The 69,616-nt window shown below is 61.1% G+C and overlaps 2 protein-coding genes across 2 annotated transcripts; one reads left to right on the forward strand and one right to left on the reverse strand.

Annotated features, from left to right (window-relative positions):
* Positions 1-25,649: 25,649 nt before the first annotated feature.
* C2H14orf180 (chromosome 2 C14orf180 homolog) lies at positions 25,650-27,694 on the forward strand. The gene is made up of 5 exons (XM_069493186.1): positions 25,650-25,706; positions 25,919-25,990; positions 26,742-26,871; positions 27,180-27,215; positions 27,492-27,694. The coding sequence occupies exons 1-5, from the start codon at positions 25,650-25,652 to the stop codon at positions 27,692-27,694; spliced, it is 498 nt and encodes a 165-aa protein (XP_069349287.1).
* Positions 27,695-32,664: 4,970 nt separating this feature from the next.
* TMEM179 (transmembrane protein 179) lies at positions 32,665-43,111 on the reverse strand. Its single transcript, XM_069465331.1, has 4 exons — positions 42,803-43,111; positions 36,047-36,184; positions 34,601-34,679; positions 32,665-33,336 (listed from the first exon to the last, which is right to left on the reverse strand). The coding sequence occupies exons 1-4, from the start codon at positions 43,105-43,107 to the stop codon at positions 33,157-33,159; spliced, it is 702 nt and encodes a 233-aa protein (XP_069321432.1). The 5' UTR covers positions 43,108-43,111; the 3' UTR covers positions 32,665-33,156.
* Positions 43,112-69,616: the final 26,505 nt, after the last annotated feature.

Below are 69,616 nucleotides of genomic sequence, written 5' to 3' on the forward strand. Positions count from 1 at the left end.
CCATAAATAAGCAGAGGAAACTGCTGAGTTTCACGCAATCCCCCGACTGCCTGGAAGGCGTCATTATTTTAATAAAAAAACTAATCAGCTGCAGACCCAGCATCCTGCGTTGGTGTTAATTACAGACAGGCCGTGGGCGGGACCAGGGCCTCCCGCACAGCAGCCCCCGACCGCGCAGAACCCCCCCAACCCACACAGCACCCCCCACCCATGCAGCACCCCCAGCCCTCACAGCCCCACCCTGCAGAGCCCCACCCCACACAGCACCCCCACCCCACACAGCACCCCCACCCCACACAGCACCCCCCACCCCGCACAGCACCCCCCGACTGTGCAGCACCCCTAGCCCTCACAGCCCCACCCTGCAGAGCCCCACCCCACACAGCACCCCCACCCCACACAGCACCCCCCAACTGTGCAGCACCCCTAGCCCTCACAGCCCCACCCCGCAGAGCCCCACCCCACACAGCACCCCCACCCCACACAGCACCCCCTGACTGCGCAGAACCCCCCCATGCCTGTGCAGCACCCTCTTCCCACCCAGCCCGCAGAGCACCCCCCAAACAGCACCCCCCAACCCACACAGCACCCCCGCACAGCACCCCCCAACCCGCACAGCATCCCCGAATAGCACCCCCCAACCCACACAGCACCCCCGAATAGCAGCCCCCAACCCACACAGCACCCCCGAATAGCACCCCCCAACCCGCACAGCACCCCCGAATAGCACCCCCCAACCCGCACAGCACCCCCGAATAGCACCCCCCAACCCGCACAGCACCCCCGAATAGCACCCCCCAACCCGCACAGCACCCCCGAATAGCACCCCCCAACCCGCACAGCACCCCCGAATAGCACCCCCCAACCCGCACAGCACCCCCGAATAGCACCCCCCAACCCGCACAGCACCCCCGAATAGCACCCCCCAACCCGCACAGCACCCCCGAATAGCACCCCCCAACCCGCACAGCACCCCCGAATAGCACCCCCCAACCCGCACAGCACCCCCGAATAGCACCCCCCAACCCGCACAGCACCCCCGAATAGCACCCCCCAACCCGCACAGCACCCCCGAATAGCACCCCCCAACCCGCACAGCACCCCCGAATAGCACCCCCCAACCCGCACAGCACCCCCGAATAGCACCCCCCAACCCGCACAGCACCCCCGAATAGCACCCCCCAACCCGCACAGCACCCCCGAATAGCACCCCCCAACCCGCACAGCACCCCCGAATAGCACCCCCCAACCCGCACAGCACCCCCGAATAGCACCCCCCAACCCGCACAGCACCCCCGAATAGCAGCCCCCAACCCGCACAGCACCCCCGAATAGCAGCCCCCAACCCGCACAGCACCCCCGAATAGCAGCCCCCAACCCGCACAGCACCCCCGAATAGCACCCCCCAACCCGCACAGCACCCCCGAATAGCAGCCCCCAACCTGCACAGCACCCCCGAATAGCAGCCCCCAACCTGCACAGCACCCCCGAATAGCACCCCCCAACCCGCACAGCACCCCCGAATAGCGCCCCCCAACCCACACAGCACCCCCGCACACAGAGCCCCTGCTCCCCACAGCATGATCCTGACGCTGTCCTCTGCCCTCAGCCCCAAGGACACACTGGGCAGAGGCAAAGGCCAACACCTGTCACAGTCTGCCTCACAGTCCCCAAAAGCAAGGGGACAAGGACAATGGGACCCCAAAGACAACAGGACCCTCGAGGCCAAGACGTGTCCAGCACTGCCTGCAGACTGGGTTACGTGTCCAACATTTACGAATGCACACGCAGCCCCCCATGAAAACACGGTGGGGGGCCGCCATGCACAATGTTTCCAATCAACAGGCACCCAGGGTGCAGCTGTGATCGCGCTGATGGGGAAGGGGCCAAGCTCTTTAACAAAAGGAAGTGAAGTGAGGCCGGGCTCGGTGGTGCACACCTGTAGTCCCAGCACTCTGGGAGGCTGAGGCAGGAGGATCACTCGAGCCTGGGAGTTGGAGGATGCTGTGAGCTAGGCTGACACCACGGCACTCTACTGAGGGCAGCAGAGCAAGACTGTCTCAAAAAAAAAGTGGATTGAAAGAAAGAAGAGGTGTTTCCTTCCTGCTCACCCCCAGGGCTCTTTAGGGACTGCCCCAGACAGGGTCCTTGAAGCCACATAGCAGACACCCCAACCGAGGACGCCTGGACCACACCTCAAGGATGCTCAGGCCGGTGGGAGCCTCTGAGGTCGTCCAGGCCTGGCCCAGCCCGGAGGACGCCCCCCCACCCCGCTGCAGCCCCCCTGCCAGCAGGGCTCACCCCCGCAGTGGACCCACCACGCATCCAAGCCGGACCTGTGGGCCCCCTTCCTCCCCGAGGCCAAAGCCCCCATTCCATAGCAGCTGACCCCGCACCCGCCCCCAGGCCCCAGGCAGGTCCGCTCGCTGGCAGCCAGGCACTGTAGTGGGACCCCCGGTCTGCACCCACCCACACCTCCTCCGCAAGGGGCTTGCAGGCCGCGGCAGGGGAGCACCGAGACTGAGATGGGAGCTGACGGGTACAGGGCCCAGGAACGCGGCTGTGGCAGGCTTTGCTCTGCCCGTCCCCCTCCCCCCAGCAGAGCCCTCCAGCCCCCCACCCGGGCCCCTCAACCTGTCCTAGCAGGTGTCACAAGGCTTGTGACAGGGAGCCCCAGCGGGGAGGTGGGGAGGGTGCAGCCCCAGCGGCAGCCGGTCCTCGCCAGCTCTCAGGCCTCACCGACAGCCAGGACAGCGCCGCGGCGCCTTCGAGGGCATCGGAGGGGATTGGCTGCAGGAAACCTACTTTGCAATAAAACTGTTCATAAAAGTGAAATGTCGATTAAGGCTGTTTCCTCGGGGAATCGGTTTTTATGTCCCTGTGTGTCTTGGAGAAGCAGGCGCGGGGCCATAGGGGCTTCGCAGGGGGCTGTGCCCGGCTGGGCTGAGTCTGAAGCAGCTGCAGTGTGGCGGAGCCCAGCGTCCCTGCCCCCACCCTGCCCACACAGCTGCCCCCTGGGACCCAGCGGGAGGGGCCCAGTGAGGAGACTGGGGAGGGGCCCAGGGCAGCCAGGGGCAGGGAAGGAAAGGACACCTCTCGCCCCACCCTCCAGACCTTCCCCACCCCCTGGGGCCCACCTGGCTGCTGAGCCTTCGGAATTGGAACTGCGCCAGCCAGACCATCATCCCATTTTCCAGCAGAGCGGGGGGCCCCGGGGGGAGGCAGCTGTCGCGAGGCCGGCTCAGGAGTCTGGACGTGGAGGGTCCCATGCGCCCCGTGTGCAGAAGGACTGGGGGCCCATGAGGCGCCGACACAACCTCAGGAGGCCCTCGCACCGGAGCCGCCGCCCCGCAGGCCTCTAGCGCCAGGCTGGAGCAGAGAAAGCAGTGGGAGCTACCGGGGAAGCGTCGGAGGAGGCCGAGGGTTGGCCCCAAAGTGGGCGGTCGTGGACAGAGGGTCTTTGCCTTCGTCATCACCACCTCTCCCAGCTGGAGGGCCGTCTCCCTTGGGCCTCCCCCTTCCCTCGGCCAGGACACTGCGGGTCTCGCGGAGCAAAGGAGGCACAGACGAACCTCGCATGTCACGTGCCACCAGCACCTGGAGACAGAGGGCGCGGAAATGCCATGCCCTGGTGCTCAGAGCAGGACAAAGCGCGCGGTTACCGGGTCCGCAGAGGGCGACCGAGGGAAATGGACTTGAGGCTCCTCGAACGTAGCTTGTCTTGTAGACTTGACTTTGGGGTCAGGTAACAATTTCACGTGAGTATAGACACCAGATGAACACTCCAAAGCCGCGCCCCACATCAAAAGCAAAACGAGACAAACAGGCCTGACGGTAACAGGGCTGGTGGCTCAGTCACCAAGGGAGGGACAGAGGAGGCGTGACTTGACTTCACCGCGGAGGTGCCCCCAAGGACGAGGAGCCGTGGGCGGCGATGCTGGAGCTGGCTGTGTCGGGGTCCATGCCCGGCGCGGTGCGAGCTCCTGGCAGACTCAGCCCGAGACAGCGCAGCCGCTCTGCAATTTCCATGGCCGCCGGAGCACAGGGTGTGTTTAATAAAAATTAGGTACAAGCAGATACAGGGGATTAATAGTTGCGTTATGATTTTATAGTTCTCCACGCACAGCAGCGTGGAAAAGACAGTCAGGGAGCAGAGCCATTTCAGGCAGATAAAATGGGGCATTTATTTTTAATGGAAAGAGAATTTCGGGACTCACTCAGCCATGGAGAGCGGCCGAGGCCTTCGCGGGAACAAAGAGGAGGCCGCAGGCTGGGCCCGCGGGGACAGCGCGGCTCTGCCGGGCGGGGGGCTCCACCCAGGGAGTCGCCAGGTGGGGGTCGGCAGCCCCAAACCAGCGTTTGGAGAGAGGGACCCAGGAGGGCTCCTGGCCCCCCCACTGTGCAACATGGGCAGGTCTCTCTGAGCCTCAGTTTCCCCACGGGACGAGCCCCTAGGAAGAGGAGCTGCCCTGCAGAGCCCAGGGCAGGGTGTCCTAGAGGCCACAGTCCGGTCACCTCTGCTCTTTTCCTGGGGACCAAACACCACCTGCTTCTGCCCCACAGCACAGCTCTGCCTCCAATGCAGTCTAGCCACGTCAGTGGCCTGTGGCCAGCGCCTCTCGGGAAGCCTGGCTGCCGACACCACACCCCCCACCCCCCGTGCCCCGGGCTGTGTCTGCCCCCCGGCGTCTGCGGCAGGGGCTCGGTCTCCGCAGAGGCCACCAGGCTGGCTTTGAAGCCCAGAGCTGGAGAAAGGCATCGGGGGAGGAAAAGGGGCCATCAGGGCAGCGTCTTCAAAGCCAAGGGCTGCGGCAGCGGGGAGCCCCCGCCAGGCAGCGCTGGAGGATAGGGCTTTGAAGATGGCACCCTGCCCTCACCCTGGGCCCCCGGCCTCCTGCAGGAAGCTCTGAATCCCGAGGGAGGGGGAGCGAGGGGCCTTCGGGAGCAGGTGGGCTCCCAGGTGGGCAAGAGGACTGAGGGACACCGTGCATGGCTGGTGCTCAGTGCCTGGCGCGATCCTGAGCCCCCGGCCAGCCTTGGACAAGCTGGAGCTCAGAGGGAGTGGTCCTGAGCCGGGGTCATCCCCTGTCCCTGCACCCGGAGAGGAGCCCAGAAGGCCTTTCCCTCGGGGCTCCCACCCCAGCGGACTGAGAGAGCCCAAACTAAGCCAGTCAAAGGCCCCAAAGCTGGGGGAGGCAGGGGAGGTGGGGGCCCCCAGGCTGTGGCCCCACCTCACTGGGCAGTGATGCCCTGAGCACCCTCAGGAGGCCGTCAGGACAGCAAAGGACACTACGTCCACCCTGGCTGGTCACTCTTCCCGGAGAGCAGTCTCTCTCTGACCCAACCCTCCCCCAGCTCCCCCAGAATGTTCCAGAATCAAAGAAAATCACAGACTTCTCTCCGAGCCCACCAGGGGCAAGGCTGAAGGAGTGTTCCTCCTCCCTCACCAGGGGCCCTGTGTGCTAGAGTGGCAGCAGGCGCCCCACAGGGACAGCAGCTCTGTGCCAAGAGGTCTGGACAAGGTCATGTGCCACCCCTGAGACGCCCAGCCCCAAGGGGCCATGAGTCATGGAGGGGACAGCGTGTGCCGAGTCCCCCACTGCTCCTCCAGGAGTGACCTCACCACACCTGCAGGACACGCTGTGCACAGGGGTCAGGGCCCTTGACCTGCCCAAGCGTCTGGGGCCCCACACTTGTGAGGAGTGGGCCACCAAGGGGACAGGCACGCTCTGCTGGAGACGCCCCCACAGCCAAATTACATGGGATTTGCTCAACTCTCCACGCTTGGCATCCAGAAGTTGCCAAACAAAGTGACCACCAAAATCCTAATAGCGAACTCTGGCTCTGTAGGGATGTGGTCTGGAATCACAAGGGCCCCTCGCAGATGGGCTGTCGTGAGGCTCAGTGAGGGAGGTGGACCCAGGCTCAGTGAGGGAGGGGGACCCAGGCTCAGCACAGGGAGGTGGACTCAGGCTCAGTGAGGGAGGGGGACCCAGGCTCAGTGAGGGAGGTGGACCCAGGCTCAGTGAGAGGAGGGGGACCCAGGCCCAGCACAGGCTGAAGCACCATCCTCAGGGTTCAGCCTGCTAGCTGGTGGCAGGTAATGATGTTGGACTCCTACAGGGAAGGGGCAGCACTTAGTTCTTACTGCAATAGGCAGTCTGAATATGGACGGGTCTTCCCTGGCCACAAGGCCTCTGCCAAGATGACCATCTTTGTCGGTCAGCCTGGCCCTCCACACAGCCAAGAGCCCCTTCCAGCCACAGTGGCGCGTGCTTATGCATCTGCTCTCTGACCACATCCCCAATATCCTGCAGCTGCCGGCCCGATGGAACGGTGGAATGGAATGTCCTTCAAGACTCAGGTACAGACCAGCGGAGTGGCAGTGACCCACAGCCAGGATGCACGGTCCAGAAGATGAGGGCTGGAAACAGGAGTTCTCCTCCTGGTCCGTGGTCACCTCTAGAGACTCCTTAAGTCAGAACCCAGCCTGGGCCCCTCACTGCCTGGTCCGGAGACCACAGCTGGTTGGCCAAGCTCAGACCAGGCCAGGGTCTGTGCCCACCGCAGCCTGGGCCACCCAGATGGGCTCCCCACCCGCAGCCCAGAGGTGCCCAGCCAGCCTGAGTAGGACCTGCCTGAGGATTAAACTGAGCCCTCACCACCAGCCTGGCCACATTCCTACAGCACCTGCTCCGTAAACTAACTCGCCTGGAGGTGGGGGCGCTGCTGGGTCCTGCACGTGGACACTAGGGTGGCAGCAAGCGTGGGGTGTGCCCGGCCCAACCCATCAGAGGTGTCACCAGAACGTCTGTACCCACTGAAGGGTCAATCAACAAAAATGCAAGAAATCCTGGAGCCAGCACCTGCCGAGGCCACCGTGCCGCCGCGGCCCTCGGAACGGAGGGGCTCCCACTTCCTAAATCACACAAATTAATTTAGAAATCAGAGTGGCTCCCGCAGCTAGACTGCAGATTTCAAAACAGCTTAACAAATTACCAAATCCCCTTTAAGAAGACAAATTATTCCGACTCCTTGCTAGGGCCTGGTTAATTATGCATGCGCTTTTGTTAGGCGTTGTTAAATATTCACTAGCTGCGAGTTTGCACTTGTGACCCGCGGCCTCCTTTCTGCGCAGCCGGCAGGCGTGCCCGGCACTGACCAGGCACCCGGGATGCTGGCCAGAACCACCCTGCAAGAAGCCTGCCGGCAGGTGCCCCTGCTAACCCCGACCTGCCCTGCCCGGGGCTGCCACCCAGGACGGAGCCTCCTGGCTGCCCGCCCTCCCTCCGTCGGCCCCCAGCGTCTCCCTGGGGCCTCTCTCCAGCTGCGCAGTCTCCATCCTTCTTCCTGTTCCCTGCCCTGACGCACACCCAGGGACAGGCACGCGGTCTTCCTGGCCTGAGTTCTGGTCCCCGCTTCCTGGCCAGCCCCGCAGAGGGACAGTCCCCGGCCCGGTGTGGTGTTCAGAGGAGGGAGGAGGCCAGGCGGGGGTCCCAGCCAGCTGTGCTGCCCTCCTTAGCAAGGCAGGTCCCCATGCTACCCCCAAGGCTGTGGCCCTGACTCGGTGGACAGCCGGGACCCTGTGCCAGACTCGCTCCCCTTCCAGGGGAAACAGGGCCCTCCCTGCACGCACGGGCCCTGGGGGCGTCTGCTGACCAGTGAGGCCGCAGGAGAAGCTTCTCCCTTCTCCTCTCCCACACTCGGCACCTCGGGGGTCTCGGGGTTGCCTGTGACAGCAAGTCCCCGCTGCCCCCTGGGACCCGCCCCTCCCCCCTGGCAGCCCAGCTTTTTCCACCTTTGACAGATGGTCGGGCAGGGAGAGCCGGGCAGGAAGGGACCCACCGGACCCTCGAGGCTGCCCACTGGGCCCTCCTGATTCACACAGAGCCGGAGATCAACTGCCGCCTGTCGTGCTCGAGTGCTCCGTGGTCGCGTCCACGTCAAGAGGACCGAAGGCCACGGCAGCTGCTGCCCATCAAGGCCTGGCCCACAGTCCCCACACGGGGACCGTCAGTCCTGCTCCCCGGCGCACACGCACACAAGTGCACACACACGCAAGAGTGTGCAGGCATCCACATCTGTGTGCACACACACATCCATGAACACAACCACACACTTGCCTGCGTGTGCACACATTCACACATATGCACATACATGTGCTGCACACACGTGCACACACTCACACTCCTGCATGGCCAGGCAGAAGCCTGGAAGCCACTGCCAAGGGTGCCCTCTGTGTCTCCTGGGGGGGCCCAGCTGGGGAGCAGCTGACCGGCAGGGACCACACCCTCGGGTCTTCTTTTCAAGCCGGGAGGAGCTGAGGCCAAGAGAAGGGGTGCAGGGTCCCTCAGCAGCTAGTGACCCCTCCGTCCCTGTACCCCTGTCCCTGCACCCCCCGTCCCTGTACCCCCCTGTCCCTGCACCCCCATCCCTGCACCCCCGTCCCTGCACCCCCCTGTCCCTGCACCCCCCGTCCCTGTACCCCCCTGTCCCTGCACCCCCATCCCTGCACCCCCTGTCCCTGCACCCCCTGTCCCTGCACCCCCTGTCCCTGCACCCCCTGTCCCTGCACCCCCCTGTCCCTGCACCCCCCTGTCCCTGCACCCCCCTGTCCCTGCACCCCCTGTCCCTGCACCCCCCTGTCCCTGCACCCCCTGTCCCTGCACCCCCCTGTCCCTGCACCCCCCGTCCCTGTACCCCCCGTCCCTGCACCCCCCGTCCCTGCACCCCCCTGTCCCTGCACCCCCTGTCCCTGCACCCCCTGTCCCTGCACCCCCCTGTCCCTGCACCCCCTGTCCCTGCGCCCCCCTGTCCCTGCGCCCCCCTGTCCCTGCACCCCCCTGTCCCTGCACCCCCCTGTCCCTGCACCCCCATCCCTGCACCCCCCTGTCCCTGCACCCCCTGTCCCTGCACCCCCCTGTCCCTGCACCCCCTGTCCCTGCACCCCCCTGTCCCTGCACCCCCATCCCTGCACCCCCCTGTCCCTGCGCCCCCCTGTCCCTGCACCCCCTGTCCCTGCACCCCCTGTCCCTGCACCCCCTGTCCCTGCACCCCCCTGTCCCTGCACCCCCTGTCCCTGCACCCCCCTGTCCCTGCACCCCCTGTCCCTGCACCCCCCTGTCCCTGCACCCCCTGTCCCTGCACCCCCCTGTCCCTGCACCCCCCTGTCCCTGCACCCCCTGTCCCTGCACCCCCCTGTCCCTGCACCCCCTGTCCCTGCACCCCCTGTCCCTGCACCCCCCTGTCCCTGCACCCCCCTGTCCCTGCACCCCCCTGTCCCTGCACCCCCCTGTCCCTGCACCCCCTGTCCCTGCACCCCCTGTCCCTGCACCCCCATCCCTGCACCCCCCTGTCCCTGCACCCCCCTGTCCCTGCACCCCCTGTCCCTGCACCCCCCTGTCCCTGCACCCCCCTGTCCCTGTACCCCCCTGTCCCTGCACCCCCTGTCCCTGCACCCCCTGTCCCTGCACCCCCCTGTCCCTGCACCCCCCTGTCCCTGCACCCCCTGTCCCTGCACCCCCCTGTCCCTGCACCCCCCTGTCCCTGTACCCCCCTGTCCCTGCACCCCCTGTCCCTGCACCCCCTGTCCCTGCACCCCCCTGTCCCTGCACCCCCCTGTCCCTGTACCCCCCTGTCCCTGCACCCCCATCCCTGCACCCCCATCCCTGCACCCCCCTGTCCCTGCACCCCCCTGTCCCTGCACCCCCTGTCCCTGCACCCCCTGTCCCTGCACCCCCCTGTCCCTGCGCCCCCCTGTCCCTGTGCCCCCCTGTCCCTGCGCCCCCTGTCCCTGGCCCCCCTGTCCCTGTGCCCCTCCGTCCCTGCACCCCCCGTCCCTGCACCCCCCTGTCCCTGCACCCCCTGTCCCTGCGCCCCCCTGTCCCTGCGCCCCCCTGTCCCTGCACCCCCTGTCCCTGCACCCCCTGTCCCTGCACCCCCCTGTCCCTGCACCCCCATCCCTGCACCCCCCTGTCCCTGCACCCCCCTGTCCCTGCACCCCCTGTCCCTGCACCCCCTGTCCCTGCACCCCCTGTCCCTGCACCCCCGTCCCTGCACCCCCCTGTCCCTGCACCCCCCTGTCCCTGCACCCCCCTGTCCCTGCACCCCCTGTCCCTGCACCCCCCTGTCCCTGCACCCCCCTGTCCCTGCACCCCCATCCCTGCACCCCCCTGTCCCTGCACCCCCCTGTCCCTGCACCCCCATCCCTGCACCCCCCTGTCCCTGCACCCCCTGTCCCTGCACCCCCCGTCCCTGCACCCCCGTCCCTGCACCCCCCTGTCCCTGCACCCCCCTGTCCCTGCACCCCCCTGTCCCTGCACCCCCTGTCCCTGCACCCCCTGTCCCTGCACCCCCCTGTCCCTGCACCCCCTGTCCCTGCACCCCCTGTCCCTGCACCCCCCTGTCCCTGCACCCCCTGTCCCTGCACCCCCTGTCCCTGCACCCCCCTGTCCCTGCACCCCCTGTCCCTGCACCCCCTGTCCCTGCACCCCCCTGTCCCTGCACCCCCTGTCCCTGCACCCCCTGTCCCTGCACCCCCCTGTCCCTGCGCCCCCTGTCCCTGTGCCCCTCCATCCCTGCACCCCCATCCCTGCACCCCCCTGTCCCTGCACCCCCCTGTCCCTGCACCCCCTGTCCCTGCACCCCCTGTCCCTGCACCCCCTGTCCCTGCACCCCCCTGTCCCTGCACCCCCTGTCCCTGTGCCCCTCCATCCCTGCACCCCCCTGTCCCTGCACCCCCTGTCCCTGTGCCCCCCTGTCCCTGTGCCCCTCCATCCCTGCACCCCCCTGTCCCTGTGCCCCTCCATCCCTGCGCCCCCCTGTCCCTGCACCCCCTGTCCCTGTGCCCCTCCATCCCTGCACCCCCCTGTCCCTGCGCCCCTCCATCCCTGCACCCCCCTGTCCCTGTACCCCCTGTCCCTGCACCCCCCGTCCCTGCACCCCCCATCCCTGCACCCCCGTCCCTGCGCCCCCTGTCCCTGCACCCCCTGTCCCTGCGCCCCCGTCCCTGCACCCCCTGTCCCTGCGCCCCCATCCCTGCGCCCCCTGTCCCTGCCCCCCCGTCCCTGCCAGGCATGAGTGGCCCAGCCAGCAGGGCCTGCGGTGTGTAAACTGAGCACCATTTTAGGACTCGGGAGATTCTGAGTCCACGTCCCCACATCCAGCCTCCCAGGAAAACAGAAACCCAGCAGCCCCAGGCCCCCTGGCACTCAGGGACCCACATAGGACGTGGACTCCAGCCCGCCCCCACCCACCCTCTCGCCAGCTTCCTGCCTGGCCCCTGGAGGCCAGCAGGCTGGGTGCCCTCCCGGGCCTGGGGGCCCAGAGCGGTGGGCAGAGACTGACTTCCAAGGCCCCCTGGCTGTCCCAGCCCTCTGCCACCCCATGTCCTGGCTGCGCCCAGTCACAGACAGAGAAAGTTCACCCCCGGCCCCCAAGCCACATGGCCTGCTGCCAGCCTCCTTCCTCACCCAGGGGAAAGGGGCCCCACTGCCACCTGCCCAGGGCCCTGGCCCTCCACCCCAGCATGGCCAGGACCTGAGCCCATGGCCCCGTCCTGCGCGCGGCCCCCGCCCCCTGAGGCCGTGCCCTGGGCCCCAGCAGACCTGCAGCTCAGCCACTGCCCCTCCCGGCTCCGGGAGCCCAGAGCAGCTTGTGCCTCCACAGGGCACCCGCCGCGGCCGCCGCAAGGACCTGCCAAGACACAGGCAGCCGCCCGGGTGGGGGCTGGACGGGGGTGGGTGGACCACGGGGGAGGCCCACGCTGGCGCTCTGAGCTGCGCGGCCACCGGCGCATGCCTTTGCGCTCACTTTGGAAACTGTCAGTTCAGCAGTCTGGCTGACTACCTGCTCGACGGTGGCCTTAAAACTGTCCACACTCATAAATCACCCCGGGATTTAAATAAGCGCTGCTGGCAGGTAATTTTTCAGAACTGCCCCCACACTCACACACAGGGAGCGCGGCCGCTCGGGATCGTGGGCGGGTGGAAAGGGGACAGATTGAGACGCGCTGGGACGGTCACCGGGAAGTTTATGGAGGTGGGGAGGGGCTGTCTGGGCCAACACCAAGGCTCAGAGGGGCCTCAGAGGCCTCCCCACCTGCCCCGCCGAGACCCTCACCCCTGTCGGCCCCTCCTGCTCATGCCCCCCAGCCAGGACGCCTCTGGCCTGCAGCCGCCAACACAGAGCCTGGACTGAGGCTGGAGACTTCTCCTCTTTCTAGGATGTTCTTGTTCACGGCAGGCACCGCACAAGCTGCAGGCATCAGCCCCACGGCCACGCCCAGGTGGGGCAAGGGAAGAAGCTTAATGCCTCCTGGGGACTTTCTCCAAGACTACCCCACCCACAGCAGAAAGACATGTGTCCCCCCCATGTCTGACCCACTGTCCTAGTGCCCACCCAGCCAGCATTGACTCTTAGAGCCCCACCTGGGGTCAGGCCCTGTATGGGTTGCAGTCAGGACTGAACGTGAGCTGGAATTAGAGCTCAGTGTGGGCTGGAATCAGGGTTCAGTGTGGGCTGGGATCAGGGCTCAGTGTGGGTAAACTCATGGCTCAGTGTGGGCTGGGATCAGGGCTCAGTGTGGACGGGGGTCAGGGCTCAGTGTGGGGCTGGGGTCAGGGCTCAGTGTGGGTAAGATCAGGGCTCAGTGTGGGCTGGGATCAGGGTTCAGTGTGGGCTGGGATCAGGGTTCAGTGTGGGCTGGGATCAGGGCCCAGTGTGGGCTGGAATCAGGGCTCAGTGTGGGCTGGGATCAGGGCTCACTGTGGGCTAAGGTCAGGGCTCCATGTGAAGGGGATCCAGGCTCAGCGTGGGGCTGAGTCAAAGGCCTCCTCGTGGCCTCAGGGAGGTGGTCCTGACTTGCTTGTGGTCCCACAGCTGGTGACGGAGGTGCTGGCTGGGCTCCCGATCCGTGTGACTGGGGCCCATTGCTTGGCCCTACGCACTACCCTTGTAGCCCATGTCTGGACCACGGGTCCCTCTGAGCTCCACGGACACAGCGAAAGAGCAGCCAGAGGCCACTGGGGCCGGGACAGCACACGGATCTGACCACGCAGAGGGTGCCGGGTTGGACGCTGAGGCTGAGACCCGCTCCACCAGGAAGAGCTGTCGGAAACCACCCACCCTCTCCCGCAGCCCAGAGGGAGGGGGCTCTCTGACAAGGCTGGGGGGAGGAGGCCCCCTCTGGGGATGTCATCCCAGCCAGAAGCAGGGTGGGCCGAGTGGCTGCCTTCTGAAGGACCCTCCCCACCATGCCGCTGGGGAACCTGGGGCCCTGGTCCCGCCGCCGGGCCAGGGCTGGTCTCCTGCCCCCAAGCCCCACACAGGCTGCCGGAGCAGACCCAAGCCCCAGAGCAGGGCGGGACCCTCGTCCCCCTTCCTGTCCCTCAGTGACTCTCCCAGCAGGGAAACAGTGGTCAGGACGCCCGTCACCTCCCACCTGCTGCCGAAGCGCACTGTCCCCTCCCGCCTCCCCCTGCACTTCAAGGCTCCTGGGCCTTGGAGTGGCACAGCCCCCCTATCAGGCCCGGCCCCTCTCCTCCCTGCAGCCCTCCTGGCACCCAGGTGGGACGAGCGCGACCGCTGGCCGGTCCTCTGTCGCCACCTGGTGGCCCATCGCACCACGACTGCCAGCCGCTGGCGACCATGACCTCCTCAGGTCGCCTGCACTGACCCACGGCCAGCTGGGACTGCAGACGCCAGTGTCGGGGGCCCCCAGCCCACGGTGCCGGAGCAGCGCCCTTGGTCCCGGACGGGAGCGCGACTGTCACAAGGGGCCGTCCCTGGGGGGACGGCAGTAAAAGAAGCATAAACTGGAGAAATTAGAGGCGGCCCAGGCAGAGGGGCCGTCCTGATTGCTAATCAAATTCTCATTCCTGGAGGTCTTTAAAATCCTTCCTGAGCCGTGTTATTGTCTCAAAAGAGCTGTTATCACTCGTATAAAAAAACTTATAAAAATTCTAATCAACACTGGTCTTAAACCGCGACGTCTCAGCACCCAGCGCTGCCTCCTCGGGCGCCCGGGGCTGGCGGGAGGGCGTTTAACGAGGCGTTTCTCCTGCCGCTGTCCCCAGCGTCGTGGCTTCTGTGGCCCGTCAAAGTGATAAAGGTGGCGTTTCGTGGCGCAAAGGTTATGTATTAACACATAGAGGCCCGTCGTGGGCGTGCGTCCTGGTCCCCGCCCGCCAGGCCCAAGGAACCCCGAGACGCCGTCACTTCCCACTCCGCCTGGCCAACCCGCAAACGCCTTGGCACCTGCCTCCCGCACGGCCGGGAACGGGCAGACCCGTGAGCCGCGGGGGCTCCAGGTCCACCTGCCGGCCCCGCCCACAGCAGCCCTGAGGCCACCCGGCCACCCTGCCTGTCCCCAGGCCCACCTCTGCCTCCCAGTGAGGGTCTGCCTGGCCCAGGAGGGCTCGCAGGGCACAGAGCTGGCCGGGACGGGCCGGGCGACGGCGGGAGGCCCCTGTGCAACGTGGGCCACTGGGCTGCAGGGCGGGGCCTCCCCCGCCTCCCCCCCGGAGAAGGGACGTGGCCCAGGGAGATTCCCGGGCTCCGCGGGGTGTGGCTGGGTGTGGACTGCGTGCCCATGTGAAGCCGTTCCGGGTCTTTCCACCTGTCCTTCGGCCTGGGCAGAGCTGTTGGCCGCTGTGACCGGCACGCCCGCCTCCCTCCCGGCACCACCAGGACCTTCCCGAAGACCCTTCTCGCCCCACCCCCACCCGTGCCCTGGGAGGGCGGCTGACTCGCTCGTGTGCAGGGCCCGGGCGAGCTCTGCGGGTGGGCACCGCCCAGGCGGCCCGGGACACGCGACAGTCCAAATGGAGAGGACACCCAAACTCTCCCCTCTGGACTCCCAGGGACGGCGCCAAGGAGATTTGTCAGAAGCGCCAGTCAGATCCAGGACTCGCCTTGGACTTGGAGAGCAGTTCGCTGTCGAAGGATAAGCCGGGGACAGGGCTCCCAGCGGGGCCAGGCTCTGGGGTTTCGGCAGCTCCTCAGGTCAGAAGGGGCAGAGGACAATCAGGGTGACTCCAGGTCCGCCCGGCTTACTGGGCTCTGCGGGTGTCTCCTTGCCCGTGAGCAGGGCTATGCGGGGCGGCCCTGGGAGGCGGAGGCCCGGGGCTGCCGGAGCAACCGCGGAGTTAACTGCGCCTCGCGGGACCTTCCGTCCGGCCGCAGCAACAGCCCGGGACCCTCAGACCAGGCCACAGCCCTGCCGACCTCCCACCGCCCGGAGCCCCCTCGCGGGCCTGCCCCACTGCCAGCCCCTCGGCACAGGGGCCCTGTCGGGACTGTCCGGAGTCCGGGCCTGGCTCAAAGGTGCTGGACGAGGGCGGACAGGACTGTGCCCGAGGGGAGCCTCGGCCTCCCCGCACCCTCAGCAGGAGGCCCCGCAGCAGCCGCCCTCCTGCCCTCCCCAGCAGGGCGGCACGGGGAGCCCAGCTGTCCCAGCCGTCCGGTAAGAGCAAGCGCGGCCCTTTAACCTGAGAATGCCACCTGAAAGCTCTAAATAAACCCCAAAAAGGGCAATGGGACTGTTTTACCACGGAATCAATTCCCGTCTAATTTTCATGCTCTGAGAAGGTATTTTATCTTAACGGCTCCGTTACTTCGTCACACGCGGAGCAATAAAGCCCCGCACTCGCCGGGCTGCCTCCCCCTCCCCGCTCCGCAGAGCGCGGCACCCCCTTCCGCGTCACATACAATCCAGGACTTGGGCAGCCCCCAGCTCCTCGGGCCAGGGCGGGGCTGGGGTCAGTGCGCCCCGAGGAGGCCCCGTGGACCCCAGATACTAAGCAGAACAGTCGGGCCCAGGAAGCCAAGCTCGGTCCTCCGCCAGGCACCTGGTACCCTGGGTCCCCTCCCCACCCACCCCGCTCCCAGATGTCCCCCAGCAGGGACGGAGAGACGGGGTGACTCCCTCCACGCCGCTGCGCAGGTCTTTGTCCTAGTCACGCTCCACCTTGTCGGTAACAAGAAATGGAAACCAGACGCCACCAGGAAAAGCCACTCCCGAAGCAACGAGGGCTCCTCCACCTGGCTCCTCCACCTGGCTCCTCCACCTGGCTCCTCCACCCGGCTCCTCCACCTGGCTCCTCCACCCGGCTCCTCCACCTGGCTCCTCCACCCGGCTCCGGAAAGGCCTCCGTGGGTCCGTGGGCCCTACCCCCGCCCCAGGCCACGGGACGTGGTCGACAGGTCCCTGCCCAGGTGCCCTGGGGGGCCCTCCCGGCCCCTCTGCCCGCTGGATGGTCCCCACACCCTGTGCTCAGGGCCCCAGGGGTCACCAGCGCGTCCGCAGGTCGTGTCACGTTGCGCTGACTTATCCGCCAACCACTCGGCACCAGGGCTGGGGCTTTAATCACAGCTGTTAGCAGGGCCGGGTGACAGAGGTTCACGGAGATCCGGGCCACCTGCCCGTGTGACGTGCTGGTGCCCTCCCGTGGGTGCAGGCCGGTCATCGGGCAGTTCTTGGCCTGCGTCGGGCCCAGCGAGTTACTGACTTGGCGTCTCTGACGCGGCCACTTCCCAAGCAGCCAGGGTTCTCGCCGGGCGAGCACGGCGCTGCCCCAGCTCCGGGCCTGTGCCCTGAGCCCTCCCCGCCGTGCCTGCCGAGGGCACCTCCCGCCTGCTCGCCCAGGCACGGTGTCACGGACCGACACGGCTGCCTACAGATCGAGTGTGTCCCGGGGTGGGGGGGGGTGGTGACAAAACAGGGGGGACTCTGGCACTGTGTCCTTCTCCCGCTAGGGCCAGCGGGCTGGCAGCTCTACTGAACGGGCTCGAGAAGGGCTCATGCCGTCACCGGCACACCCCGCGGCAGAGGCCGTGGGGACCTGGTCCCGACCCGGCACCGTGTCTGCAGCGCAGTGTCATCTGGTCAGCTGGTGCGGCCCCCATCGTCTGCCAGGGTGTGGGGGCCACACAGGTGAACCGAGTGGGGACGCAGTGGCACTGCCCAGCCCTGCGTCTGCCAAGTCTTTGGGTGGTGCCAATTTCTGCAAACCACTCACACATGTGGTAGTACCCTCTTGGGCAGCGTGAGTGGTTCCAGAAGCTTCCACGTGTTTATGCAGGTTTTATTCTGCCCTAAAGGTCCTCATTTCATAGGACAGGGAACCCATGCGGGGCTCTGCCAACCGCTAAGTACATACGGCCCGATTATACCCCGGGGCCGGGAAAGGCATGGCAGGGGCATCTGGCGCTCGCTGGGCCCCTCCTAAGGTGGACTGGTGGCGGGACACGCGTGTGCCCCGGTCCCGTAGGCCCTCCCTGTCACCGTGACGCTGACCCTGAAGTCAACACCAGCTCAGACCCTTCACCCAACGTCCCTCGACAGAGCTGGACGTTTGTCCTCCCAGTGTCCAGTCCCCGGGTCCCAGCGACTGACCTTGCTGCCCCTTCAGGCCGGCTGGGGGAGGCGCCACCCCCACAGGAGGCAGGTCGGGAAACCCGCATCCCAGCCTGGGCCGGAGGGCTCCGCATGGCGCCCAGGGAAGGCGGCGCCCAGTGACGGGCACACCTGGGCCGCGGGGAGCTTTGGGCAGCCAGGATCCGCACTGGCCAGCCACTGCCAGGCGGGACCCACGTGGACCGGAGCTGTGGGCCTGCCCTGCCGGCCCCGCCTCGCCATTCCCAAAGTGGAGCACACAGACACCCTCCAGAACCCGCCCCGGCCCGCCAAGGTGAGGCCTCCAACAGGGACGGGCCGCGGCTCTCAGCCGGGCACTGACCGCCCGAGGTCCCATGGCCTCGGAAGTGGGGAGCCGGGGACTCCCTGCCCTCTGGCACCGGCACCGAGCTCCTTCCAGAATGCCACGCACCGTCCGTCCCAGCCACGGGCAGTCTGTTCCCGCCATGCGCAGTCCGTCCTAGTCACACACAGTCTGTCCCAGCCACGCACAGTCCATCCCAGCCTTGTGCACGGGGCCACGGGCGAGGGTGGCACCCTGTGCCCCGGTCTGACCTGACTCTGGGAGCCGCCCCCTCAGGGCCTTGCGCGAGGCACCTCCCCTCGCAGACCTCCTGTCCTCGTGGGCCGACGGGGCCAGCGCCGGCTCGGCCACGCGGGGGGCTGTGCGCACCCGGCCCTGCCAGCACTTGGTGAGCACACTGCGTGCTGTGAACTGACGCTGTGGCCCAGACGTTTCTGGGCACATGCCCACAAGCGTGACATGCACGTGTCCCAGAGAACACAAGGGTGTGCATGATGTGTGCGAGCCCTTCACCTGGGCCGGCCAAAGCCGGGTCCCCGGTGGGTCCTCAGGGCCAGAGAGAGCAGGGCTGTGGACCGAGGGCAGCCACGGCTGGGAAGCTGGGGTGACCGCCGGGTCCCGGAGCCCCGTGCAGCACAAACAGGCCACCCCACGGCCTCCCCTTCTGAGCCCAGTGCCCCTGGCGGGTTGGCGCAGAGCGGACAGCGCTCTCCCCCGCCAGCCCCGAGACCGCGCCGGAGAACCAGCCATCACGGGCAGCTTGTGGATGCCCCGGCTCAGTTATGGCTTACGTACGGCCCCCCAGGCAGCTGGCTCTCGGGGAGGGACCGACTTTATAAATAAAATTTATCATTGTAATTACGGCTCCTGCGGAGCAGAGGACTTTACGGCCTCCTGGAGGTCATGAATAATTTAGGAGGAGGGAAAAGGGGCCGCTGCTGTGAGTGCTCGGTGGGCCCAGAGGTTCCCATTAGCTCGGCTGCTGGAAGCAGCGGCCACGTCCTGTGGCTGCGACTGCGGCGGAGCAGCCTCGTCGCCACCCAGGCCCCCGCACGCCCGCCTGGGGCTGGGGCAGCGCCCGGGCCTGCCGTCTTCTGGGTGGGGCTCTGACCTGGCAGCAGGGTGGCCCGGCCCCTCCAGCCTGAGAGGGACAAGACACAGGCTCCATGACATGGACGTGGACTGCCCACGTCCGGGCTGTGACCCGGGAGGACCCTTAACCGCATCCAAACACCAGAAGAGGAATGTCTGCCCCGGCAGCGTTGTGTCAAGAGCCAGTGAGCAGACGGGCGCGGCAGAGGCTGCCGAGGTCGGGCACGGCCAGGCAGTGGGTCTCGCCTGGGGGCAGGACTCGCTCCCCCTGCAGAGCCAGGCTGCCAGCAGAGCCCTCGCGGACACCCCCTTGGTGGTGTCCTGGAACAGGGGTCAGCAAACCAGCCAATCCGCCCTGCCCCCGTTTCTGTAGCTGAAGCTTCACTGGACCATGCTGCACACCTGCCTGTCAGCGCAGAGCCCAGCACGGCCAAAGCCCCAGTGGGAGCCCACGGCTGGCCCGGCATGAAGGGGGAGGGAGCCCCCAGCCCCCCAGGCCCCTCCAGTGGTGGGCTACAGGCCCCTCCACACACGCGGCCCCCCAGCCTGTCACACCCCAGGCTCCCGGGATCCCACAGCTTTCCCCGAGTGAGATGGGGCAGTCCAGGGCAGGACCTGCCACGTGGACCCTGGCCTGCCGAGCCCTCGCCAGCCTCTCAGACCTGACTCGCCCCGGCAGATGGGGACTGGCCAGGAGGGGCCGCCGGGCCAGCACCCCTGGCTGTGTGACTCTGGGCAAGCTGCCTCCCCTCTCTGAGCGGCACTCTCCTCATCTACAAAGGAGCTGAGCCCCAGGCAGGGCCGTCAAACGTGCCTGCCCAGGATGGAGCCAGGGAAAGTCTGGTCCCCTGCCCCACCCCCGCCATCCCTCTCTGGCGCGGACGCTGCCCCTCCCGCCAGGCAGCGCTGGGCTCGGCCAGCACACCCCAAACCCGCCGCCTGGGGCCTGGGCTTTGCCCTTCGTCCTCCACCTCGGGGCTCCACCTGGGGCAGGTCTCCCGGGGGCAGGACTCTGTGGTCACCCCACCCTCCTACAGCCCACATCACCTCTCCCCGCCCTCTCCGCCCCAGTCCCAATCCGCAGCTTTCTCCAAAAGGTGTCCGGCTCTGGAATTGGCCTCGGGGAACACACTTGGGCCAGAGGGGGCGGGAGGAGCAGCGGCGACCTCTGGTCTTATCTGCAGGCCTGGCCTGCCGCCCGCTGGGGTCCTGGGAAACGGCCGCCTCCCTCCTGCTCCAGGGCCGATGCCTGTCCACGGGGTCTCTGCTATTTCTGCCAAAGGGGAGGGTAATTATAGCTCAGGCCTCGCCGGCTGGCCCAGCCCTACAGTCCAGCAGAGACGGCTGGGCCAGAAAGGACTGGGCCCTGCGGGCAGGCGGGCGGCACCTCCAGACCAGAGTCCTTGGGAGGGAGCCCTGGGCAGGCCGGGGTCTGGCCACCTGTGTGGCCTGCAGGTGCTGCCCGGGGCCTGCCTCTCGGGGCGGGGTGGGGGGGGGCAGGAAGGGCTCTACCCACCGAGACGGGGCCAGGACCTCGCTGGACCTCGCTCCACGGGGACTCCACAGCACCTGGCTGTTTTTGTCCCTCTCGGGCCCAGGAGGGAGCCAGGTGAGTCCCAGCTGCAGGGTTAGGGTTAGGGTTAGGGGTTAGGATTAGGGTTAGGAGTTAGGGTTAATGGTTAGGGTTAGGGGTTAGGGTTAGGGAGCAGGTGGACGCTCACTTCCTGCTCTCAAGCGACGCTGCTAGAGCAGAGAGAATGCCAGGGACAGAGGCCAGCGGGAAACCTGCCACGGGTGGGCGGCCTGCAGCGGGCAGAGACTGGGCAGGACACTCGCTGACGACCCTGAGTGGCCCTGGGCAAGTCCTCCCGGGACTGGGGGTTTCCCTAAAATGGGGCTGGTCCCTGGCAAACCAGCGCAGCTGGTGTCCCCAGAAGGCCCCAGCCCTCCTCTGCGGACGGCACGACAGTGGACTCACCGCCGTCCAGGCCCCCGGCGCTCTGTGTCCTGCCCGCCGCAGGCCCGGCCCCTGTCCACACTGTGTCTGAGGCCGGCCGAGTCTGGGGAGCAGGGGACACAGCCGGCTCAGCCCAGGATCTGGAGTGGGGTCTCTGGATGCACAAGAGCCTCCAAACTGCACCCCGAGTTGCGTGAAGTGTCCGGGGCAGCAGACTGCGGGGTCTGGGGCTCGAGAGGGGGCCCTGCTCTCAGGGAAACGCAGGGGCCCAGGGTCGGGTGCAAACACACCTTCCCCAAACGGCCGGGGTTTGGGGGGCGCCCTGCTCAGGGCAGGTCTATGCAGGCCCGGCCCAGCGGGAATGCAGTCTTTCCTCGGGTAACATGAGCCCAGGCCTCGGCATTTGGGAATTCCCAGAGAACCGGCTCTTTTCTGAGCTGAGTTACTCAGGAGTCCCCGTCCTGCCCTGCCATGGGCCGGGACCCCTCCAGCTCAGGACTGCTGTTTGCTGGGCCCCTGCTGTGGTAAAGACCAGGGACAAGTGGCAAACACACCCATCCTACGTGTACAGAGCGACCCGCTCAGATCTCAGCAGCCAGGGTCTGGCGGGGGGTCCCCTGCCCTGCCGCCGGGACTCCGGAGGCCGACGTCAGCCCCACCTGCTCCAGGGAGTCCCCTGCACCAGCAGACACAGCCCTCACCTGGCGCTGCTGCTGCCCCGAGCTCTAAGGGCACCCCAGGGCCACCAGCCCAGCTCCTGCTCCGTCCCCTCCGGCAGGTGCCTGGCATGCCCAGCAGACAGTCAGTCCGGCCAGGGGCCTCCCCAGTTCTCCCTGTTGGTGAAGGCGGAAGTGCGTGGCATCTGGGGGCCTGCCAGCCCTTCCTGGTGCTGAGCGCTGGGCTGAGAGCCGCCTTCCCGGGAGCCCCGCGGCCGCCCCGCCCCGCAGGGGGAGGCCGGAGCGCCCACAGCTTCCCAGTTCTTCTGCCCGCGGGGAGGAGGCGCAGCCAGTGTCCCCAGCTTCGCGGGCCGCCTGGGTGCTGGGGAGAGGGGCAGGCCCAACGCCACCCGGGGCCACCGTGCCCCGTGGGTGACGGCCTCCCCGTGGACCCAGCTGTGCAGAGGGCAAGGAGGCATCTGGGGCCCTGGGGACACCGTCTGTGTCACTGTAATGGAAACTTCTCAGCGGGGGCGTGAGCCGCGGCAGCTCCGATTCCTGCCCTGCCGGAGGGAGGCTCTGGTCACCGGTGGATTTCGGGCCGGTCGGGTGGGCCAGCGCCCCCGCGGTGCAGCACCGACAGCAGCCAGGTGGGCAGGGCAGCGTGTGCACGTGGGGGCGGGGCGGCGTGTGGGTCCCCTCAGGTGAGGTCTCAGCCCCGAGACGGACGCCCCTGGAGGAGGCCGCAGCTGCGGCAGGACAGCCGTGCTCCGCAGGCTGCTCATGGGGCTGAGGCCGCTGGCCTGGGTCCGCCGGTTAAACGGGCACATCCCGGGTGCGGGTGAGCTGGCAGCGGCGTGGGCACTGTGCGAGGTGCAGCCATATGGTCAGGGCTGGGGAAGGGCCTCCCCACGCGGGGCGGGCAGGGCTGGGACCCACCACACGCCGGCTGCCAAGCTCAGGGCCCTGCTGGGCCCGAGGGACCCTTGCTGAGGACAGAGACGCACCACCGGGCAGTGGGCTGTGGGCGATGGGGCAGGTGGGACAGGTGGCGAGTCCTCCTGCCAGGCAGCCCCGGGAGAAGGGGGAACACCCAGCGGTGTCCTGCAGCAGTGAGGGGGGAGTGGGCGGCCGGGCCCCGGGCCTGGTGTTGTCCCACTGAGAGCCGGCCAGCCTCGACTTCCCCGAGCTGGAGGGAGAGGCCAGGCTGAGGCCGGGTCGGCAGGGAGGTTCAGTGCTGGGCCCTGGGCTGTGTCGGGGCCGTCACCGGCTCTCAGAGGCTGCAGGACAAGGTGGGGTGGGAGGGTCTGTCCACACTCCAGGAAGGCCACAGCCGGTGCCCACCAGACTCAGGTCCTCCCACCAGCAGGGCAGGCCCGACAGGCCCACACCCGAGCGAGGCTCTCCCTCTCCGGGCCTCAGTTTCCCCACCCCCCACCCCCAGGGAAGCCCATGGCCCTCTTCCCAGAGGAGCTGGCATAAGGGGCTCTGCCCAGCCCCCAGCACTAAGGGAGGCGCCACCGGGCTCCTTCTCCCAGAGCAAAGGGCCGTCCCTTCAGGTGGCCATGCCTGCCCCAGGCCGTGGGCATGGCGGTGACACTGGGCAGGCGGAGTGGGCGTGGCGGTGACACTCTGCAGGCCAGGCTGCCGCGGCTATTTTCCACCCTTTATCGCCCATCTGTCACGGCGGCTCAGAGCAGCCTCGAGTTACACGCTGTCCCTGCAGGGGCCCAGGCCGCCACTCCCGGCCGTGGGGAACATGGGGACAGGCCTCACCATCTCTGCTGAGCGTGCCAGGGCCACCCCTCCCCCCGCGTCTCCCAGGGAGGGCACTCCCCATGGCAGAGGTCACAGAGGACAGAGCCCAGGACGCCAGCCAAACCCCCTCCTGAAGGGACGGGCAGTGCCCAGGCACGACTGCCAGGCAGGGAGGATGGCACGCAGCTGGCGAGGCCCCGGGCTCCGGAGAGGCCTGCAGAGCCGGAGCTCGCCCGGGAAAAGGGGGCCCAGGGACGTGGGGCACGGCGTGACCTTCAGGGTGGCACATAGGACGTCATCCTGTCCACACAGAACCGTCCCAGCTTGGCTCCCTGGTGGCAAAGCCGCCCTCTCCCTGGGGAACAGCAGCAGTGGCCGCTGTCGTCTGGCACAGCCCGTGTCTGAGCACCGACGCGCTCTCCCGCACCGGAGCCCAGGGGGCGCTTTAAAGCTGGGTAGACTGAGGCCCAGAGAGGGTGAGAGACCTGCCCAAGGTCACACGTGGCCACACAGGTGCTCTGGAGCCCACACCCACAACCACCAAGTTATGCTGCACCATCACAGCCAGCACCCGCACAGACGCCCTGCACACGTATGCACGGCCACACGCTCACACACATACACGCTCATGCAGATACGCTCACACGTACACATGCACACATGTGTGCACCTACACACAGTCACACACACATGCTCACTTACACACGTCCTCACACACATGCACACTCACGTGCACTCACACAAGCACATGCACACATATGCACAGTCACGCTCCGTGCACACGTATATGCACCGAAACTCCCACACACACAAACACATGCGTGTACCCACTCTCGCCCTTGCACACACGCAATCACACATATGCACGTTCACACAGAGACACACAAACACACACAGGCACAGAAACACATACGCTCACACGTGTGCACACACTCACACTTGTCCCGCGGTGCCCGGGACAGACCTCAGCCGGGCCTGGCTGGACAGCGGGTGCTGCTGGCAGTGCGGGCAGAGGTCGGGGGCCGGGCCGTGTGACCCGGGTGGGCCCCAGCTCTCCAGGCCCTTCTCGAGAGGGGCAGGCCCAGCCGGACGCGCCGGGGTGGCTGCGGGGCTGTGCCAGAGGGGCTGGGGCGGCTGAGCACGCTTGCCCCGGGTTCCGCCACGGGAGACGCCAGGCCTCCTCCTTCCGCCTGGGTGGGAGGGCCCAGGCCCATGTCTTGGAGGTCACTGGGGTCTCTAGTCCACCCCATCCTTCCCGGGGGGAAACTGAGTCCAGGCACCCAGAGTCCCTCCAGCCCCAGTGCTGCTACGGACAGCTGGCTGAGGTCACCCTGAGGGCAGCGTCCTCCAAACGCCAGGACAGGCCTGGTGCCCCGTGGCTGCACCACCCAGAAGGTCACGCTGGCCCATGTTCCGGCGACCTCAGCCCCAGGCCCGCAAGGCCAGGGCTGTGAGCACAACCTCTCTGAAGGCCCCTCTGGACAGCACACCTCGAAGACAAGCCACCCTGCCCCCAGGGCTCGCTGGCCCCCACCACGACCCTATTTGCAACAAAAAGCTGATGGTGTGATAGGAGGAAATCGCTCCCTTTGAAATAATTGGACCCATCCAGACAGCGTCCGCGCAGACGTCACTGGCGGCGCTCTGCTTATCTGCGATATTTACGCCTGCCCAGGGACCCAGCACAGCCACTGTCACCTCCCGAGTGAAAGATGGCATGGCGGCCCCTGGGGTCACCGCCCGAACCGCTCCTCCTGGCAGGGCCCCTGCGCCCCTCGTAGCAGCGCCCTCGGGGGACCCCGAGGCAGTTGTGCTGTGGCCCAGAGCAGACCCCCCACTCGAGGAAACACCTTCCCCCCACACCGAGGAGCAGCGATGCCCTCCAAGGACCCCAGACCAGGGACCCCTGGGAGAGCCTGGTGGGGGTGGAGGGCAGACGGCCCCCACGCCGCCTCCCATCCAGCTGGGAGGGGCGGAGAGGACCTGCCCCGGCAGCGTCCCCGGTGTCCCCCTGTCTGTGTGGCCCCCTGGGCCTGGATTCCCACCGGCAACGAGCGCGGGCGCGCAGCTCCCCCGGGGCCCTCGGAGGACGGCTGCCCAGCGCCTGGCTACCCCTGCACACTGAGCAGGAAGCGGGGCCCCAGAAATCGAGGACCTGCCAAGGCCGTGAAAGAAACACACCCCGGGGGGCTGCCATCATGAGGGAGAGAACGGGGACAGCCTCCCGCCCTCACCCTCGGGGCACAGGCACAAGAGCAGCGAGGCCGGTTCACACCCAGCAGTGAGCACTGAGACCCGGGGAGGGGGGCAGGATCAGGGACAGGGAGACAGACAGAGAGGGACAGAGACAGGGACAGCGACTCTGGGCAGTGCTGAGGGTGTCCCGGGAGCCCAGGGAGCCCCACCAGCAGGAGCCCAAGGTGGGTGTGACCCTCCGGGGGAGGCTTTCTCGGGGCCTCGCCGCCAATGGAGGACTCCGCAGCCCTTGGGGATGACAGTGACCACGGCTGTGGCAGCAGAGGGGTGAGCGCAGCAGGATTTATCCGTGCCGGGAGCACCGGCAGGAGACGCGGCGTCCACCTGCGGAGAGCCGGTCAGAGGCCGGGGCCGGCGCGGCTCCCCGGGAGAACCTGCCTCTCCCCGCGTTTGTGTTCCCACCGCCGTCCCTTGTGCGATAACCACATCTCTGCTCTCCCAGGACCATGCTCCAGTGAATGAGGGACCCCCGCGCCCAGCCAGAGACGCCACGCCAGGCCAGGAGGAATGAGGAGGCCGCTGGGGGCTCGCGGACGTCCAGGGCGGAGAGGGTGAGGCGGCGGCCCGAGGCGCGGCCCCGTGCGCTGGGCGGGCACTGGGCAGGCGGAGGCCCGGAGCCGAGGAGGAAAGTCCCTTGCCCTCGCCCTAAAGCAGGAACCTGGGGCTGGGGCCAGGGGAACAAGGGACACCCAGAAGGGTTTGGCCTGGTGGGGGGCAGGGCCCCCAGGTGGGGCACAGCATGACCTAAGGTGCAGTGGGAGGATGAGCGGATCTGCACAGCGCCCAGCCGGAGCCCAGGGCGGGCGAGCAGCACACCAGGCCAGAGGGAGGACAGGCAGCCAGAGGGAGGACGGGCAGGCCAGAGGGAGGATGGGCCAGGCCAGAGGGAGGACGGGCAGGCCAAGAAGTCAGAGGGGCAGGGAGGGGCATCGGGCAGAGGCAGAGCAAGTGGGGGCCATGGAGGACTGTGGGCTGAGCAGCCCAGGGATGAGGGTGTCGGAATGGGGGGAACATGGAGAGAGGTGGACAGGCCGAGGTGTCACCAAGGAGCCCAGGAGAGGAACGTGCCTGCAGGGCTCTCCCAGGAGCAGGTGGGCGCCGAGCAGGAGGGGCCCAGGCCTCCCAGGGTGCGAGACAGAGCCTGGCTGAGACCCAGGTCTGCTGGTCACTGACCCCAACCACTCGGCACTGTCCAGCGGGGTCTCAGCACGACGGAGCAGCCGCGGGGGCAGCACGGGGCCTCTGGCCGGGGGCCTGCTCTAGCGGGAGGGGCTCACGGCCTGTTTCCCGCCCCCGTCCCAGGAGGGTGACAGGAAGTGTCCCCCCTCCATCCTGAGACGCAGCCCGCCAGAGCGCCCCAGCCCAGGGGCCCAGCCACGGAGGACCTCGAGGCGCGTGCGGTTCCGAGAGCCCCCGGAGGAGGCCGTCCACTGTAAGGGCCACCAAGGCAGGCGGCCAGGGCCAGCAGGGGAGGCGGGGACCCGGTGGGGGGCCACACAGCCCTGGAGGGCCGTGGTCGCCTGTCCTGCCCCACAGGGTCACGTAGGCAGTCGGGTCCATGACACAGCAGCCTGCAGACAAATACAACCACAGCCCTGATGTCCCCGGTGTCCCCAGCGTCCCTAACCCTGCCGCAGCCTGGGTCCCCGCTCCTCTCAGGGTCCTTTGGGCAGGGTGGGACGAGGTGTGTGGTGGACCGAGGCATCGTGCCCCCGGCCGACTCGAGTTTCTCCTTCCCAGACATCACTGGCAGGGACGCCACGGCCACCACCAGGGGTAAGCTCTGAACCCACCCTGGGTGCAGTCTGCCCTGTCCCCTCCCCGGGGGCAGCGCCACAGGCCAGCCTCGTGGGAGGCTCTGCTGCAAGGCAGCACACGGCGCAGGGGCCTCTGGCAGGGACAGGGTGGGATCCACGGCCCATGGGTGAGGCTCCCTAGGGAGGCGCCCAGGCCTGAGACGGCCCCGGTGCCAGCTGCCGGCCACAGACAGCTGGGTCTCCCCCATCCCTCCCCACCCTGCAGGGGCTGACCCTGCCGCACCCTCTGCCCCAGCGCCTGGCCGGCCCGCGCCCCGCGGCTCCCTGCTCCTGCGACTGTCCGTGTGCATCCTGCTTGCGGTGGCTCTGGGTCTGTATTGCGGCCAGGCCAAGCCCGTGGCCATGACCCTGGAGGACCTCCAGGCCCGGCTCCTCGTCCTCCTCTTGCACCTGCGGCACGTGGCCCTCACCTGCTGGCGCTGCCTCCTGCAGCTCTGACAGGCGCTGGACGGCGGCCCCTGCGGGCGCCCTGGGCAGGCGGGGCCGTGGGGCGGCCCTGGCTCTGGTGCTGCCCCAGATCTGTGGGACTGCTTGGAGCCCAGACCTCGAAATGCCCTTGCCCTGTTGTCAGAGAGAAGGTTCCGGCTGTCCGAGGGGCACCTCCTTCTGCAGTCCACATGGGGCCCCTCGGTGTTGGCGTCGGGGTGCCGTCCCCTGGACCCAGGTCTGACCCTTCAGCCTCATGAGCCTGGGGAGGCCCAGGGAGGAGGAGTCCTCGAGGCCGAGTGTGGGAGCTGAGGGGACAGCCAAGGGCAAGGGGCCCAGACCCCGCAGGCCTTCGGAACTCGCTCCCATAGCCGGGGGATGCGGCCAGACCCCAGATCAAGCCAGTGCCGCCCCCCAGCTGGGGCCTGTGGGTCCCTGTGACCATCCGTGGACGCAGCTCTGGTGCCCAATTGCAGGGCTGAGGGGCGCCCTGTGGTGACAAACTCCAGGCCCCTCCAGACCCTGCGTGGAAGGAAGAGTGAACAAAGCAGGGAGGCCCAAGGTCAGACACCAGGAGGGACTGCCCAGGAGACGCTGGGACAGTCGGATGAGTGCCGGGGCCGGCCTGGGACTCCAGGGCGCAGCCGCCAGTGACCCGCTCCCCTGCAGGGGCTGGAGGGCAGCCCCCCAGATCACATGGGGGCACTGCTATTAAACGCACCTCAACATCTTCGTCTTGGAATTTGTATAGACACGAGAGAGCGGGGAGCCAGTTTGCTGAGGAATTCACCTCGGTGGCCAGAGCAGACGCCCCGTCCCCCCCGGCCCCCCGTCCACTCCTGGCAGTGGGTGCATCGGGCAGGTGGACTCGCCGAGCCCCCAGGCCGCCCGACTCCCAACCGTCCCCCACTCGGCCCCCCGTTCTTCTGGGCACAACCCCCCCCTGCCTGGCCCGGGGTCTCTTCCAGATGTCGAATTCAGGGAGCCGGGGCAGGGACAACAAAAGGGGCTCTTTCCCAGAAGTGGCCTAGAGGGACCACAGCGGGGGCTCCACAGGACGGCACCAGCCCTCAGGGACCCTCCTGTGTCATGCCGTCCCCGCGGCTGCCACCCCCTGCCCCGGCCCAGCCTCCCCAGGGCCGTCTCACCTCATCCCACCCTGTGAGGACGGGCAGGTCACTGCCCTGTATTCCGGGTCGGGGAACAAGGCTCAGGGGGGTTAGGTCACAGGCCGGGCCCCCCTAAGCCTGGCTGTGGCTGGGGGACGCCGCCTGAGGGGCCAGCCCCCCGCTGTGGTGTGGGATGGAGGCGGCTCCCTCCTTGCGGTCTGGCGGCCACCGCAAAGGCGACAGAAGGACACGCGGCTATGGGGTCCCACAGCGCCATGATCCCACAGTGCCGACTGGGTATTGCTCAAAGATGCACCCACGGCCCTGAGAAATCCTTCAAAATCTGTCCCCCCACCAGGGAAGCAGGGAGACGGGACCCGCCGCAAGGAGACAGACAGGAAGGCAGCGTGTGCGAGGGAACAGGACATGGTCCTCCACGCCTGAGTGAGAGACTTGGGCTTCTGCTTTTATTTTGACTTTGAGAAACAGACATATGTAAGTTTCAGAATCTGCACATTCAGCTGAGCCACAGGCAGAATTCGGACAAGGACGTCCACTGCCGAAAGCCGGGAGGGGAGCAGTGGCGTCTGGGAAGCAGCCGGGACCGGCCCCGTGCAGGAGCCCCTGGCCACAGCCCTGGGGGATGCGGCCATGGCCACGGCAAGGCCCACTCCTGCCCGACACCCCCAGGGTCGGCCGCCCTTGCCTGGCCCCCGGTGATCGTGTTGGGGGCTGAGCCCAGCCCCAGCCCGAGGCAGGTCCATGTGTCTGCAGGCCGACACGGCCTCCGCTACCCCTGACCACGGGCCACCCGGACCAGCCCCCGGGAGTCCAGCAGGGGCAGCGGCCAAGGGCAGACCCCACCCGGGCAGACCCCTAGGCTGCGGAAGCCAGGCCTGCCCCTGCCCTCCTCAGGATCCCAGCCGGCGGTGGCCTGAACCAGGGGGCTGGGGAGACAGCCGGGGTCTCTCAGGGCAGGAAAGAGTCCCCAGGTCCAGTGGGTCAGGGCTGGTGTGAGGGGCCAGGGGAAACCAGATTGGCTTTGGGGGCCTCACGCTCTGTCAAAACACCCTCCCTGGAGGACCCCACTGCCTGCCCTGGGCCAGACCCCCCGAGAAGCCAGTGCCTCAACCACGGGCCTTGGTCCGGACGGGCTCCCGGCCTCCACCGCTGCCAGGTCACCAGCCGACCTCACTCCCGGAGCCAGCTGCCAGCCCCACCAGGCACCTCGATCCAGCCAGGCCCATGGCTCTGGGCGCCCCACGCCTCCCCCGGAGACACAAGCCGGCCCGCCGTGGTGGCCAGGGCGAGTTGCTGACACGGGCAGCAGGCCAGGCCTCTCCATCCCCCGGGGGGCGGGTGGCGGCAGCGGGCAGTGGACAGCAGCACGGCTGGGGGAGTCGCAGTTGCTCACAGAGCCCCAGGCCAGGTCCCACCTCCCCCTGCTGCCCTGGGGCCTCCGTGCCGCAGGCCCTGCAAGACGCAAAGGGGCCGGGACGCTGGGCACAACGGAGCCCACAAGAGGCTCAGAGGAGCTGCTGGACACACCCTCTCCCACCTGCACCCCACACCTTCCACCCACACGCACATGTGCGTGCACGCTCACATGCACAGCCACGCTCACACACGCTCACACGCGTAGCCACACTCGCACACATGCTCACACGCACAGCCACGCTCACGCACGCTCACACGCGTAGCCACACTCGCACACATGCTCACACGCACAGCCACGCTCACACACGCTCACAGGTGTAGCCACACTCGCACACATGCTCACACGCACGGCCACGCTCACATGCACAGCCACGCTCACACGCACGCTCACATGCGTAGCCACACTCGCACACATGCTCACACCCACAGCCACGCTCACACACGCTCACACGTGTAGCCACACTCGCACACATGCTCACACCCACAGCCACGCTCACACACGCTCACACGTGTAGCCACACTCGCACACATGCTCACACACACAGCCACGCTCACACACGCTCACACGCGTAGCCACACTCGCACACATGCTCACACCCACAGCCACGCTCACACACGCTCACACGTGTAGCCACACTCGCACACATGCTCACACACACAGCCACGCTCACACACGCTCACACGTGTAGCCACACTCGCACACATGCTCACACCCACAGCCACGCTCACATGCACAGCCACGCTCACACGCACGCTCACATGCGTAGCCACACTCGCACACATGCTCACACACACAGCCACGCTCACATGCACAGCCACGCTCACACGCACGCTCACACGTGTAGCCACACTCGCACACATGCTCACACACACAGCCACACTCACATGCACAGCCACGCTCACACGCACGCTCACACGTGTAGCCACACTCGCACACATGCTCACACACACAGCCACACTCACATGCACAGCCACGCTCACACGCACGCTCACACGTGTAGCCACACTCGCACACATGCTCACATGCACAGCCACGCTCACACACGCTCACACGTGTAGCCACACTCGCACACATGCTCACACGCACAGCCACGCTCACACACACTCACACGTGTAGCCACACTCGCACACATGCTCACACGCACAGCCACGCTCACACACACAGGTGTAGCCACACTCGCACACATGCTCACATGCACAGCCACGCTCACACACGCTCACACGTGTAGCCACACTCGCACACATGCTCACATGCACAGCCACGCTCACACACACTCACACGTGTAGCCACACTCGCACACATGCTCACACGCACAGCCACGCTCACACACACAGGTGTAGCCACACTCGCACACATGCTCACATGCACAGCCACGCTCACACACGCTCACACGTGTAGCCACACTCGCACACATGCTCACACGCACAGCCACGCTCACACACGCTCACACGTGTAGCCACACTCGCACACATGCTCACACGCACAGCCACGCTCACACACACAGGTGTAGCCACACTCGCACACATGCTCACACGCACAGCCACGCTCACACACACAGGTGTAGCCACACTCGCACACATGCTCACATGCACAGCCACGCTCACACACGCTCACACGTGTAGCCACACTCGCACACATGCTCACACCCACAGCCACGCTCACACACGCTCACACGTGTAGCCACACTCGCACACATGCTCACACGCACAGCCACGCTCACACACACAGGTGTAGCCACACTCGCACACATGCTCACATGCACAGCCACGCTCACACACACTCACACGTGTAGCCACACTCGCACACATGCTCACACGCACAGCCACGCTCACACACACTCACACGCGTAGCCACACTCGCACACATGCTCACACACACAGCCACGCTCACATGCACTCGCTCACCCACGTGCACTCACAGAGGTACACGTGGTGAGCACTTGTGTGCACTGACACACCCTCCCATGCGTACTCAGACACCTACACCTTCCTTCCGTCACACGTGCACACATGTGCACACTCATACTGAATGCACACTCACACGCACACTCACACCCTCACACGCATAGAAGCACATCCTCCCGTGCACACTTGCATGCACATGGACACCGGCCATGGCACCTGGCCCCGTCCTCCACGGGTGGCACGGGTGCCCCTTTCATGCCCTGCAAACGATGCCCCCACTCTGCGGAGCCCACATCCCACTTCCACCCTCCCCGCCCAGCTTGGGCGAGCCCACACACGGGGAAGCCTCTCTGGCCGGGCCGCACCGTGCTCCCCAGTCCTGCGGCAGAGAACAGAGGGGACCGCTGAAGGAGCATCCATCCTCACAGCCACCACCTGCTGCCAGGCAGACACCACCGACCCTGCATCTTCGATGCTGAGACCAGGCCTAGCCACCAGGGCTGGCACCCACCCTGGAGGGCGATTCAGCCTGGGGGGTGGGGGGGCTGCGAGCTCCTTCCCAAACTCAGGCCTCTGCCCCAGGTCACAGGTGTCATGCAGAATTCCTGTCCCACACACAGTTCAGGAGCAGGTAATGGGAGGGACATCTGGCCACCTCCTGGGCAAGCCGGCATGGGGCCAGGGCCCAGAGGGGCAGCTCCCCAGCAAGCAGGTGGCCAGAGGGGTCTGAGAGACCAGCTGGGAGCCCTCTGCCCAGGCTCGAGGGCCAGGTCCCACCAGGACAGGTGTGTGGCGCTGCACAAAGCCTGGAGGTGCCCCATGGTCTCTCTGTGCCATCCTTGTTGGGGAGCCGGCACCCCCTGGTCAGCTGTCAGGCTCCCCTTGCCACTCGCAGCACGAGGGAACACGTGCCGAGCTGGGCGTGGCTGGGGGGGCCCAGGCAGAGCCCCAGCCGCTCCCTGAGACTGGCCTGTGGCTCTGGGCGCAGCGGGGGCCTGGGCCCGGCTCCCTGTCCCGCTGCACCTAGATGACGGCGCTCTTCTCCTCCTGGAAGGCCGCACGCGGGGCCGGCCTGGCCAGCAGCAGCTCCTTCTCGTGCACCAGGCTGTCCAGCAGGTCCTCCTGGCGGTAGTTGTGGTAGACCTTCAGGAAGGCCAGCGTGGTGACGGCCAGCCACGCCAGCCAGGCCGCCCAGAGGCCGAACTGCACAGAAGCGGAAGGGCAGGGTCAGGGGGCTGGCCGGGCGCCCCCCATTCCCCACCGGCCCCAGGCTGTGCAGGGAAAGGGCGGGACACACGAGGGACGCAGAGGCTGCGAGCACGGACAGGCCCAGGCTTCTTTCTTCCTTGGAGCAACGAACAGGTCCCGGCACCTGGGGCCTCCGGAACCCAAGTCCGCAAATGCCTCGGTGCCGGCGGCAGGGCCCTGGGGAGCCACACGGGCGGCCCAGCCCCTCCAGCCACGGGACAAACCACCCTTATCTGCTGCTTTCAAACAGATGCAGGAGAAACAGTTCCATCAGATCCAGGCCTGAACCGCACCAAACGGACTCATTTGCAGACTTGTGCTCGGACCTTAGTCTGATTGGCCGCAAAGCCAGTTTGAAGTACCTTCCCCGGATTTGCAGGAAAGCGTCTCCCACCTTTTCAGCTCACCTTGGCAAAGAGCCCCCCAGTGTCCAGCACCCCAGAGGGTTCCTGGCCTTGGTAAGGAGCCTTCAGCGGCCAGTCTGGGGTCCGGAAAGGGCCTCGAAGCCGGCGGGCCCTGCTCAGTGCCGAGGAGCAGGGGCCTGGGCTCGGCCACCTCCCGCCCACACCTTCACCAGTGTCCTCCCTGCCTGGGGCACAGGTGCGGGTTTTGAGGGCAGGCCCAGTTCCAGGGTCCTGTCCTGGGCCCCCACCGATGACTGGCACGTCCTGACATGCCCGCATCTCAGCAGACACACTCCCTCGCAGCTGGGACCACCACAGCCTCCTAGAGGCAAGAGACGCAGCTTGGACATGGCGGGGTGGGGGGCGGATCCCCTCACCCCCCGCCCCCCCCACTTCAGACACCACCTCAGCGACCCCCTGGCTAGGGGATGACCCTGAGGCTCCAGCATTCATCTGGTGCTGGGACCAGGGTCCAGCTCCTTGTCCCAGCACTGGAGACCCCAGGACCGGACACCAGTTCTGTGTCCAGCGCCACCTCCCCCAGCCCCCACGCAGGCAGCTGGCACCTGCCGCCCCAACTCTAACTCCCCACGGCCTTCCCACCTCTGCGTGTCTGCCCGCCGGGCCTCTCCCCTCACCCACCCAGGCAGACCCAGCCCCCCCGTCCCCCTGCGGGAAGCCTTCCCGCTGCCCCACAGCCCAGGGCTCCCCTGCCTCAACTACGCAGGAGCTGGTCCCCTGCCCTGAGTCGGGGGGTGGCTCAGAGAGTGTCCCGCAGTGAAGGCCCCTCCCCGGCGCAGCAGACCCCGCCCTACCTGGGCAATCGCAAACTGGTCGTAGAAGGCAGAGTTGTCCACGTCCAGCTCCAAGTCGATGTCCTGGAGCTCTTCGCAGCTGGAACGGCAAGACATCGGGGTGGAGGGGACGGCCAGGCCAGCGAGCTCGGGACAGGCGGAGCAGCTGGCCAGGGTGCAGTGGGCACCATCCCACACAGCCAGGGGCAGACGGGGAGTCTGGGGACCCCAGGGATCAGCCTCAAGGTCATCCACAGAGGACAGGCTTCGGGAAAGGAAACCTGCGGATCCCAACCTGGCCCTGGCTGGCCAGGGGACACTGGCACCAGCCTCTCCTCTCCTGGATGCTCTAAGCCACATGCCCCACAGCTCTGCGGGGTCCCAGAGTGTCAGATCATAGGACTGAGACCGGGACAGGGCGGTGTCCCCACCAATGTTCACAGCCACCCTGCTCATGCCATGGGGCAGCCAGGGGCAGCTGCAGCTGGACCACTGCCCCGCTCTCCCTTCACCTCCCTGGGCGGGGGTCCGGCAGGATGCCCAGAGAGGGGGCCCAGTGGCCCAGGCGCTCCCTCGAGAGGCTGCAGAGGGGTGAAGGCTGGACACGGTGCTCCTCAGGGTAAGAAACTTCTAGTGTCTGCCAAGGGCGGGGGGCTGCCCACACACACAGAGGAAGCAGGCGGCTGGGGCAGGAGGACTGGGCACAGAGCGCAGCGTGGGGGCCACCCCGGGGTGGGCCCTGCAGGGACAGCCGCCTGGGGTGCTCGAGCCTTCCTCGTTTGTGTCCCAGGCTGCTGCCGGGCAGCCCTGGGCCCCAGCGTGAAGGTGCTGTTTCACCTTTGCTGCTGTTGACTTTCTATGTTGGGGTTCCAGGTCCGATGCTGCTCCAAGAAAGAATCTGGAGCCCCTGGGACCCCAAAGTCCCTGCCTTCCAGGGTCTTGGTCTGGGGTACCCCACTCAGGGGACGAACAGTCACCATGCTCCACTCTGGGCCCCCCACAAGCCAGACGATGCCCTTGCACAGAGCCCAGAGCAGCCACCTGGCCCTGAAGGCCTCCGTCCCCAACCCGCAGGGAGCCGTCCCCACCTTACCGGAAGCTTCTGCACCTGTCTTCATGGTCCCCATCACCGCCCCCGCCTTCCAGACCCTGGGCCCCCCGACCAAAGCCTCGGCCCTGATGCCACCCCGGTTCTGCCTCCTGCCCAGCCCCGGGGGACCCAGAGCCCACACTGCGTGGGCCCCCGCCCCGGCCCCCGGGGCTCGTGGGCGCTGCCTCCTGTGTGCGGCCGCCGGCTCCTACAAGTGGGAGGGGGCGTCTGACATCGAGGGGCAGGTCCTGGGGAAGGGGCCAACTGGGTGCACACGGCGGGGGGCACAGAGGGACCTGCAACTGCAGACACCCGTGTGATGCGGGTGGGGGGCGCAGGGGGTCTTCCCGGGAGGCGGCCGGGGCGGGCGGGCACACCTGTGGGGCACGGTGCCCTTCTCGGTGACGGTGTCGCACCACATGGTGAAGCCCACGCTCACGATGGTGCCAGCGATGAAGACCAGGAAGACCACGCAGGCGCTGACCAGCAGGCTCAGGAAGGCGTGGAAGAAGGAGCTGCAGGCGGGCGAGAAGGGTGGGAGGGTGAGAGGGGTGGGAAGGGCGGGAGGGGCGAGTGGGGCGGGAGGGCGAGAGGGCGAGAGGGACGCTCACTGGGAGCCTGGGCCGACCCCCACCCCCGCCCAGCAGTGCCCAGACCTCAGGCTTCCCCGCTGGCCTCTGGGTTCCTGCGCGGTGCCCTGGGGCCGAGAGGAGCTGGCTCCACCTTCCTGCAGCCGAACCCACCCGCGGGCGGCTCCATATGCTGGCCCGGCTGCCCGCGTGTCCTCCTGAAGACCAGGAGTCAGACCCGCTGTGACCCCCGTTTTGCCGCAGAGGCAGCGCCCAGGCTGGGACCGAGATCGCCTGCGCCAACGCACCGCAGCCACACCACGCTGAGCACCGGGACACCCTTCCACAGTCGCTGCGGTCTGAGTGCTGTGTCCCCGTCTGTGACGGCAGCCACACGGACGGAGACACCCAGAAGGCCACGTGGTCACCGGCACAGGCTGGCCTGACCTGCGTCCAGGACTCGCTGATTTACCCTTTTACACACTAAAGGCCAAGCTGCAACTGAGCCCACACCGTGCCCCCCGGCAGGGCCGGCGGGAGGAGCTGGCTCAGGGCTGGGCTACACTCCCCGCGGGCCCACGCCCGTGCCAGCCCACGGGGCCACCAGTGTGCTTCCGGAGGGTGCCAACGCTTCCTTCTGAGGACGGGGGGCACATGTTGGGGACACCCCCTCCATCTGGACGCTCCTGCCTCCCCCACAGACACCAGCATTCAGCCTCCCGAGTGAGCCTCGGCTTGGCCCAGCCTGGGGCGCACACCACGGCACCTGGGGGTGGCAGCGTGGGGGCACGGGGCCCGCCCTCCAGTGGGACCCCAGACGGGAACTCCCTCGGGCGGGACAGTAGCACGGGGTGGTCAAGAAAGGGCCATGCCCCCCCCTAACCTGACATCAGCGCTGTCAGCGCATCAAATCCAGGCAAATGACCGAAAAAAACTGCTTCAAAGACCATCTAATAAACAAGGTCTCCGCCGGGATCTCGGCCAAGAAAACATCAAAGTTACTGTCATCCAACCGCAGGGACTCCTGGCCAAAGATCAACGTGCTGCCCGTCCTTTCCTTCGTGTACCTGCCCACGGGGCCCTGAGCTGGGCGCAGAGGACACAGAAATAAGAACGAGGCCCCAGGAGGCGCCCAGCCAACGTGTGGACAGGAAACCCGGCCTCCGGCGCCCCACTCAGAGCAGGTGTCCCCGGGCTGCCTCACAACCCGCAGGACCCGCGGTGTCCCCGGCAAGGATCCCGGCGGCTGTCCTCCACCGGCTCCAGCCCCGCCCAACCTGGCCAAGGCCTCGAGACGGCAGAGCACCCCCAGGAATGGGAGGGCTTGAACCCCCACCCCGAGGAGCCCCAGACCCGGGGAGAGGACACGGGGACACTCAGACCCACGAGCTGTGACCCTAGAGATCAGCCCGAAAAGGGCAGACCCGGCAGGACTCACACGTGGGCACAGGGGCCTGAGCCTCTGCCCGGGAGCCACACGCAAAGGCGCGGGCGCACACGGTGGCACAGACGAGCCGCAAGCCCCGCTCCATGGCCCAGGTTCCCTGACGACCACCAGCCCGGCAGCGAGCGTCGCCGTGAGCAACTGTGCTGAGCCGCCGAGCCCACCCTGCGGGGCAGCCGCTTCCTCACTCGGGTGGGCTCCGCACAGCCTGCCCAGACCTGGGTCACCGCATGCTGCCATCTCCCCCTGCTCATGGGAGCCTGTCCCCTTCTAAGGCTGGCAGGCGTGGACCACGACGGTGGGCCTGGGCCCTGGCTTCTGGGTGGGTGTGACCAGCAGGGATCGCAGCAGGCTGGGGGCAGGAGGACGAGGGGGGCGTCTGCTCCCAGGTCCCTCACCGAAGGCCACTGCCCCTCTCCCTGTCCCCTTCACATGCCCTCCCGCCAGGTCCTGTTACTGGGGTGGGGGTGAAGGGCCACTGTCACTGAGCCCAGGAACCCCACACCTTCACCTCTTGTCAACCAGCCCCCCTCCAACCGTCCTCACTTGGGTGAGCCACTTGCTTCCTGAGGACCCTGGGGACAGGAATCTTAACCCCCAAATCCATCTGGCCCTGGGAGTCTGAATAGGAGCGGGGCCATAGTTACAGAGTGGGGTACATCATAGGCCACCTGCCTCCGTGGCCTTGGACTGGCCACTCTGCTCCAGCCAAAGAAACCGTGGTGGTCAGGGACAGCCGGGACAGGCGCCCAGGGATGGGAGCACAGAAGCAGCCCTGAGCTTGGCACGAACCTCCAGCTCCATGGGAGCAGTGCACTTGGGACTCCCTAGGTTCCCCCCAGGGCACGTCCCCCTCCACCTGCTGGACAGCCCCCCCGGCAGGCCTCCCAAGGACCCTGTCCAGCAGTGACACCTCTGGCACCTGGCATTGCTGGACTTCCCTGACAGGCCAGCCCAGCGGCCACCCGCGGCAGGCCTCTCTGGAGGGCCAGGCTGGCCACAGCTCAGAGGTCAGACAAGGTCAGACAAGGGCTGATGACCCTGGGCCATGTCTGTTCTCCCCCAGTGGGGGTGGGGCAGCACCCTCCCCGTCCATACTGAATTCGAGACAGGCGCGGCCAGAGCTCCCGCAGCCAGGGTCTCCCTGACAGCCCCCATGCCCGCAGATACCTGGCACAGTGTGCCCGGGACACAGCGGGGGCTCTGGGCCCGTGACGCGTCCATGGGAGAGCTGCCCACGCCGTCCGCCCTCTGAGCATGGGCTGCCACGCCAGCTCCACGGAAACCCGGCCAGCTGGACACCGCAGAGTTCCAGCTGCAGCCATGTGCAATGGGCACGATTTGGGAGTCTCCTCCCGTGACCAGAACATAGACATCCCCGCAAAGCAGGGAAGGGACACCAAGCTGGGGCCACCCCAGCCGACAGCTCCACTTTACTCCTTCATCCATTTCCTGTCCGTTTCCACGGAACCTGCCCGGGCTCTCCAGATCCACAGCCCGGCACACACAGGGTTAACCACTTTCTCCTCTGCCTCTCTGGCTGCCCTGCCTGGACGTGTGGTCTCCATGGCGACAGCAGGCTCAGTGCCAGTGTGGGCCAGCAGATGGGCTGCTCTGACCCAGGCCCCAGCCCAGCGCTCAAGGGGCTCCCTCGCGGGCAGAGCTGCCCCGGCCCCCAGGCCACGGCTCACCCGGCCACCCACCTGCCCTGCCACGGCAAGGCCCCCAAGCACAGGTGCCACTGATTCATCCATTCATACGTTCAGCAGCTAACGGCATCCAGGTGATGCCCCTCTGCAAAAAGCCACACGCCCAGATTTCACCCCTCACTCTCCTGGGCACGAGCGGCCAGGTCCCCACCCTGCATGGTAGACACACCCTGTATGAGCAGCAAGTTGGCACCTTGGACACAGCCTGTGACCCCCAAGCTCAGGCCGGCGGTGGCCGCTCAAACAGACCCCCACACTGGAGGGAGGGCGTCTCCGTGCCTCTAAGGGTAGACTCCAACCGTGAGGGATTAGAGTGTGCGCTGGCCCTCTAAAGGGACAGTGGTGTCCTCCGTGGGCTGGACGTCCAGTGGCCCTGATGGCCCTGGGTGCCGTGTCCATCCCAGGAGCTCCCCGTAAGTGCCCACACGGGCCCCTGGCTGTCCCCTTGCCTGCTCCACGCGGCTTGGCCAGCAGTTGAGCTGGACGGGCGGCTCTGGATGACTGTCACGGGACTCTGCAGACCCAGCCTCCCGAGGGGTCCAGAACTTTCCGACAAGGCAAGTCTGAAGGGTTGACCTCTTTGCCAGAGGTCTGCAAGGACGTCAGGGCCAGGTGAGTGACCACAAAGCCATAAGCCTCCTCAGGTCCAGGCATCTTTCCGTCATGCACTCAACATCATGACTTGCCAACTCCTGGGCACCGTGCCCTGTGCTGGCCCCGGGGACACAGAGGGGAACAAGGCGCGTGCCTGCCTTTGGCACACAGCCAAGTTCCCCTCGGGTGGGTATCCACGCCGGACGTGGCCTGAGAGACCTTAGCCTAGTCCTACAGCCAGGCCTCGATGGAGCAGTAATGCGCCGGGGGACAGCATCACAGCGGCCACCGTGTGCGGCAGGTGGGGGGGGGTGGCCCCACCATTACGTGGCCCTCACCAGTGAGCCCTGATGGCCAAGGACACTGTGCATCTTGGGGAAGGAAAGGCTGGACAGAGGTCACTGCTGCTAGGACAGCTGAGCCCAGAAACTGAAGCGAAAGAACAGAAGACCCGAAATGCTCCACTTATCAGGCCCAAATCCCCGAGAGCACGGGCTGCCAGGTCCAGCCTCTGGTGGAGCCTGGGCCACCGAGGCCCTCACAGCGTGCCCTAACGCACCCCCACCCCACAGGCAGACACATGCCAAGTCATCTAAGGCGTCCTGAGTCCCACGTGGGCCGGTCGGCCAGGGTGCAGCAGGGCGGCAGATCCACCGGGCTCCAGCCTGCACCGCTGCTGGGGAGGCCGTGGGCCCCGGCCTCAGCCTCCTACCTGCAGAATGAGATGGCTCCGGCAGGTTCACAGGGCAGACAGGCACCTCCATGAGATGACAAAAGAAGAGCCACCGTCACTGCGCTCCCCAGCTCTGCTGCCTGGATTGTGCCACCCAGACTCCTGCCCCGCAAGCCCTGGGGCTCCCCTCACCCTGCTCTCCAGCCCCTCAAGGTCTTTCCCCTCTGAAATCTCCCATCACTCTGACCACACAAGCTGGGTCCTGTAGACAGAGCGGCTCCGTCAGCCCAGCTAGACCGTGAATGCCCGAGGGAGTCCCAGAGGCTGCCACGTGCGTGAGCAGTGACCAGACCGTGGCCCCACACAGTCTGTGCTCTCCACCCCCACCTTCCTACTGAAGGCACCCCAAGCCCTACGGGGCTTACCCCACCCTTCTGGCTGTCCCCCCCCTTCTTAAGACCCCAGCCTCTATTCAGAGTTGCTGCCACCTGCCCTGACCTGCACACAGAGTGCTGCCTGGAGTAGCTCACACGTTTGCCAGTGTGGGTGCAAATGACGTCTCAAACATCTCGGGACACCCCTGGGGCCAGCCTGGGTGCGCCCTGGGCAGAGCCCAGCCACTCATCCCAGAGTATGGGCCAGCCGCCCTGCGGCACCTGGAGGCCCCCGGGCTGACAGCTGGCTTCCTGCTGACCCAGAACCAGAACTCCGGGGGACAGGTTGAATGGCACCCCCAAAATATATGCCCACGTCCTAACCCCTGGACCTGTGATTGATGGCGACTTTATTTGGAAATAGGGTCTTTGCAGGTGTAGTTGAGTTAAGGAACCCAGGATGAGATCACCCTGGGTTTATGGTGGGCCCCAAATCCAAGGACTGGTGTCCTTGTAAAAAGGGGGGCCATACAGAGAAACAGAGGGAAGAGGCCCCATGACAACAGGCAGAGGCTGGAGTGGCAAAGCCCCAAGCCACGGCACAGCCAAGGCTGCTGGAAGAGGCAGGGACGGGATTCTCCCTTGGGGCCCCCAGAGGGAACCAGCCCCGCAGACACGTGACTCTGGACCTCTGGCCCTGAGAACTGTGGGACGGCAAGTTAAGCCCCCAGTCTATGGGACTTTGCTGCAGCAGCGCAGGGCACCCTGCACTCGCTGGCTGGGATTTCCACCGCTCCAGCCTTCACAGCCCCACCCAGGCAGAGCCCCCTCGGCCCCCCACCCCTCCTCCTCCTCTCTCGGGCCCCTCCTTCTGCCAAAGCCAGGCTGAGGGCTCGCAGGGGTGGGCTAGCGGAATGCCTGCCCGCTCACCTCCTGCCCACCCTCACTGCCCAGGGCCCCTTCTCACCCCCCGCGCCCCTGCAGGAGTGAAAAGCCTAAAAAGTGCCAACAAAGGATGGGTGGCGTGGGGCGGGGCAGAGTGTGGGAGAGGGCCTGGCTCTCACAGGTGCCCTCCCAGGACCTCTGCAGGAGCCCAGGGCTGCTCCCGGCACAGCAGGCCTCAGCCAGGGGACTGGGTGGGCCCACAGAGGGCCACTGGCTGAGGATACTCCCCGTCGGCCAGCCCAGGGGAACCACAGCCCAGGGCTGCAGGATAGCGCAAGAGCAAGGAAAAGTGAAGAGAGAATGGAGGCGGAGAGGAAGGAGCCATCCTAGTGCCAAAGCAGGGCCCTCACCCCTGCCCTCCCTCTGGCATCCTGCCAGCCAAGGTCCGAGTGCCAGAACTGGGCCTCAGTGGGGTTCCCCCAGACATTCCTCTGCCATCCTGCTTCCCCTTCACTGGGCAGGACAGCAGAGGCGACCACCACGACCAGGCTGGGAGCTGTCCCCGGTCCTGGCGAGAGTGGACCCGGCTGAGCTGCAAAGCAGGGCCCAGGCCTGCCAGCGATGACGGTGCAACATCTGCACCCCAAAGGGAGCGAGCGCCTGAAGCGGGAGTGCTGTGCACTCGGGGAGGGAGGCCCTGGCCCTGCACCGGAGACAGTAACCGTCATGGTCCCCGGGGGTGCGTGTAGACAAAGGGCAGTTTGCGAGAGGCGCAAGTGTGGACCTCCGCGGGCCTCAGGGAGCTGGGGGGACCCCCAGTCCTCCGGGGCGCCGCGCCCGGGGCGGGGGCTGTGTCTGTTGGGCCCGGCGGCCGAGGCCACTCACCTCTCGTGCCCTTTGCAGAGGAGGAAGAGCGCGCGCCAGGCGTGCGCGGCGGCCAGCAGCAGGGAGAGCAGGCCGGCCAGGAGGCCGAAGCGGCAGGCGGCCGGGGGGCCCCACTCCTGCACCGTGAAGCGCTCGCGCTCGTGCACCGTCAGGTTGGCGCTCAGCCACATGCCCTCGGTGAACAGCAGGCAGCGGCCGCGAAAGTCGCGGCCGTTCTCGGACAGCGGCACCACCACCGCGAAGCTGAACAGGAAGGCCAGGACGTAGCAGGCGCACTGCGCGCACAGAAGGTTGCTGGGCGCCATGGCCGGCCGGGCGCCGGGAGCGCGCAGGGAGCGGGCGGAGAGCGGGCCGGGAGCGGGGAGCAGGCCGGTCTGGAGAGCGCGCGGCGCGGGGAGCCGGGACGGCGCGGGAGGCTGCGCAGTGGCGCCGCCCCCTCCCCGGACGCGTGCGCAGGCCGAGCGCCGTCAGCACCGCGGACAGCCCCGGTGCGCGCGGGACGGGCCACGCGGGAGAAGGGCGCGCGCGGGCGGAGGCGCGGAACGGAAACCCGGGCGGGGGCAGGAACACTGCTGAGCGGCTCATGGAGACCCACTGGGGCCTTAACGGTTCCAGGAGCTGCCCTATGGGCCTGGCACAGGCTGGCTCTGTGTCCCCAGGTCCCCATCAGCGTTGGGGGCTGATCAAGGGGAACGTGCCCACGATGCCCACGGCGAGGGTGGAAGTGAGGTTTGCAGGCCAGACTGGAGTGGTTCCTTTGCAGGGTCCAGGGGTGCAAACTACGGTGGAGGAGTCGGGGTCAAGGGATGGGCCAGAGGTCATCCTCAGAGATGAGGGCGTAGAGAGAGGGCCAGGCCAGAACCCTCAGCGGGGACATGCATTACGTCGCCTGACAGGAGCAGGGCCCCAGAGCTGCGCTCGCAAGATAAATAATGGATGCGCGCGAGCACCTCATTAAGACGTCTTTGCTGAGACGGAATCTGCTGGTGCATTAATTAATGGAATTAATGCCTTTTCCAGTTTCCTTTAAGACTAAGTCACCTTTAGTGCAATTCCCAGAGTAAGGAAGCTCCAGTATTGCTCCTTCTGGTTTAAAATTACATCAGCATTTTTTGTTGCAAGCACTAAAAAAATCTTTTTGTTTTATTGCCAGAGTAATATATGCTCGTTTTTAAGTCAAGTGATATAGATATACATAACATAAAAATATAAAGGCTCCTTCTCATCCCCTTCCCCACCCTCTCGCACTACCAGGGGTGACCACTTTGAACAGTCCAGATCTGTGTTTCTAGACGTTTTGCTAAGCACAAAAACACGCAATTTACAGAAGTGCTTCACATTGTACACAGTGCTCTGCAGGCCGATTCTCTTATTCACCAAGGTCAAGGACATTATTCCCTGCCTGCACACACCGAAATGTTTCGTTCTTTTTAACAACTGCGAAACATCTGTAGTAATGGTGATTCCACGGTTTGCGTCACTCCTCTTCAGGGGGACGTTCACTGTCTCTAATTTCTGTTGTTTCAAATACTGCGGTGTGGACATCTCTGTGCATATATGTTTGTGTGTTTCTGCAGGTATTATAAGAGAAATTCTTAGAAAAGGAATTTCTGGGTCATAGGGTATGCACATTTAAAACGTTGACAAAAATTGCCAAACTGCTCTCTAAAAATGTTGTGCAAATGCACCCTCACGTGTGGGTGGCAGACCCCTCTCCAAAACAGAGGCGTCAGTTGATTTAAAATGCTATCACTGTCACATGGGAACAATTTCATTGATGTGTAAACTTGGATTCACTCTAATCACAAGGCTGAGTGTATCTTCCCTCACTCGTGACCATGTGTAATTTATCTTCTGTCAATGGCATATTCATTCTGCAGTCACTGTAAAGCTGGGCACTGCAGACCAGCCATAAGGTCTGTGACAGCCACCCTTCTCTTGAAGCACTCACTCAGGGTTTCTGCTACTGCTGAGTACCCCGACTCAGCCCAAGAAAGCCCACCAGGAATCACAGCCTCCCCGCCAACCTGGGCAAGAGTGGGAATCCCACCCACTCATTATCCAGGGGTGTGACTAATTTGAACACATCTGGGGGTGCAACTCGCTGAAGCTTGGGCCAAAGCAGAGGACACCATGATAATCAAGAGGGATATAGGCCGGGCGCGGTGGCTCACGCCTGTAATCCTAGCACTCTGGGAGGCTGAGGCGGGAGGATCGCTCGAGGTCAGGATTTCGAGACCAGCCTGAGCAAGAGTGAGACCCCGTCTCTACTAAAAATAGAAAGAAATTAGCTGGAAAACTAAAAATATATAGAAAAAAATGATCCAGGCATGGTGGTGCATGCCTGTAGTCCCAGCTACTCAGGAGGCTGAGGCAGGAGGATTGCTTAAGCCCAGGAGTTTGAGGTTGCTGTGAGCTAGGAGAACGCCACGGCACTCTAGCCAGGGCAACAGAGCAAGACTCTGTCTCAAAAAAAAAAAAAAAAGGGGGGGATATGACACAATTGGAAACCACAGATTGGGTTGGAAAGATTATTAATATCTACCATTTTAAAAGGCAAATGACTCCAGCATCGTATTTTTAAGTAGATGAGTTCTACTTAGCCTTCAAAAATCAAAGAATTCCCTTGTTACAGGTATTGCTATTGGTTCTCCGGAGAAACAGAAGCAACAGATGGAGAGAGAGGTGGGCGGTGGGGGGGAGGGCTGCCGGGGAGCTCATTTTAAGGAGTTGCACGTCCAGAATCTGCAGCGTGGGCTGGCAGGCCAGAGACCCAGGGAAGACCGACGTTGCAGCTCAGGTCCAAAGGCCGGCAGAATTCCCTCTTTCTCAGGGAGGTCAGGCACTTGTTCTATTAAGGCCTTCAACTGCTTGGAAGAGGCCCGCTGCTGTGGTTTGAATGTCTGCCCCCTCCAAAACTGATGTTGAAACTCAGTCTTCAGTGTGGCAGTAGTCAGGAGGGGAGTATGTCATGAGGGCTCTGCTCTCACACATGGATTAATCTATTGGTGGATTAAGGGGTTAGTGGGTTCCACGGGAGGGGGACTGGTGGCTTTATAGGAGGAGGAAGAGACCTGAGCTGGCACCTTAGCCCACTCAGCCCCTCACCACGTCATGCCCTGCACCACGTCGGGTCTCTGCGGGGAGCCCCCCATCCCCCACCAGCAGGAAGGTCCTCACCCCTTGACCTTGGACTTCTCGGCGTCCAGACTGTAAGAAATAAACTCCTCTCCTGTGCAGACTACCCACCTCAGGCGTTCAGGTACAGCAGCAGAGAGCAGACCAGACGTCTGTCCACACCGTGGAAAGCAGTCTGCTCTGCTCACGGTCCCCTGATCCAAACTTTAACCTTGTCCTGTGAACATCCCTCGCCCAGCCAAGTTAATGCCACACATTAACCATCCCCTTACTGAAACAGTTCCAATCTACAGAAAACGTGGAAAACTCCGAAATCCATTTTTAAAAGCCGACATGACATTATTACCAAAACTTTATTAGGGTTTTGTAGGAAAGAAAGTAAAATAATAGGAGATTTCATATGTAAATACTGTTGTAAAAATTTTTCACATAAAATCTTGGCAAATTGAATACAATTCAGTGTATTAAGAAAATAGGGAAATATGAATAAGTAAAATTTGTTCCACCAACACAAGAACAGCTTAACTTTAGGAAATTGTCCGCGACACCCTCCACCAACAAATAAAGGAGACAAACCCACACTCTGTGTCCAGAGATCTCAAAGACATTTCACACAAGTGAATACGTAGTCCTGTTTTTTCAAAACTCTGTAAAAATAAGAACAAAAATACCTAAACATGATAAAGACTCCTTAGAACAGCATCATAAATCTGCGCCTACTCGAATGAGGAACCCAGGAACGCCCATCACACCTGTAACTGGCCGTCTGTTTGGCAATTCTGCTCGATCACCAAGACAAGAAAACTAAACACACAGTAAATCTATGGAAGCAAAGAGGCAAAATGATCTTCATTGGAGGACAATACCACTCTAGACCTAGAACACTCAAGATACTCTACAAAAAGCATTAGGCTTGACAAGAGAAGTCTGTAAGATGGCTGGATACAAGACAGACATACAAAATTCAGCAGCCTTCCCTTCGAGTATCTCAGCTCAGCTTCCCTGGGAAACAAACTCCGAGGCTCAGGTTTACCTGCGGCCACACCGCGATGGCGCGAGGTCGCAGGGCCGGGCGGGGCTGAGCACGCACAGTCGTGCAGAGGTGCCGGCAGGTGTCACGGTGCGGCAAGGGCCGCTGCCTGGACCTTGGCCTGGCCCTTGGCCTGGCCCTCAGCAAGGCGTCATGACGTCTCAGGATCTACACCCCTTCACGTCTCACGAAGGCACAGAGTGCGTAGCGGCCGATGCCTGTCTTTCCTCCAGGGACGCCGAGTTCTAGCATCTTTGCTCTCCGTTGGTCAGGACGTCCCGGCTCCCTCACTGACGTCACTTTTCATTATGACACCTGAACCCACCTTGCTCCTGACAGTTAGGTGCCACCAGCTGGGCTGTCTCATTTGGGGATCCTATCGGCCTCACTGTCACCAGGGAGCCCAGGCCTGTGACGGCAGCTCCCACTGTCATCCCAGGCCGGCAAGGAGGCCCCGCGGAGCTTCTCAATGACGCTGACACCCTCTCCCCAGCGTAGCCTTACTGCCCTGGCAAATTCAGTAGCCTCGGCAGCCACCCCACCCCAGGAACGGGGACCTACGGGGGTGCTGCCGTCCTACGTGGCATTTCCACTCTGCGTGCCCACGTCCCTGAGCCTTGACCTCCCTCCCAGCCCCTGCCCTGGCCGCTCCACAGCTCTACACAAGAGCCCCGTCTCCACACAAGGTCCGTACTCACAGGTGGCAGGAACTGGGATGTGGACATCTTGGGGGCGTTGCTCCACCTCCCCCCACCATCCTAGGAGCAAACTGGCACCACCTCCCGGATGCTGCCCAGGGTTACCCTGTGTGCCAGGAGGGCTCTCCCTTTCCAATAAGCTCTTTCTTATCCAACCTTCAAGTGCTGCTCCCCCCGCCCCAGTCCAGCCCCGCACATGCTCCCATCCCCCGCAGGCACAGGGTCTCAGGTCCTGCGGGGCCTTCGTTCGGGGCACGCTCTCCCTCCCCGCTCAGCAGCAGCTCACACTGACACTCAGCGCCACTGGTCTGGTCGTCAGCAGGGAGGTGGCGCAGACCCCTCCCCGGGGGCCGTGCATTCTCCTTGCAAAGCAAACCTATGAAGCACCTTCAGACAAGGCGTCATGGATTGACGGTGACCCCCTAAAAAGAAACGTTGAGGCCCTAACCTCTGGCACCTCAGAATGTGACCTCGTTTGGAGACAAGGCCTTTGCAGAGGTAATTAAGTTAAAAGAAGGCCCCAATCCAGCACAGCTGACCCATGTCCTTACGAAAGGGGAAAGCCAGAGACAGACATGCAGGCGGGCAGGATGCCATGCGAGGACGGAGGCGCCAGTCGGTGCGCTCACTCGCCGGCCAGTTCCAGTGCCAGCTCCGTCCAGAAACAGCCTCACGAACACGCCCAGAGCATGTCTAACCGAACACCCAGCACCCGTGGCCCAGGCAAGTTGACATATAAAATTAACCTTCGCACTCACGCCCAGCACAAACATAAACTCAATGTGTTGTTTTTGTTTTTGTTTTTTTGAGACAGAGTGTCACTGTGTTGCCTTGGCCCTGTCTCTCTAAACTGAGATCCACACTCATCGATCCTGCCCTAAGCAGGCCCTTCGTCACCGTCACCGCAGCCTGGCCCATGGCAAGGGAGGAGGGTGTGCGTGCAGACATGACCAATCACGCCCCAGGGAGAAAGCTCCACTTAGATACATGCAAGTAAGCGGCAAGGAAACAGTTTACACAGACGGAGGCCTCCAGGGAGAGGTGGAAGCTTGACTAGAGTCAGAGAAAGGTGTGGGTGGTCACCAGGAAAGAGGGGCCTGGCCACAATCCTCTCTGTGCCCCGAGGACACTTGTCTGATTTAGTCGGGTGCCCCGCACCCCAGGCCTGGCGCTCTCCCCCCGCCAGGAGCCAGATGACCCCACCCGCTGCTCTCAGAACTCAGAGGCAGCAGAAGGGACGTGGCAACAGTCCCAGCCGGATGAATGGTGGGGACGCACACCCTTAACGTGGCGCTTCCGTATCTCAGGAAACCGAGACAGGGACCAAAAATAAAAACTGCTATGCCTTATTATTAGAAGGCCAATTGCAAGCCATCGAATTTGTGCACATAGGCAAAGAAATTATTCCTGAAAAAAAGTGCAAATTGCTACTTCACTGCATGTAAAGGAACCACTAATTGCTTTCTGCAAACAATATTTATGCAAATGGTCCCGCACTCTGCAAAGCTGCACAGATTATGCGCCTGCATTTCCATTTGCCTCCACCCTCCTCTCCTCTCCGGGAGCCGAAGAACTGCCAGCAGGCGCCCCCCACAAACAGACTTTTCCCTCTGTGCTCCCGCGGGGCCCTCCCTGCCGCCTCCGCCCCGCCCGTTCCCCATCACCTCTGCCCCACCACTGCGTGTCCCTGAGTCCCGCCTTCCACACGTGAGTGTCCTGCTCCCAAGCATCCTCGAACCCCACGTGAACGTAAAGGCCTGAATGCCCACCCTGCAGTCAAAGCACCGGCTCCACCAGCACAGGGGACGCACAGTCCAGCAACTTAGCAGAACTATCTGCAAGGCACAGCCCATTCCTCTAATATGTAAAGACTTTCTGTAAATCAATAAGAGCAGGGCCACGCGTCAGTAGAATAAAATAGTCAAGGAAGATGAACAGTTGCAGAAAATAAAATCAACTGATTTTTGAACATGTGAAGAGAGTCTTAAAATCACTCGCAATCAACAAATGTGCCTTAAAACTACCCTGAGAGGACTTCTGAGCAGCCACAGAGAATGGCGGGTGCCGGGGTCTGCCTCAGCCCAAGGGTCCTCCTGACTTGTGCAGAGCAGCAGGACACCAGGACGGGATGTCCCAACCCGAAAACGGCAGCGAGCACAGACAGAGAACAAGCGATTCCTCTCAGTCTCCGCAATGGGCAGGAGCAATCCCAGAATAATTAAGGGGAAGAGAGGAAGGGACGCTGCAGGTGGGGGTGCGATTGTCCCCAAACCGCGGGGACGAGAGCGTCTGTCCTCTGTGCGAAAATGCCGGACGCGTGTCCTCACAGGTCAGCCCGCCGCAGCCGTGTGGACAGCACGCACTGTCTAAAGTGGCATCTTTCAAAGGCAGAGCTTCGAGGGAAGCAAAAAGCAAGAAAGCAGCGGGATGTGCTTTTTAGTAATCAGGTGGCGAAGGCCAAAACGGAGTAAAAGGGAGAAACTCTAAGTCCATTTAGCAAACTGCACTCTGCTACGCAGACGGAACAGGGCCCGAAGCACGGGCTCGTCGACCACCCAGATTCACAAAATGGTCTGGAGAAAATTGTCTGTTCAAAGCTCCTACAAAAACCAGAGAGTGAAATCAACATACCTCAGCTGGATAAAAAGTAAAATACAGCAGAACAAACGCGCGCCCACCGCCCCGACTGAACCCAACACGCTCGCAGGGGCAGGTGGGGCGTGGAATCCCGGCTCGAATCAGAAATTCAAAGCGTCAGAGCACAAGTGGGCAAGAGCGGGAGGAAATGAAAAGAGCTGTTGAAATCAGAAGAGAACGGGGAAAACACACAAAGTGATCTCAGAAATGACTAAATTATGAGACGCCCGAGTAAGAAAGGAAAGCAGAGCAGCAACCAAGAGAATGACAACGAGACCGTGAAGGGACTCACAGGCCACGGCGGAGGTGGGGGCCACGGCGGAGGTGGGGGCCACGGCGGAGGTGGTGGCCGCAGGACACAGCCGGGCGCGTCATCGCAGCCCCCGTGAGAAACAACAGGACGGCAATAGCGCGAGAAACCTTAGTCCCAGAAAATGTTCCAAAATTAAAAGACTTGACTCTACATATCAAAGGCCCCATCCCCACGGATGTCTGGGATAATTAACCAGAAATAGTCAACGCTGAGAAACTATCTAGTGAAACTACTAGGTTTCAAAGACAAAGCAAGACTTCCGAGAGCAACAGAGCTAGCCTGGCTTCAGACGTCTCAGAAGCAACACCACGCAGGCCGCGCGGGGCGACACTGTCAAAGCAACTGCAGGAAAGGCTTCGGCGTCCCTGCAAGGTTGCGGCTTCCTGAGCAAAAATTCCTGCTACCTGCGCGAAAGGCTAGCGGGAAGGCAAAGGAGGCTCGCAGATTTCGAACGGTGAACCAGGAGAGAGGTCTGCAGGCTCACCTCCCTTTGGGTGGGTGAGTAAATTCCAAAGCAGACAAAACCCAGAGCCATTTCTTCACACCCCAGAGAACTGTCGACTCGAGACTTTTCCCTTCTCATCTCAGAGAGAATTTTCTTCCATTAGAAAATAAGTTTCCTCTCCCTCTCACCCACAGATGTAGCAGCTCCTACAGGAAGCTCCAAGACTCATAACTTTGGAGTCCCTCCCTGGTGCAAAACTCACTTTTGCAGGGCAGGGTTCAGCTTGCCTGTTCCACTTTGTCCCCGGCGGGGGGTGGGTCACAGGGAACCAGTGCCAATGTATTTGTAAATTCGTAACGGGTCTTCCTCTAAGCCGGAAACCTTGCGCTCACTGTTAGAATGGAGTAAACAAGCACAGACACACAAATACATCGATATGCAACCAACTTCGCTTCCAGTACCAAGGCTATCGAAAACAATTTTAAACACGCAAGAACTTAGAAAACTCTGAATCATGAGCCTTTCTTGAGGAATCGACGAGCAGATTAACTTCATCCAACCCAAGAGACGACTGGCAGACCTCGGCAACAGGACCGTTGCTGGGGAAGAGGCTGAGAGACTGGGACACGGATGTCACGGACTGTGACAAGCAGGGACAGTGCAACTGAGAAAAACCAGACAGGAAGAGAGGGAGAGAGAAAACCAGGGCGAGCTCGCAGCTGCTGCACCACGGTCAGTGGGAGTCACAGTTACCGCAAAAACTAACCCACCAACAGCTAAGGTGTAAATGAGAGAGCAGGACGGGAAACCGAGGGCATTTAACAAGTACAGAGGAAATCATTAGGTAGAAACACAGACCCCTGAAAAACAACAAGAAAGAGCAAAGAGTGTCCCTCCCATAACAGATGGAACAATGTCCGCACAACTAGAAGCACTGTGACAGCTGACACAAGCACGCACGACTGTCTCGGTCCTTTCGGCTGCGGCAACAGAACACCTCAGCCCAGGCAACTGAGGTAAACAGAAACTCCCTCCTGGAAGCTGGGGAGTCCCAGATCGAGGCCCAGCAGATGTGCCGTCTGCGAGCGTTCCTTCCTCCGGGATGGTGCCTGCCACACGTGCCCACGTCGGGCAGGACAAACAGCTCCCCTGGCCTGTTACACTTCAAGGCACTGACCCCCTAGCCACCCCCAAAGGCCCTGTCTCTTAACACCACACCCTGGAGGTCAGGTTTCAACACGTGAGTCTGGGGGGAGGGACACAAACATTCAGGCCACACCAAGGCCACGCTGATAAACGTTCATGGGCTTGACTCACCTACCACAAGGAAAAGCTTCCCGCCTGGCTCACAAGCAACACGCAGTCACATGCTGCACGCAAGACACATCTGAAATAAAGTGATTCAAAACGCTGACACTGAAGGTTGGCAAAGGTCTACCAGGCACATAAAAGCAGTAAGAAAAGAGGTGGCGATTCTGCTACCAAGGAGAATTCAAGACAGAAAACACTGAACAGGAAAAAGCAGGACTTCTTAATGCAAAAAGACACAATTCCCAATAAAGATAAAATGGTTACGTAACAAACAGCTCAGCAACCACCCTTCTGAAGCAAAAGCGCAGAAAATACAAGAGTCACAGAAGCAAACAGAACACTCCGACACATCACTCCCGGAACAAGACAGATCAGACGAACCAAACTCCAGGTGGACTGGGTCACTCGTGTCCCCAGGGCGCAGACAGGAGGTGAAGGTACGTGTCAGGGTGGCACCTGGGACTGGGAGACGCACGTCTGATACAGTCTCCGCAACCCAGGGGGTGACTCGGGAGCAGAGGCCGTGCGAGACAGGGTCCCACAGGAGCAGGCTGGCCAGGTCCTCCTCCCCGGGCCGTAATCCTGTGCATTGCCTGGGGCTGCCCAGGAGGAACTTGGCTCCAACACTGGCAGGTCCCCGGGTGCCACAGCTGCAGGCTGTCAGCTAGCGGCTCTCCTAGCAGCTGAGCAACGAGATCCTTCTGGAAGGGAGAGCTGAGTGACACACCTCCACAGCTGCCACGTAAGGATACAGAAGATGTAAATAACATACCAAATCGGGTAGTGCTCATGTGTGTATTTTATATGTACACACATTTTATATGTACACACGCACACATACACACAGCCTGAAGCCTGGAGATGGACAGCGGTGACGGCTGCTGAACAGTGTGAATGTACTTCAATTAAGGCCACTGAACTGTTCGTTTAAGATGTTAAATGGTAAATTTTATGTTACTGTATTTTACCACACTAAAAGCTATGAATACGCTGAGGCCAGGTGTGGTGGCCCTGGCCTGTAGTCCCAGCACTTGGGGAGCCTGAGGTGGGAGGATGCCTGAGGCCAGGAGTCTGAGGCCGCAATTGAGACACAGCAGAGCCTGGGTGACAGGGCAAGGCCTTGTCTAACACACAAGAACTACACTGAGACACCACCTCATACTGACAACTAGAAAGCATGGCAACGCATTCTGTGTTGGCAAGGCTGTGGGGAAACAGTCACTCTTATAAATTACTCGTGGGTGGCCGGGCACAGTGGCTCACACCTGTAATCCCAGCACTCTGGGAGGCCGAGGCAGGAGGATCACTAGAGATCAGGAGTTCGAGACCAGCCTGAGCAAGAGTGAGACCCCGTCTCTACTAAAAATACAAAAAATTAGCCAGGCATGGTGGTGTGCACCTATAGTCCCAGCTACCTGGGAGGCTGAGGCAGGAGGATCGCTTGAGCCCAGGAGTTGGAGGTTGCTGTGAGCTAGGCTGACGCCACGGCACTCACTCTAGCCTGGGCAACTGCCAGACTCTGTCTAAATAAATAAATAAATAGATGGCTATAGTAAGAACTCAGGAGTCTATACTGAAATAAATAATGGAATGAATAATAAACAAATGTATAAACTAAAAAAATATTCAAAAGAAAACTATAGACATTAGAATTTTAAAAATCAATGGATAGATTCAGCAGACATTTAGACACAGCTGTAGAGAAAATCATCTGATAAAGATCTGAGAAATTTCCTGCATGCAGAATAGAGCAATGAAAAAATGGGACATGGAAAATAGAGTCAGGAAGGAAATAATGAGGTCTAACTTAGCTCTAATTAGAATTCCAGGAGAGAACAGAACGGACAATGTTTGAGGGCCGGCATGGAACTAAAGAAAGAGATGGATTCTGAGATGCATGAGTCAAAATAAGATCTGGCAAAATAAATAATCACACACCTACTATACCTCAGTGTAACTGCAGAACACGGTGACAAAGAGAAGGAATTAAGAGTAAACACAGAGAAAATCACAAGCATTAGTTTGCTAGGCATGCCATAATAAAACACCGGAGACTGGGTGACTTACAGAAATGTCCTTTCTCATAGTTCTGGAGGCTGGAAGTCCAAGATCAAGGTGTCAGGGGGTTGGTTTCCCCCAAGGCCTCTCTCCTTGCCTTGCAGACAGCCACCGGCTCCCCGTGCCTTCTTATGAGGATGCCAGTCACACTGGGTTAGGGCCCCACCCTGATGGCGTCACTTCTCACCGACAGCCTCTCAGCCAGGCATGATCACATTCTGGGGTACTGGGGACTGGGGCTTCAACATATAAATTGGGGGCCGGGCGCGGTGGCTCACGCCTGTAATCCTAGCACTCTGGGAGGCCGAGGTGGGCGGATCGTTTGAGCTCAGGAGTTCGAGACCAGCCTGAGCAAGAGCGAGACCCCATCTCTACTAAAAATAGAAAGAAATTATATGGACAGCTAAAAATATATATAGAAAAAATTAGCCGGGCATGGTGGCGCATGCCTGTAGTCCCAGCTACTCAGGAGGCTGAGATAGGAGGATCGCTTGAGCTCAGGAGTTTGAGGTTGCTGTGAGCTAGGCTAATGCCACGGCACTCACTCTAGCCTGGGCAACAGAGTGAGACTCTGTCTGAAAAAAAAAAAAAAAACATATAAACTGGGGAGAGGGGAGTAGACACAATTTATCCCATAACAGCAGAGAACCTACAATGAAACTAGACTTCAATGAAAGCAATGTTTCTTAACGGCAATGACCGAAGCCACAAGAAAGTAGGAAAATGTCTTCACAGTAGTAACAGAAAAATATCATCAACTTAGCATTTTATACCCAGCTAAATTACTAGTCAGGATTGGGAACTGAAATAAACCCCTTCAACAAACAAAAACTTAAAATTTAACATTCACATTCCTTCACTGAAAGAACCCCTGAAGAATATTCTTCAGAGAGAAAAAAATTAAAACCAGAGGAAGGAATGACATTCAAGAAGCAATAGTGGAGGGAAATACAAAATATGCAAATAAATCCAAACAAGATTCCTGTTAAATAATAATAATAATGAGCAGACATGAATGGAACAGAGAACAGAGAAGCAACAATAAAGAACTGACCCAAAACTGGATTTTCAAAAATAAAATAGTAAAACAAACTTGCCTGTGAATATCAATTTAGCTGCACCCCACAAGTTCTGATAAGTAGTCACTCAGATCTAAACATTTTCTAATTTCCTTTGTAATTGCCTCTTTGAAAATAAATTTTTTTATTTCACAATGATGGATTTTGACATTACCTTTTGTTTTTTATTTTGAAGTTTACTACAGTTTGACAAGAGAATGTGGCCTGTAAGACCCACTTTTTGGTATTTTCTAAATGTGGCTAATGTTTGTAAATGCCCCCTGGGTGCTTAATCAGAACGCGCAGCCTCTAACTGGGCAGTTTCCTGCACGTGTCCATTGGATTAAACGGCTTGACTGTGCTTGTCACATCTTTCCAATCCTGCTTCATTTCTATAATTGTTTATCAGTTACTTGTCAATACTCAGCATTTGAAATGTGACCAATCCAGTCTACAGCCGTGCCACCCTGAACACGCCTGATCTCGTCTGAAATGTGACCAGTCCAACTGGTGAGAGAAACTGAATTTTAATTTTTTGAGTATTCATTCTTTTTTATTATTTCTTTTAAATTTCGGAATATTACGGGCGTACAAATGTTTTGGTTAGATGGATTGCTTTTGTAAAGCTTGAGTCAAAGCTGTAAGTGTGCCCATCACCCAGACAGTGTACCTTGGATGCGATTTCACCCACCTCCTCCTCCCCACTCCCACCTGCTTGATTTCCGTTGAGCTTTACTTCCATCTGTGCTCATGAGTGCTGATTGGTTAGTTCCAATTTAATAGTGAGTACATGTGGTGTTTGTTTTTCCATTACTGCTATAGTTTACTTAGGAGAATGGTCTCCAGTTCCATCTAGGTTGTTACAAAAGGTATTAATTCATCATTTTTATGGCTAAGTAGCACTCCATGGTATACACATACCACATTTTACTAATCCATTCATGAATTGATGAGCACTTGGGTTGATTCCACATCTTCACAATTGTGAACTGTGCTGCAATAAACATTCAAGTGCAAGTGTCTTTTTGGTAAAATGGCTTTTTTTCCTTTGGGTAAATACCCAGTAGTTGGATTGCTAGATCAAATGATAGGTCTACCTTTAGTTCTTTGAGGAATCTCCATACTATTTTCCATAGAGGTTGTACTAGTTTACAGTCCCACCAACAGTGTATAAGTGTTCCTTTCTCTCCACATACACACCAGCATCTGTTGTTTTGGGACTTTTTGATAAAAGCCATTCTCACAGAAGTTAGGTGGCATCTCATTGTGGTTTTGATTAACATTTCCTTCTTAATTAGAGACATTGAGCATTTTTTCATGTTTATTGGCCATTAGTCTATCTTCTTTTGAAAAGCCTCTGTTAATGTCTTTTACCCAATTTTTAATAGGGTTGTTTGATTTTTTATTTGCTGATTTGCTTGAGTTCTTTGCAGATTATGGTTATTAGCCCTTTATCAAATGTATAGTATGCAAATGTTTTCTCCCATTCTTTAGGTTGTCTATTTGCTCTGTCGATTGTTGACTTGGCTGTGCAGAAGTTTTTTAATTCAATCCAGTCCCATTTATTAATTTTTGTTGTAGCTGTGATTGCCATTGGGGTCTTCTTCATAAATTCTTTGCCTAGGCCAAAATCTAGAAGAGTTTTTCCAATATTTTCTTCTAGAATTCTTATAGTTTTATGTCTTAGGTTTAAGGCTGTCTTCCATCTTGAGATAAATTGTGAGAGGTGAAAGATAAGAACCCTGTTCCAGTCTTCTACGTGTGGCTGTCCAATTTTCCCAGCACCATTTATTGAATAGGGGTTCTTTCCCCCAGTGTATATTGTTGCCTGCCTTGTCAAAGATCAGATGGCAATATGTGGGTGGTTTTACATCTGGGTTCTCTGTTCTGTTCCATTGGTCTATGTCTCTATTTTTGTGCCACTACCATGCTGTTTGGGTTACTATAGCCTTGTAGTATAGCTTGAAGTCTAGTAAAGTGATGCCTCCTAATTTTGTCCTTTTGCTTAAGGTTGGTTTGGCTATTTGGGCTCTTTTCTGGTTCCACACGAAGTATAGGATTATTTTTCTAGATCTGTGAAAAATGACATTAGTATTTTGATGGGGATTGCATTGAATCTATAAATGATTTTGGGTAGTATGGACATTTTAGCAATGTTGATTCTGCTGATCCACAGGCATGATGTTTTTCCATTTGTTTACCTCCTCTGCAATTTCCTTCCTCGGTGATTTGCAGTTCTCCTTGTAGAGGTCTTTCACCTCCTAGGCTAAATATATTCCTAGGTATTTTATTTTCTTTGCTGCTATTGTGAAAGGTATTAAGTCTTTGATTTGATTCTCAGCCTGACTCTTGCTGGTGTATAGGAATGCTACTTACTTGTGTATGATGATCTTGTAACCTAAGACTTTGCTGAATTCATTTATCATTTCCAGTGGTCACTTAGCAGAATCTTTGGGGTTTTCTAGATATAAGATCATAGCATCAGCAAAGAGTGATAGTTTGACCTCCTCTTTCCCCATTTGGATACTCTTGATTTCCTTCTCTTGCCTGATTGCTCTGGCTAGGACTTCCAGCACTACATTGAACAAAAGTGGTGACAGTGGGCATCCTTGTCTTGTTCCAGTTCTAAGTGGGAATGCTTTCAAGTTTTCTCCTTTCAGTATGATATTGGCTGTGGGTTTGTCATATATGGCTTTTATAATTTTGAGATACATTCCATATATGACTATTTTCTTAAGAGTTCTTATCATAAAAGGGTGCTGAATTTTGTGGAATGCTTGTTCAGCATCTATTGAGTTGATCATATGATCTTTCTTTTTGGTTCTGTTTATGTGGTGAATCACACTTATGGATTTATGTATGCTGAACTATCCTTGCATCCTGGAATGAAGCCCACTTGGTTACGGTGGATTATTTTTTTAATGTACTGCTGAATTTGGTTTGCTAGAATTTTATTTAGAATTTTTGCATCTACATTCATAGGGGAAATTGGTCTATAGCTTTCTTTTTTTGTCATGTCCATTCCTAGCTCTGGTATCAAGGTGGTACTGGCTTTGTAGAATGAGTTGGGGAGGATCCCTTCCTTCTTGATGTTATAGAATAATTTCTGCAGTATGGGCACCAATTCTTCTTGTAGGTCTGATAAAATTCAGATGTGAAACCATCTGGTACTGGAATTTTTTGTTGGAAGACTTTTTATTGCTGTTTCAATTTCATTGCTCATTATTGGTTTATTCAGTTCTGTTTCTTCCTGATTGAGCCTTGGAAGGTTGTGTGTTTCCAAGAATTTGTCCATTTCCTCAACATTTTCAAGTTTATGTGCATAGAGATTTTCAGAGGATTCAGAGATATTTTGTATTTCTGTGGCATCAATTGTAATATATCCTTTTTCATTTCTGACTGAGCTTATTTGGGTCCTTTCTTTTCTGTTTATGTTTAATCTAGTGAGCGGTCTATCGATTTTGTTTATCTTTTCAAAGAACCAACTTTTTGTTTCATTAACCTTCTGTATAATTCTTTTGTTTTCAATTTCATTTAGTTCTGCTTTGACCTTAGTTGTTTATTTTCATCTGTTGGGTTTGGGTTTGGTTTGCTCTTCCTTTTCTAATTCCTTTAGATGATTCATTAGATTGTTGATTTGTGATCTTTCTGTCTTTTTGACGTAGGCACTAAAAGCTATGAATTTTCCCCTTAGGACTGCTTTTGCTGAATCCCATAGATTTTTGATAACTTGTGTACCCGTTGTCATGTAGTTCCAGTAATCTTTTTATTTCCATCTTAATTTCCTCCTTGACCCAATAATCGTCCAGCAGTAGGTTTTTTAAATTCAATGACTGTGTAGAGTTGAGTGCTTGTATCAGAGTTGATTTCTAGTTTTATTCTGCTGTGGTCTAAGACACGTGGCATAATTTCTAATTTTTTTAATTTGGTGAGACATGTTTTGTGGTCTAAAATGTGATCAATCATAGAAAACATTCTATGATTCTAAGAAGAATGTATATTCAGTAGTTTTGGGGTAGATTGTTCTGTAAATGTACATTAGGCCCATTTGTTCTAGAGTCCTGTTTAAGTCTAGAGTTTCTCTGTTCATTTTCTGCCTGGAGGATCTCTCCAGTTCTGTCAATGGGGTATTGAAGTCCCCGGCTATTACGATGCTGCTGTTTATCACTTTGTTTAGGTCTACTGGGTTTGCTTTATGAATCTGGGAACACCTGTGTTGGGAACATAAACATTTAGGATTGTTATGTCTTCTTGTTGAATTGCTCCCTTTACCATTATATAATGACCATCTTTGTCTCTCTTCACTATTACTGATTTGAAGTTTATGTTGTCTGATGAAAATGTCTACACCAGTTTTCTTTTTATTTTGATTTGCATGGAGTATTTTTTTCCATCCCTTCACCATGAGTCTGAATGAGCCCTTGTGGGTTAGATGTCTTTCCTGGAGACAACAGCTACTCAGCTTGAATTTTTTTATCCATTCAGCCAGCCTGTGTCTCTTGAGTGGGGAATGCAAGCCATTCATGTTTACAGGAAGAATAGATAAGTGGGATGCATTTCTGTTCATCCTGCTGGGTAGAACTTTATTGCTTTTTTTTATGTTTTGAGCCATTGTGGTACATGGGCTCTGAGCTTTAGCTTTTGGGCAATTTTACACTGGTGGGTGTCTACTGTGCTGATCAGTGTATAATGCAGGTCTGAGTACTTCCTGCAGGGCAGGTCTGGTCTTGACAAATTCCCTTAGTTTGCTTGTCTGAGAAAGTCTTTATTTCTCATTCTTAAAAGAAACTTAGCTTTTCAGGATACAAAATTATATGCTGGCCGTTATTGTATTTAAGAAGACTGAGAATGGGGGCCCTGTCCCTTCTGGCTTGTAAGGTCTTGGTTGAGAAGTCTGCAGTTAGCCTGATGGGTTTTCCTTTGTAAGTTACCTGATGTTTTTGCCTTACGGTTCGCGGGAGTTTCTCCATTGTGTTAACTTCGGCCAGTCTGATGACCGTGTCATGGTGATTGCCTCTTTGCGATGAATCTCCCAGGTGTTCGTTGAGCTTCTTGTAGCTGAATATCTAAATTTCCAGCAAGACCAGGGAAGTTTTCCTCAATTATTCCCTCAAATATGTTTTCCAAACCTTGTATGTTTTCTTCTTCCCCCTCAGAAATGCCTATGATTCTTAGGTTTAGCCTGTTTATATAATCCCATATTTCTTGTAGGCTTTGTTCATTCCTCTTATTTCTGTTCTTCATCTTTGACTTAATTCAAAGGTGTTGTCTTCAAGCTCTGAGATTCTTCTGCCTGACCTAGCCTATTCTTAAAACTTTCCACTGTGTTTTGTATTTCCTTGAATTTTTCATTTCCAGTTCTATTTTATTTTTTTTAATAATTCAGTTTCTTTGGTGAATTTTTCATTCATTTCCTGTTTTGTTTTTGTGGTTTGTGTCGGTTTTCCATTTTTTCTTGTATTTCATTAAGCTTACTTATAATTCATACTTGGAATTACCTGTCAATTCAATATTTTCATTTTTGTTAGTATCCATTGGTAAAGAGTTATTGTTTTCTTTAGGGGTGTCCTTTCACTCTTATTTTTCATACTTCCAGAGTTCTTGTGCCAATTCCTTCTCATCTGGCCTCTTGATTGAGTCCTGGGGGTGGTAGACTTGGCTTGCAGACCTGTCTCTGAGTCCCCAAAGATCAATCCCTGATCGTGCCAGGGAGAGGAATGCTGGTCCCAAGTTGCCTATGGGTGTTCACGTTTAAAGATTCTCTCAGGTTGCCTCTGACCTGCTGTCTTCACCTATTCCCAGCACTGTGAATTGTGTTGGGTCCCCCAGCTTAATCTCCGGGATGGCAGGTGGTTCTTGGGAGCATGAATCAGCCACGCCCTGTTTGCTTGAGTTGAAAGGCATTATGATGGCTATTGAGTTGTTCCCCCCCCCACACCCCGCCATTGGTTGACGTTTGTGTGACAGAGCCAGTTGCCGAGATATTCTTTTGTGCCCACGGTAAGCTCTGGTTCCCCAGGTGGGGTAGTTGAGTGCCCCAAGCTTCAGGGGGACCCTGTAGCTCCCAGGTGGTCGCTTGATCTCTACTCCCACTGAGGTGGGGGAGGAGCCAGGCAGGCCACGGCTGGCTGTGGGACCCTGAAAGGCTTTGCAAAGCCTCAGCCAGCCTCAGAAGTTCTTTTCTGGCCCCTAAGGGGAGCCGCTGGTAGGAGCATCAGGACAAGCTCTCCAAACCAGGAGGGGCTGTTCACGAAGGAGGGGCCTGAGCTCTTGAGGGTTAAGGCCAGGGGCTGGGGTCTTCAGCCCTTGTCCAGCAGCGCGATTCTTCTGCAGGGAGGGGTGAGTGCTCTCCCAAATTGCTCCTCTTTGGACCCCACAGCACACTTCCATCAGTGGAGTCCACGTGTGCTCCCCCACCACCCGAGCCCAGCTCTCAAACCTCCCCCCAGTCTGTGGGGCTGACCCAGCAGTGTGTGTCTCCGCGGAATGGCAGCAGGCAAGGAGTTCCGTGTTTGTGCAACCCTGTTCCACTACAGGTCCTCAAAGGAAGAGGAGTTGGCCCCTCTATCTGTGGGGACCTCAGCCAAGAGTGTGCTCCCAGTGGAGAGAAGTGGCCACTCGTAGTGGAGGATCCAGGGTGGGGTCTTGGGCCCAGGTGCAGCACTGGGATCTTCCGATGGTTTCCCAGGCCTGGCAGAAGCTCCAGAGACACAGAGGCGGAGCCTCAGGCTGTGACGTGTGAGCCTCAGAGCCATAACTGCGGAGGGCCTCAGAGCCAGGAGCAGGGCTGTGGGTGAAACAGGCTGATCCAGCCTGGGGGGAGGGAGGTCAGGGCTGAGCAGGCAGCTGGCAGCTGGGACGTGGTGGGCAGTCGGGGCTGAGCAGGTGGTGAGCTATTCCACAGGCCGCAATGGTGGCCAGGCTGGCCATGGAAATGGTAGCAGACCAGGGCCTGCTGGTCAAGCTGCTCCCTGACTTGGCCTGAGTCCCTGCAGTGCCCCGAGCAGCAGCCCCACAGTGGGAGACAGCAGTGCTGCCAGGGCCAGCTCTGGTGACAAGCTCACAGCCACCAGATCCCACCTGCTATCCTGACACCGCTGGTATCTACATAGGGTCCCAACCACACAGTGGACCCTGCAAAGCAGCTTTCCCTGGAGCCCAGGCCTTGGTCATCACTCCGAAGTCTGGCTGGCATGACCACTGTCTTCCCAGCTCAGAACCAGCCCTCGCTGGCCTCTGCCTGGTCCTTGACAAATTCAGCCTAATCTGTCTTCCCTCCTGTGGCCTGTTAGAGGCTCCAGAGACTGGCACTGATTAAATGACTATAATAGACAACATACATCTCCTGTTGGGGACCACAAACCCCAGGCCACCTCCTAGGGCTGGGAGGCAGAGACAGACGGGAAGGCCCGGGGGCCAGCTCCAAGCCTGCCTGAGGAGCTGACCAGGAGCTCTGTCCACACGAGGCAGCTACCACGTTACCCACTCACCTGGCCACACTGAGGTGAGTGACCGGTCCCAGAAGGCAGATGGGGTCCCTGTGTCATGTCTCCCAAATCCCACCAACCTGGGCCGGGACTGAGACCTGCCCCTTCTCTCCAACCCACCCAGGACCTCAACCGAGCTGCTGCCCAGGGTCCTGCTGTGTGTGGCAGAGGCCGGCCCAGCCTGTCCACCCACTTACCTACCCAACTGGAGTCCCTGGGAGGGAAGGAGCGAGCACCCACCCAGCCCCTCACTGGTCCTGCGTTGCAGAGAGGGAAACTAAGGCTCAGAGAGGCATGGCAGGCTGACCAAACACCAGCCTGGCCTCCTGATCTTGAAGTCTGTGCCTCTAGGGAAAGAGAAGAAAGAGGTAAACACGCTACAGCCCAATCCCCATGCCAAGAGGCATCTTCCCCGAGGCAGGGCCCTGGGGTGTACATGCATACCCAGACGGCCTGGGGCCCCACAGCCTGCTGACCCCAAAGGGGAGAGTGCCTGGCCCCAGCAGCCCAGCCCCACACAGAGAGCCCAAAGCACAGGCTGCCAGTGCAGGGACACCTGCAGAAAGGGTGACAGGCCAGGGCCACCCAGGGTGCTGGCCGCCTCAGTAAGCAAACAGGAGCTGGGGAGTTCAACCAGGCACCTCAAGGGTAAGTGTTTTCTCTGCAGAGGAGGCCTCTGCCACACAGCGGGGGAGCCAGGCCTGCACCGGGACTCACTTCCATGTCACCGGGGGCACGAGAGGGGAACGACAGGGGCCAGGGCCCCAGCCTTGCTGAGAACCTGCTGGCAGCCCAGAGAAGATTCTGAAATGGGAGCCCACTGCCCTGGGACAGGTCTGAAGGGGGAGGGGCAGCGGCCACAGGAGGGAAGGGCCCCACACAGGACATCTCTCGTTCCACCAACCCGCACTCCCCAGTGTCCTGATGGGCCCACAGCTCATGGGGCCTGACACATGCCCAGGCGGCGGACACCTCAATAAAGGTATGAACAAGGTGCCCAGGACGCCTGGGGGAGACGCCCCTGCCATCCCAGGGAGGCCCCAGGGCTCCTAGAGGGCTGGCAGTGTGGCGGCCGGCAGGGGCGGCTCTGCAGCGTCAGCAGACGCAGGGCCTCACCCCACTGGGCCAGCCCCACATTGCTGGGAGACCATGTCCTGGGAGGGGGGCTTTCCGGCCCACCAGAGTTGGGCAGGGAGCCCAGGGTGGCGGTGAGGTGGTGCAAGCTCCAGCGGGCGAGGCTGGGTGGCCCTCGTCCCACTCCCCTCCTGAGACATGACAATCCCACAATCGTCCCCTTCAACCTCCCCATCGCTGACCTGGTGCTCGGCCTGTGCCCCCACCCTCTGCAGGTCCCTCCTGTCCCCCGCGCGGCTGTCTGAGTCGGCTCAGGCACCGTCGTGCCGCAGACTGGGCAGCTGAAATAGCCGCCCCTGACCTCGTGGTGCTGGAGAAGGCTGCACCCAGGCTGCCAGCCGGCCGGGTCCCGGCGAGGGCTCTTCCCAGCTTGCGGACGGCCACCCTCACTCTCCTTATCAGGGCACTGATCCCACCACAGGTCGCATGCTCACGACCTCATCTAACTGCGATTACCACCCTACTCCAAACACAGCCTCACTGCGGATATGGGCTTCACCGTGGGAATTGGGGGGGGGGGCACATTCAGTCCCTGACATGGTCCCAGTGCCTCTGGGTGGTACCCACGGGGCTCCAGTGGGCCCAGCACCCACAGCAGGGAAGAGGGCAGTGCTGGGGCCCTGGGGAGCAGTGACAACTCCCGGAGTTTCCCTGCTGGGCATGCTGTGGGCTCCCCAGAGCCCCCTCCTCAAGGGGCCTCCAGCTGCTGTCCCAGCCCAGGAAATGCCTTCTGGACCTGACACAGGTGCCCGAGCCTCCCGCCACAGGGGCTCACCTCCACCCTCTCTACCCCGCCTGATGCCCTCTGGGGTGGGGGCCTTATCCACCCTGACTCTAGGCCGCCTGTCCTGGGGTACACAGGCCCCCCCAGCTCCTAACTGACCCCACGGCCAGTGCCCTGGGCCCAAGGGGAGGAGCTGTGGCTCCTTCCCCGCACCCCACCCCACCACCACCACCACCGAGAGACTTCCCACGGTGCCCTGCGTTTAATGGTCCACCCAGGCTCCTCTCTGAGCTACTGCCTTTTATTTTATGACCAAATTACTGTTATATACACAAGAGCACATTTAAGACACCCACTAGAGGAGCAGGAATGACAGTCGTGCAGGAAAGTGTAAATTTTATGCACTCGCATCTCTGGGCCATTAACAGGCGCAGCCACCCGTCCCCGTCCCCGCTGGCCTCTCCCGGCCTCGCACCTCTACAGCCCGCTGACTTGCCCGTGTTTGGGATATATTTGGATTCATAGCTTTTGTATGCAAATCGATAAAAAGCCTTTTGCTATCTCATTTAAATCATTGAATAATTAACCAGCCAAGTCCCATCGCCAAATCCCCGGGGGTGAGGGGGCGGCCAGGAGAGCAGCTGGCCGTCTGGCTGCCCCCAGACGATGGGCGGCCCTGCCAGAGCCAGGAGGCCTGCGGAATGGACCAGCCCGTCGGGTACGTGCTCTGAGCCACGGCTTGAGTCAGCCACGAAGACCCAACCTGACCCCAAACGGCCCAGCACAGGCTGGGGAGAGTCCGCCAATGGCAGGCAGGAAAAGGAAGCCAGGGCCCGAGGGCCAGCCCGGCAACATGGGAGCCCATGAGGCCCGTTGGCGAGCCACCCCTGCACCCTCCCAACCCCCCACCATGCACTCATCTAGCTGCCCTGATGTGCAGCGCGTGCGGGGCCCTGTGTGATCACCAAGGCCCCGTTCCCAACACCAAGAGGCCCAGCTTAGGGAGGTGGCTCCACGCTCCAGCCCAGGTGCACGCTCGCCCCCGTGCTTCCTGCCTGCTAGAGGAAGCTGTTCTGGCCTGCAGCGGGAGGAGACGCCTCTGTCACCGCCCCTGCTCTCACGGGGCCCCAGGCGCACGGCTCACGGACAGAGCCCTGCGCAGAGGTTCTAGTATTTCCCTGTTTTGCAGGCAAGGCTCGGGGCCTCAGAGCTCAGACCCCGCAAGGGCTCAGCTCCCTGAGAGCTGACAGGTGACAACGTGTGAGCCGGCCCTCGGCACAGAGTCAGGACCTGCCGGGTGAGGGGAGGGACCAGCACAGCCAGGGAAGGGAGGTGCAAACACACGGCCGGCCGTGTGACAGGCCTATCTAAGGCGTTGGGGGGATCGAGAGGACACCGGGACCCAGAGAGGGGCCTGTCCTAGCCAGCTCTGGCTGCTGGAACGGAATGGCACAGAGGGGCAGCTTGAACAGCAGGTTTATTCTCACACTTCTGGAGGCTGAAGTCCAAGACCAAGGTGCAGCCGTCAGGTTCCTGGTGAGGCCCCGTCCTGGCTTACACACACTGTCTTCTCACTGTGTCCTCGAGTGGCCGTCCTTGGTACATGCTCGTGGGCAGGGCAAGCTCTCTCTTCCTCTTCGTCTAAGGACACTAATCCTGCCAGGGGCGCCCCACTCTTGTGGCCTCATCTAAACCTGTCACCTCCAGACTCATCACATGGGGTGAGGGCTTCAGCAGGTGGGCTTGGGGGACGCAATCACTCGGCCCACCGCAGGCCTGGAACGCCAGGCCGAGGTATCGGCCACCGCTGGCCAGTGAGGGGAGCCTCCGGACACAGCAGCCACGAGGCCCAGCGCTGTCTCAGAAATTCCCGCTCCAGGAAAGATGAACCTGGCTGCCCCCAGGCCGTACCCTTTACAATAAAACCACAACCGTCAGCACGGCACTTCCGGCTTCTGTGAGCCGAGGGAGGTGTCAGACCTCAGGGCCGTCACGGAAACAGCGTCAGCAGCTTGGAACAGGCCCCAGAGGGACAGTGGCGCGTCTTCCGAGGAACACGCCGTCACCACGCACACTGCGCAGGCCACACTTCTGTGCGGAAAACAGGACACCAGCAACGCCGCGGCCAAGCCCGGTCGGAGGAGCCCGGTTCTGAGGGTGCTGCTGGGACGGCCTTAACTCCCGATTCTCCATCTGATGGAGCGCCAGAGTGAGCCGCGATAAAGGCCCAGATTAAACACATATAAAAGAGCCCTTCGATGAATATAAAGCAGAACTTTCATGTGACAGAGCAGCGGTCCCCAACCTTTGTGGCACCAGGGCTGGCTTCACGGAAGGTCAGGGCAGGGCCGGTGCCGGCATGACCCAGGCGCACCACCTTCGCTGTGCAGTCAAACCTCCCTGCCAGGGACGACCCGCACATGCAGCCGCTCCCCGGCGCCGGCACCAGCGCCCAGCTGCACCCAGACCCTCACAGGGAGCAGCCCAGGTCCCTCCCGGGCAGCCCGTGGGTTCCGCTCCTAGCGCACCAGTGCTGCCGCTCATCTGACGGGAGGCGGGGCCCACGCGGTGACGAGCCACAGGGAGCAGCGGCAAACACAGAGGACGCCTCACCAACCCCCCGGCGTGTGGCTGGCCCGCGACAGGCCGCTGACTGGCACCAGCCCACGGCCCAGAGGTCGGGGCCGCAGAGCTAGAGCCGTGTCCCTGCTTCCCAGGCGGCGTTTGTTCTTTCTCAGGGCACATAAGACCACGGTGCACCTGTAATCAGCGTCCTTCAACAAAGCGGTTACAAAACACTAGCACGTGGTCCGGCGGGGTCTACCCAAGGGAGCAGGAAGGGCTCGAGCTGGATCAATCTCCCAGCGTGACTCGTCGAGGCCACCGAAGGGGCTACAGGACAAAACCACAGGAATTATCTCCACAGACACAGAAAATGTGAAGTGCACACCTACTTAGGATTCCCAACAACTCCCAGAACTACAAATAAAGGAGAACTTCCGTACCCGGACAAAACCTATTTTCCAGAAACCCGCAGGAAGCAGCAGACTCGAGGGAGCTCAGACAGGGTCTTCGAGACCAGGAGTCAGGCGTCTTCATCCCCGCGCAGTCCGACGTGACCCCGGCGGTCCGAGGGACACCACAAGCCGGGGAGACGAAACGGTGAGAGGTGCGAGGACTGGAAAGGGAGAGACAGAGCTGTCTCGGCCGGCGGATAACTCGGCCATCTACGCAGAAATGTCACCGAGCCCACAAACCGCTAGAACCAATAGCAGCTACGAGACAAACTTACAAAATCAGTAGGACTCCATGCCCACGGTTACACCCAGAAAACGAGATGCACCACAGCAACCGAAGCAACGACATGACTAGGAATCAAATCTCCAAGGACGAGCTGGACTTTTGTCGGGAAATTTTGGAATCCCACGAAAGGACTGGCAGGAGACGGTGCCACAGTCAGACGCGGGGCGGGTCCAGACAGCACAAGCCACGGTGCCCCCAAACTCGTGCTAGCTCCATGCCACGCGAACCACTGTTCCCGCAGGGCTCGAAGGAGCTGCACAGCCCCGCTGGGAGCGCATGTGGCAGCGAGACCCCAGGAATGGGGAGCTGACGGGGAAGAAAGCAGAGAAAAGGGTCACTCCCTGGGCCAGGACGATGACAACTGCAAAGCCAGGGTAACGACGCAGGAAGATAAAAGCCAGTGGCCACCAGGGGAGGTGCCACTGGACCCCGAACAGACTGGGGGACATGGGGGAACTCAGATAGGGAAAAGGTGACGACTCCACAAATCGAGGAGGAGGACGCGGTGTAGGGAAATGGCGCGTTACACGGAGAGAAATAAAGTTAGACCCTACAGTGCACCCTCTAAAACGTCGGCCGCGCTTGGACTGAAGATACAAGAGAAAATATGGGAGGCCAGGAGAGGGTGGGCAGGAGAAGCACTTTATAGACAGGGCTGATGGGAGCCAACGCTAAGGATGACAGTAACCACAGCTCCACATCCGCACCCAAAACTCAACAGAAGAGAGGTGCTCCCGGCCACAGAGAGGAGGGCAGATTGGAGGGGATCCCAGGACCACCATTGCTGTCAGCACCAAGCCCACTGGAGCACCCGAGGCACAGCCCCAGACCATGTCACCCTTTCTGCCAGGGTTCTCTCCCACCCCACCTCCAACTAAATCTTACTTAAGTGTACGTGGCTGATAGACTGCATGGGTGACTTTCTCAAGACATTGACTCTGCAGCTGGAGACAAGGGCCTTGGCCACAGAGACTTTGGGTGTCATGACCAGGCTGCAGGGGTCATTCTGAGGGACTGGGACATGGAGAACAGGTGCAGGCTGGGCGCTGGCCAGGGCCACAGGCAGCAGAAGCGAGTCCCTCAAGGGCAAGCCCAGGTGACAGGCTCCAGCCCACCCCCAGGCCCCTCCTGGAGACCCCACTTCCCTGACAGCCACCACCGGCCCCAGCTTCAAGCAGGTTCTTTGAGGGGGAGGGGAAGCAATCTCCTTCATATAAATGTTTAATTGGGAATTAATATTTATGAGGCTCTTGAGTGATGAGCTGCAGGGTCAATAAATATTAACAAGGAATGGGTGTCTCCCTTCCCGCGCCTGCTAACACCTCCGCTTGCCCACCATCCATCATTCAATGGCCCCAGCTCCAGCCTGCAGGAGGGGAGGTGGCAGCCTGCCCCCTTCCTCCTGGGGCTCCTGCCAGGGACGGGCCTCCTGGGGGCCCAGTGGAGGGGACAGTGAAGCCACCTCGGGGGCTGAGGAC

This window comes from Eulemur rufifrons, chromosome 2 (assembly GCF_041146395.1).
Source record: "Eulemur rufifrons isolate Redbay chromosome 2, OSU_ERuf_1, whole genome shotgun sequence".
Classification (NCBI taxonomy): domain Eukaryota; kingdom Metazoa; phylum Chordata; class Mammalia; order Primates; family Lemuridae; genus Eulemur; species Eulemur rufifrons.

Coding starts and splice junctions, on each gene's coding strand:
- C2H14orf180 (XM_069493186.1), top strand. CDS start 25,650: ATGGAGGACTCCGCAGCCCTTGGGGATGACAGTGACCACGGCTGTGGC. Junction 25,707..25,918: donor ACGGCTGTGGCAGCAGAGGG/GTGAGCGCAGCA, acceptor CCCCGCGCCCAG/CCAGAGACGCCACGCCAGGC. Junction 26,872..27,179: donor CCCGGAGGAGGCCGTCCACT/GTAAGGGCCACC, acceptor TCTCCTTCCCAG/ACATCACTGGCAGGGACGCC.
- TMEM179 (XM_069465331.1), bottom strand. CDS start 43,107: ATGGCGCCCAGCAACCTTCTGTGCGCGCAGTGCGCCTGCTACGTCCTG. Junction 36,185..42,802: donor CTCTGCAAAGGGCACGAGAG/GTGAGTGGCCTC, acceptor GCCCGCCTGCAG/CTCCTTCTTCCACGCCTTCC. Junction 34,680..36,046: donor AAGGGCACCGTGCCCCACAG/GTGTGCCCGCCC, acceptor TTGCCGTTCCAG/CTGCGAAGAGCTCCAGGACA.